Genomic DNA, 72,089 nt, shown 5'->3' with positions numbered 1-72,089 from the left:
GAGTGAATAAGCAAGAGAGAGAAATCTACACACCCATATTATAGGATACCTAAATTTGAGAGAGGGAGAGCGAGATCAACCATCTTTTCATATCTTAATAAGAGATTTTCATATCCATCCTTAACTTAATATTGTTTTAATATCTTAATTAGGGAGGCGAGAGTAAGATTTCTAGATCCTCCTTATCTAACATTGTTTCTTCTTCATTGTTTTTAAAACCTCCTAAAGTTAGATCGGTGTATTTTATTTATTTATTTTTTATCACACATTTTTCTAAAAGTTGTGCATGCAAGTCATCCCTAATTTTTCCCTTTATTTTTCGTTTCAATCCTCCTAAAATGGGTATATATCCCCAATTCAATCCCTACTGTGGGTAACTAATAACAAGAGAGAGAGAAAGTGCCGACAATTTAAAATTTGATAAATATGAAAATTTAGCCTATTTGATTAATATATAATAGCAATAAATTAGGGTGTGGTTTCTATAAGGTTGCACCTTAAATAATCCAATTAAGGTGCACCTCCAAATTTTAGTATAACATATAATTTTGGTGTAAATTTTTTTTAGGATTATTTGAAAATCTATTTTCATTTCTAATTATAAAATTTTATACTCCAAAAATGGATAAAATCAAATAGAGCTATAAAAATATGTAAATCTTGAAAATAGACGGTCTAGAGAATGTGTTGCAAGATGCGCCTTTTTTGAGACTCAAAATCTTTTTTTTTTTTTCATATTCATAGATCTCTATGTCGAGATGATTAATTAGAGGATTTTTTGATATTAAAACAACCTTTTCTGGTAGATTTTGAAGTGCAACTCTATTTCTAAATTTTGATGATGCAAACATATATAAACTTTTTCCATAAAATTATCGTGCCTTAGTATATAATGGGTGCGCTTTCTATAAGGTTGCAACCTTAAACAATCCAATTATGGCGCATCTCCAAATTTTATCATAACTAGTAATTTTGTTTTAAAAAATTCTTAGGATTATCTTAAAATCTATTTTCATATCTAATTAGAAAATTTGAAACTCCAAAAATAATTAAAATCAAGGAGTTCTATAAGCTTATAAAAATCTTGAAAATGGCAGCCTAGATAATGTTTTGTAAGATGCACTATTTCTGATACTCAAAAACTTTTTTTTTTGATATCCATACATCTCGATGTCGAGATGATCAAGTAGGGGGTTTTTCAACTTTAAGACAACCTTTCTAATAGATTTTTGAGGTGCATATGTAATTCTACATTTTAAGGTTGCAACCTTACATAAACGTTTTCCTCATATAATAATGTAAATAAGAGAAAATAAAATTCAAGATAGAGAAAGATAGGCATACCATATCTAAGATTGAGTTTCCATTTTTAATGAGCGAGAGAGATTTCCATATCATTGATTATCTCCACATTGTTTCCATATCTTAATTTTAGAGAGAGAGAAGAAATTCTTTTCATATCTTAATGAGAGCTTTCCATTAAAAGAGGCACAAGAGAGAGATTTCCTTATCCTCCTTATCTTAACATTGTTTCGTCCTATTCTTTTTAAAACGTCCTAAAGTTGGTAACAATTAGATCTTGCATTTTTTTTGTTGTTTTTGTTTATCCATCCCTTTCCTAAAAGTTCTACATGCAAGTCATACCTAAAATTTTTTCCCCTATTTTTTGGTTCAAACCTCCTAAAATGGGTACCTGACCCCAACTCAACCCCTATTGTACCCAATAATCACGAGAGAGAGAGAGATAGAAAGTACCGACAATCTAAAATATGAGAGATACGAAAATTTAACCGTTTTTATTTCAATAATATATAAAAGAGCAATAAAATTTATCTCATTATAGTAAGTATATATATATATATATATATAGATATATGAAAAATCTTCCCAATGCCTATAGGTGAAAATGAACAGTGATTTCGCTTATGCTCATCATCTTCCAAAGTTCATCGCAAGGTCACGATTGTATGTTAGTGTTTCAATTTTTATTTTATTTTTATTATAAATCAGAATAATTTGAAATTTAGAGTGTGTGTACCTCTTAGTGAGATGCACCTAATAAAAATAAAAAAAAAAATATTTCGTAAAATATAAGTTGACCAAAATACCCCCATAAATGTTTAGAGGTATTTTGGCCAATTTATATTTTACGAATTATTTTTCTTATATTTTTATTAGATTCTTCTATTTTTGATGAATACACGCTCCAAATTTCAAATAATTCTGATTAGTAGAAAAAAAAATGAAAAAATGAAACACTATCAGACAACTGTCACCAAGCGATGAACTTTGGACGGTGATGAGCATATGCAAAATCACTGTTCATTTTCGCTTATAGGCATTATGTAGTGTATTCCATATATATATATATATATATATATATATAAAGAAAAAGGCTGGTGTAGGTCTACTAGCTCACATCTACATATAAGTCCAACGGCAAGACATCAATCCTCAACAGGACCAACTTTCAAATAGACTTGAAATATGTTGTTTTGGTATCAGAATTCTTTATGATGGCCTGAAATTTATTTTCATCTCTAATTATAGAATTTAAAGTTAAAATATAGAGTATATTGAGCAAATCTATGAACACTTGAAAATCTTGAAAAATTGATTGTCTAGATGTACTATTTCCAATACTTAAAATCTATTTTTTCTCAAGTCCATGCTTCTCAAGGTCAAGACAATCGAATTGAGGGTTCTTTTTAGTATCGTAACAATTTTTTCTAATGAATTTTTGATATTTGAACGTTTAGAGCCTCACCCTTATATAAATTTTTTTATTTAAGGAATATAGAAGTTTAAATATTAAAAAATAATAAAATATCACATTTCCACAAGTCTATTATCGCTAAAAACTGGGTCGTTGGAAGCATTAATTGGAAGAGAGATCAAAGGATTGAAACAGAAAAGCAGCCCTTGTCCCAACCAGAATTCTAAGGTCCAGTAATAAAATCTTCCCTAAAAAAGGAAAGTGACATCCCAACGATAGAGATAAAAAGTCTTACATCGAGAGTGAAATTCTTTATTTAAAATTATTATTACGAAACAAAAACCAATGCAAGTCAACAATATCCCTGCCACCAAGACTTTATTTTTATTTATCCTTCAACTACCCTACTATAGAGCTAGAAGATAAATATGTTACTTCTTTTATTTTTATTAAAAAAAGGAGTAAGGGCCTTCTTTCCAACTGATTTTATGATAAAAAAAAAAAGAAAAGAAGAAAACAAAACAAAACAAAACAATAGCCCTTAATTATCTAAAAAATCCATAGTAAACTTTATTCCGTTTCCGAGAACAATAGACCTGGTTCACTCTACAGCACACAAGGACAACTGCACCACCAGAAATTTTAAAAAGATCAGGCCGAGTCGAGTCAGTAGTGAATAACAGTGACATGGTACTCCATGATAGCATTCAAATTGGTGTCGTTGAATGAGTATGTTCCAAGGCGAGCATAACCGCGAGCCAATCGAAGTACCCCATTCCCACCCACCACGGACATCTCTCTCACCTTATTCAAAATCGGGTTCCTACCGACGACTCTGAGCTCACTCCCATTGAACTTGCCCTCTGTGAAGAGGAAGTTCATCTCCATAAAGATAGTTGGCTCAGTTTGGGACACAGAGGCAAAGATGCCTTGGGCCTTTCCGATCATCTTCGATGTAAGGTTGGGGCCCTCAGTGAGTGGTTGGTCCATAACCCTGACCATGCCAAAGAGGGTGGGTGAGGACGGGGTGATATTGGCCTCGGCCACGTTCAGAGGGGTCGGGTTCTTCGCGTCGAGCATGTCGTGGAAGTAGAAATGAAGGTAGTCCACTTTCTTCTTGCCTAGGCGTAGGGGCCCTTTCCAATCCTCACCATCCTCAAGCCCTGAGCCTCTAAGGTGGCCAAGAGCAACAAGGAGGCTAGCCCTATGGCTAATGTGTTTCCTCTCATCTTAGGATGGATCCGCGCCAAAATCTTGGTTAAACCAATAACGTCCTCCTAATTAAGCTATGGGCTCATTTAGTGGGCCTATTCACAAGGGCATGCTCTTTGTATAGTAACCTAATTAGAAGACTTTTCTTGCTTTACGGGTTAGTTATCTGCAAAGTCTTAGCTGCCATTAGGTATAGCACGTTATGCTTTTGTGATGTTGACGTTAATATAATGTTTACAATTTGCCACTTGGCCGTGTTGTTATTTTGTCAATGCTTGAAAGATTTTCAATCCGGATCGAAATTGGCAGATTTGGATTGGGAATTGTGGTAGATGATCTGGTTCCTACAGTATATCGTGGATCCAGTTGTTCCCTCCTAAAACCCAGCGGTTCTGGATAGAACCAACTAATTCTGTCATAGAACTGACAGAACCAGTCACTTCTACAGAAACCGGTTCAGCACCCTACTTCCCACACATGTTTTTAGTATACCTTAATTTTTGGAGCAATTTACATATGGACGCAAAATAATTATATAAAATACAAAATGGGCTGTTTTTGGGCAAAATTACTAGAAGGATTGGTCAAAACGTTATTTTATTTCTTATTATGAAATTACCTCTCAATTTGAGGATACTTATACTGCTTTTTAATTTCATTTTTTAGTTTCTGTAATAAATAGGGTTGTGCCCTATGGTTTGGGGCGGTCCGAGACCTCATTGAACCCTTCAATGCCTTGTTTTGGTGGTGTTCTGGTGGTCTCACGTTAGAATCCTAGGACCGCATTAAACCCTTTGATGCCTTCAAAATAAAGAACATCGACAAACTTTTGGGTAACCATCTCCTGCATCCTTTTGGGCCTCCATGCCTTTTTATAAGGGGCTTGCAAATCAAGATCTGTTTTTTTTCTTCTTTTTTTTTTTTGGGTAATTCAGTGAAGAAGACAAGCCTCTACCCATTTTTTTTGATAGATTAAGAATTAGCTTTTAAAGGTATTAATAAAATGGTGTTAGTGATGGAAATGAAAACCACAACGTGGTGACTAGGGTGTGGGGTGCTACCACCCCGACCTTAGGCCCTTCACAAATCGAGATCTTTTTTGTGAAAAAAAAATCGCGAAGCGTCCCTTTTAATGTCATAAACTCTCTCTCTCTCTTTAATTTACCTCCATTGTTTAAGCAACTGGCAATATGCATGATGGAGTCCATCTTAAAGTTCGTTTTCTTTTGCCTCTCATATTAAAATGTGGGAAGAGAAGAAAAACCCTTTGACCCTTATGTTTAACCTTATAGAAAAATTTGGGTTAGAAAGATTCATTTCACAACAACTACTCGTATTTTGAACCTCCTGTTTACTGTAAAAGGATTGTAACGGACAACACACGCTTAGATATAATACGTTATCGATATTTACATGTTTTTTTTAAATAATTAAAAACTATAATGCAATACCACTTTATTATTTTTTAACCTAAAGAGCTAGATTTTAAAAAAGAAAAAAATGAGTGATTTTTTGAAAATTTTTAGGCAGAAACCGTCTAATGTGGCTGATTCGCCAATCCAACCTGATTTTTCAAATGGAAGATCAGGGTCACGGATCCGTTTTTTGAAACCTTCTATTGGATATAAACATTTTATCTATTTTAAGAATAGATGGAATTTTTATGAGGCTTAGGATTTCTAAAAAGAAATTAAGGCCTCGCATCGAAAGTGCATTTGGAAAACAATTTGGACATTGGAAATCTGTCCAATGGCTCTAAAGTCAGTTTCCACCACCAATTATGAAATTGGAAGCTAAAAAATTATACAGATCTTGAAAATTGACGACCTAGATATTCGACTGATACAAAAGATGGACTTGGGTACAAAGAAGGGCAAAGCTTGGGCTTGTGGAAGAGAGAGAAATGTGGTGGTTGAGTGGCGGCATATCCTCCACACCTCTTCCATAGGGTTTAAATATTGAAACAGGCTTTACATGCCAGCTTCGGCTTTTCGGGCCGTTCTGGGTTAGGCCCGAAATCATTTTTGCATGCCCGGGTCAATCATGAAAATTCTAGGATTTTTCATGTCGGGCTCGGGCCGTCCTAAGCCCAGCTAGTGGAGGGCTTTTCTTTAATTTCAAGATGAGTAATAGAGCGAAACACACGTGTGGGGAAATATAAGCCAAGGAGAAAGGGCAATGTTAGAGTTAGAATTGATTTGAAGGCAATCCTTGCAACGAGGAGGTTCCTTGTTTTGGGCCGAGCGGGATGAGCTTCGTTATGAAGAGAGAGCTCCACGTCCTTGTTCTTCGGTATGACGTTATATTTTGTTAACAACTTTGACATTTGGCCACAATTGGCTACGTTGTTTTCATACCCTTTGTTTTGATTCTTTTTTTTAAAATCTTTTTTACGTTGTATCACGCCATAACTAACACGAGATATTGTTACTTGGAAAGCTTTCTGTATGCCACTAGGAAAGCGTATATATGCCATTCCTCTCAACTTTTCGATCCGAATGGATCGGGAAAATGACTTCAATCATAATGTCATACCTAAAAATATTTTCTTATTTTTAGTTTTTTTTTAAAATCATGTAAATACCATTTTAAATCATGTAGATACCAATCAAATGTCATGCCTAAATACACTCATAAAGTAGCACCTTTGAAAAATACTAACAAAATATTTTAAAAAAATTGGATGACAAAATGCACTTGAAAGCTTCCTTGGTAATTTGGTTATTTTATTTTTTGAAAACATTGTTTCAATATTTTACATAGATATGTTCCATTGAGATGGTGAAACACCAAATTTCATATTTATATAATTTTTAAAAATTAAAATAAAATACTTTGAGACGTCGAATCTGATCAATCAGTGAGAAACTGACTCGTGATATGAGGGCTGAAGCTATCCCCACCATCCATTTAGAATAGACGGCTGAGAGCGAGAGGCAAATATATAAATTCTCTATGGCTAGTAGCCTATAAAAAGCATTTCCGTTTCTATTTGCTCAGTCCTCAATATTATTAGATGGTATATGCAAATTGTGTTGGGAAAATAATTCAGAAGTGAAAAGGGTATCTTAATCATTTTGCCTCATTGGGATTATCTTAGATTTTGGGAGTTCAAGAGGATGTTCTAGTCTTGTGAGGAAACAAAGGGTCCTAGGAACGAAAGGAAATGGTTATTATCCTTTCTATATTGCGTTGGAACAATAGTAACTGGGAGCGGGAGCAGGAGCGGCTCCGGTTCAAGGAACAATGAGCGCCGGATCGATGACTGTTTAAAGCTCTGGAGCTCAAGAAGCGAGTTTTGGTGAGGGTAGAAGTTACGGATCGAGATCCCGTTTGAGCAGGGAGCGAGATCCCGATACATTGGGATCGAGATCCTCATTTAACGGGAACGCGTTCCATGTATTTATGGAGCGAGATCCCGTTTGATTAGGTTGCGAAATCCCGTTTGAGTACGAAGCGAGATCTTGATACATTGGGATCGAGATCCCTATTTGACAGGAACGCGTTACATGCAACATGGGATCGCATTCCCATATCTATTAGGATCGCGTTTCCATCGACAACAAGAACGAGATCCTATTTAATGTTGAGTGTCGCCCCCATCTAAATAATACCATGATCCTATTTAGCTAGAATCGAGCTCCATTCATTGTAGGATCGCATTTCGCACAATGGTGGTCCATGCCCCCATCGCAGAACTCCACTTGTATGAAGAACCCAATTCCATTACACATGGATTCGTGCACCAAGTAAGCACAGCAGCCTGTTCCCATACAAATGCAATATCAATTTGGTTAAATATAAAAACCACTGTTCTATCTATCAATGGTCCATGAGGCTAGATCCATGCGCAACCAATCCTAGGTGTCCTTGGATTAATTAAATCCCATTAATCTAGTGTGAAATAAAGTCTTTTAATGCTATAACTAATTAATCTTAGTATTATTCAAATTCACATATATGATACGAAAATGAGCTTTACGTTGTCGTTTGTATACATGAAAATATATTGTCTAGGATTTGGGTAACATTTGGATACAACCTAAGTATATATGGTTACTGTTAGGCTTAAATTTGGGAAATGCATCACCGTTATTTTTTTGGCAGAAATAACTATATGAAAATTTTACTAAAAAAATTAATTTTTATATTTAAAATTTTTTTTTATTTAAGAAGTTTCTTTTAGAAAGTTATAAGATGGTAAAATAAATTTATTCAAATTTTTGAAAAAATTTATTGTCATAGAAATAAAGATAATTTTTTAAAAATATATATATATATATATATATATATATATATGAAAAAGTCTTCCCAACGCCTATAGGCGAAAATGAATAGTTATTTCGCCTACCCTCATCACCATCCAAATTTCATCACGCGGTTACGATTGCCCGGTAGTGTTTTATTTTTAATTTTTTTTTAAAAATCATAATGACCCGAAATTTGGAGAGTATGTACATCTTACTGATGCGCTTCTAGTAAATTGTACATCTTAATGATGTGCATCTAAAAAAAATGTAAAAAAAAAAATTATCCGTGAAAAATAAATTAACCAAAATACCCCTGAAAATTTTTGGGGTATTTTTGTCAATTGTTTTCATGTAAAATATTTGTTTTTCTAATTTTTTATGATTCCCCTATTTTTGTTGAATACACGATCCAAATTTCAGGTCATTTAGATTTGTAGAAAAAAAAAATGAAAAATGAAACACTACCAGACAATCGTGACCGCACTATGAACTTTAGACTGTGATGGAGGTAGGCAAAATCACTATTCATTTTCACCTATAGGAGTTACGTAGTGTTTTCCTTTATATATATATATATATATATATATATATATATCCAAATTTGGGAACTCATTTGAGAATTATATAGTATTTTATAAAATCAAAGATATAGGAAATGTTTATATAAGGTTGCAACCATAAAATGTAGAACTAAGGATGAACCCCAAAAATATATCGGAAAATGTTCTTTTACTGTTGAAAAAGTCTCTAATTGGTCATCTCGACATCAAGATGTATGAGTGTATGAAAAAAATAAATAAATTTGAGTGCCAGAAATTGTGCATCTTGCAACATATCATCTACAATGTTACAGAACACGTTCCGTGAGACAGTACGAGCGAGATCCATGAAGTAGAGGGAGCGGAATCCATTGTGTATGGGATCAAAACCCGTGCTTTAGCGAGAGAGAGATCCATTGTTAATGGGAGCGAGATCCCTGAAGTAGAGGGAGCAAGATCCCTGAAGTATCGGGAGCGAGCTCCATTGTGAATATGATTGAGAATCCTAAAAATTGGAGCGAGATCCCAAAAATATGGGAATGGGTCCGAGGGAAATCCTGGTTCCGGAACGCCGGAACAAAATTCCCCAGCGGCCTGGTGACTATGGTTGGAACTAGTCGATATATCCCTTATGAATGATGCCTCAAATTTTGGTATGTGACGTCTGACGCAATGGGTTTTTTAAGTTTTAAGTTTTTTAATCTTATTTTTAGATTTTAAGTCTGGTGTTATTTTTGTCTTTTAGATTTTAAGTTTAGGGATATGCATGTACGGTGCACGTGTATTAAATATTAGTCGATAAAATATATATTTAATCTTAAACTGGCATATTCGCTTATAGAGAGTTATAGAAAGAGAGATTTTGTTGATCCATATTCACATATGGGCTTCTATTAGAAAATAAATTCTCATATTAAAATTATATTATTTTATAACCCACTTTAAAATTATTATTAATCATATTAGTAAGGGAAAAGTTTATATAGAGCCGAGGCTTGAAACAATCAAATTAGAGCCTACGTCAAAAATTTCACTAGATGAAGTTGTTTTGATGCCTAAATATCTTCAAATTGATCATCTTGACATCAAGATGCATGAACATGAGAAAAAAATGGATTTTACGTTTTTAAAATAGCGTATTTTGCAACGCATTTTTGGACAGTCAATTTTCAAGATTTTCAAGTTTTCATAGATCTGTCAATCTACACTAGTTTTTAAGCTTTAAACTATATGACTAAAGATAAAAATATATTTTAAGGCTATCAAAAATATTTTCAGTATTAAAACCACATTTCTTAATAGTATTTGAAGGTAGGCCTATTAGTAAACATGTTATTTACTAGTAAGTAAATATTCTTCTAGAGAATTAGAAAAACTTTATATCACATAAATTTCAAAATATGCTTATAATTGTATTAATGACTTGCATTTTGAGGTAATTATTTTCTTAAAAATAATTTCATTTACATTATTTACATATCTAATTTGTAGTTACGGTAAATTACTATCTTGTTTTCCTTTTTCTGTATATGCAATTATATCATTAACTAATAAACATAAATTTACTTTTTCGTATATTAGTAAATATATTATTTAGTTATAAGTAAGTATTATTTTTAAAACTGGAGAAACTGAAAATACAAAAAAGAAATACAAAGAAAGAATTAATTTTTTGTTAAAATTACTTTAATATAAAGTTAGCAAACGCTTTTTTTTTACCTATAAGTAAATATTATTCTAAAAAATTTGAAAAGATAAAGTCCCAAAAATGTGTCACATGGTATGTGTAATAAACAACCCATGATAATTAGATATTTATTGCAATTAAAACTAATAATAAAGTTGGTATACATGCCAAAAAAAGTAAAATGATATATATGCCTTTCTCTTGATACTATATAACGTAATATCAAACAAATATAAAAATTGATATCTTAATAACGTAGAGATGATAATATTATGAATATAATTCAATTTCAAATAAATTTATTAAATGTAAGCTAAACTAGTTAATATAAAGTAATAATATCTATAGATAACATTAGAATTTATTTACTCTTAATAAATAATTACAAAGTTATGCTTATCTGATCATGAGATATTCATAATATTTGATTAGGATTTTGAATCTTTTTGCAGATTTCAATTATATTTTTTGTATAATTAAGTGCACATATATTTGTCACATGAACTTTATAACAATTATTACTATTGTTAGTTATTATAACAAAGTAATTAGTTATAATAACTTAAACAATTATTGATAAATTAAAATGTAAAAGTAAAATAATTTAAACAATTATTGATAAATTACCTGAATGTGTATTTAGTTGTATGGAATAAGCTATAATTACATGATTTGGAGCAATTGCACTATTATAGGGTTGTAAAATAATATATTCGTTTTTTTTCTATCTATGAAAAATTTGGGTAGGAGGCCTTCTCCCCCACCGACGAAAAATTTGGAAAAGAAGCCTTCTTCCCCACTAATTTACCCTAAAAATAAGGCAGTCTTGGAAGGCCCTGTAGGTGACTGTCATTTCCATCCAAAGTATATTGGACTGGTTATTGTTGGGATGAATTAGATGAGCTTTTCTGGTGGGATTCATGGCAAAATTGACAAAATAAATTCTTGGCCATATTTCTTTCAAGAGAAAGGGGATAATGGGATTCTCCCATTCCTTGAAAGCAATGCTTTGAACCTTCGTCATCAATCCATGTTGCTCATTGTTTATCTTTCGAGTAGCTCATCGATCTCATTGCCATGTATATATGGAATTGTAGTAACTCCCAAATTTATTGTTTTTTTAATTTTTCTATTGAAATAACAACGGTAGTTATGTTGCTTTCAATCTCTCTCATTGGTCTCTTCTTGATTTAGTATGCAGATACTTTTTTATCAGTGGCTCAATATTTTACACCTATGCGATCAGGTTGATTTATTTCAGTTAATATTTTCACCATGATCTCTGAATTCTCTTTTCAAGTAGTTAATATTTTTACCATTGGCATATACAAAAAAAAAAAAATTGTATAGAGTAAATCAAAACATTAAGCAGCCTAATCAGTATGTAGTTCTAATCATAGTATTCATGTTTCAATGCAAAAATAAAAATAAAAATTGCAAGCATAGACCACCTCAACATCACATGACATTAGAGAAAATAGGAAAAAAATACAAAGTAATAACCAAAGTAAATTCAATACAACATACTTATATGCGACGGAAAGAGCGTGAGAGGGAGACAAACTTATATAGAGATGAGAAATCGCAAAGATAGAGAGAGTGTTGGGAAAACCATATAGAGACAAAGAGAGGAAAGAAATTTAAATATAACGATTTTAGGGAGAATTTTAAAACAGTAGAGAGGGAGGAGAGACAATTAAATTTGAGATTATGGGGGAGGAGAGAGAAAATAGAGGAAAATATTAAATGTTTAGAAACATTTAGAGTTAACCAGAGAAAAAAACAATCAGAGGGGGAGAGAGGTAGAGTGATTTTAGAAATGTTATAATAGGAATTTTTAAAAAAGAGGGAGAGAGAGAGGTAGATTTATTAGAAGAGAAAAAATAAGAGAGATTTTAAGAAAGTTGATTTATGAAGAGACTGAGAGTAGGTACATGAGAATAAAGAGAGAGAAAAAAAATCGGTGGAGATGTATTAGAAAAGAGAAAATAGAGACACATGGCGCAAGAATAAGGATAAAAAATAAAGTACAATATGTTTAACAAGAAAATGGAAGTTACGGTAGAGAAGTTTTGAAATGTGGGGAGAGGTAGAGAAATTTTAAGAAAGTTAATTTATTAGGATAGAAAGAGAATGGAGGTATGTGGAAAGAAATTAATTACTAATTAATTTTTACGAACCTCCTAAAAACTGAACCTACTAGATCTTGTTTTTTTTCTTATCCTATTGATGGTCTAAAGCCTTGGATGCTAGGCTGGCAAAATGTTTATACAAGCCAAGCTGTCTGTGTCTTGGAATCACTAACCAATCCTTGGACAAAAATTCACAGTCTAGGGATTGGTTTGACGTTTCTTACCTCTAACTTCTTGACTCACACAATCCTCACAAAAACCTAGCGGTCCGAGGATCTAAACATCAAACAGGTACCTACACTTCACAAAACTAATAGATAAAATAAAAAAGTGGTCCGATGTTATGATTATTGGATAGAAGAAAAAATTAAAACGAATGATATATATATATATATATATATATATATATATATGGAAAACAAATGAGAGATACCTTTGCTTAAAATTTGCAAACTTAGGCCTCAATGTAATTCCCTATTTTATTTATGATAGATAATTTCTCCTTATAAAATATGTATAAGGAAATTGAAGTGTGACAATTGAATTTCTCACCACTCTTATTATTTATCCAAATTTTATAAAATCTTTACTACTTCCTATAAATTTTTTTTTGGTGATAGAAAAATCACAGTTTATAACCAAAGAACAATAGCCGACAAGCCACTTATATTGAAAAAACATAAATCAACTACTACATGCATTTCCGAAAGACTAGAAAAAGGAAAATAAAATCCTTACAAAATAGTTACTGTTAGAGCATTAGCACCCATCCTAGCGTAATCATCAGCTATTGAGTTATACTCTTTTTTCTTGCGACAATTGTTTTGATTTTTTATTAAAGCAATGCTTCACAAGAACATGCGATTACAAAGACTGGATGAAATCGTTAGAAACTTACAAAAAGGGAAGATAAACAATATGTTTAGCGAGCCTATCAGCTGCATCATTGGCTTCGGGCATGGTGTGCCCAAAGCTTATCCTCAAATGAGGCTAGGCACATAGGTCTTGAATTTTAAAACAAAAGAGTAAATAGGGACCAGGGGATACTTTGCTCGTTTTTACACCACTTGATAACATTCAAGGAATCCTCTTCAATTATAATATCACCAATGAAACCCCTGTCGGTGATAATATGAAGGCCTTGAAGGAGAGCAACCAATTCAGCATGATTAGCTATTGTAGACCGGCAAGGACCCGAATAAGCAAAAAGAACCGATCCAAAATTGTTGCGAAGAAGCCCACCAATACCTGCAAGCCCTGGATTTCCAAATGAGCTGCCATCAAAATTAAGTTTGAGGCAAGCTTCTAGAGGTGCAATCCAAGTTCTAAAGGGACGACTAGAGTGAGAAGAAGAATGAGCCAGAAATTTCATATTGATATAAATATCAGTCCGAATTGGCCCCGTCCTTCAGGTGTGGAGGAAAACCAATTCCAAAGAGAATTTAAAATGAGATATTTTACCCTTTCAATACTTTGAGACACCCCATCAAAGGTTCTCCTAACCAAATCTGCCATAAGATTACGTTGCTGAAAATTTTCCAAATCACAACATCTTTTTTTGGTAATCCCTTGGCAGAAAGATGGTTAATAATGTTGATGAGATTCAAAGGTATCATGAGGAAAAAACCCAATAGAGAGAAGGCCCAGTGCCATAAGCTAGAGGCAAAAGAACAGTGAAAGAAAAGATGAGAGTAAGATTATTTATCATTTTTGCACATCAAGCAGATGTTTGGAAGAATTTTACCTGTCTTTTGCAAATTGTCTATTGTTAAACATTTTCTTTGACATGCAACACCTAGGAGGTCTTGGATTTTAACTTGAACTAGCCATTTCCAAATAAAACCTTAAGAGGTATCAACAATACGGACCCGATCCATAAAAAGGAGCCTATACACGGATTTGACCGAAAAACATTCGTTTGTTTCTGATTCTCATATGACCAAGTCTTCAGCATTAGAAGTGATGTAAACTTGTTCAAGTAGTTGGGGGAGATTATGAAGCTGTGAAATAACCATGTCCGATAGTCTATTATAACAGCATCCGATGTTCCAGACCATACAATTAGAGGGGGAGAGGGAAATCCACTCTGAAAGTTTTGCATCAGGTTGAGCAACTCTGGCAAAGAGGTCAGGATAAGTAGAAGAAAAATGTGCATCACCAAGCCATTTGTTGAACCAAAAAAGAGTGTTATCTCCATTGCCAATAAGCCATCTGATGTTGCTCAAAACAATATTTCTGCAGCTATAAATATCATTCCAAATCTGTGAGGTGAATTTGCCTCCTCAACCTTTTTTTAATCGAGTGGGTGAGATGATCGAAATCATATTTAGCAATTGGCACATCCTTCCAGAGATGAGAGGAGTCTTGAAAGATTCTCCACCACCATTTGGAAAGAAGCACCTAGTTTACAAGTTTAAGCCTTTTGATACTCAAACCCCCTAGCATTGACAGCATACACACCTGGTCTTAGTTCACCAGATGAAAATTGTTGCAGTTATCCTCCATATTACCCCAAATGAAGTTTGGCATAAATGTTTCAATAAGCTGGATTACTTCACTAGGTATTTGTAGGATTGACATCAAGTAAATAGGAAGATGTGCATAAGTGGATTTAATCAAAGTGATATGCCCACCAAAAGATAAAGTCTTGGTCTTCCATAGGTCAATTTAACATGATAACTGTGAATAAAAGGGTCCCAGGCTGCACGAGTGTGCGTACGATCCGAGATAGAAACCACTTAATATTTAAGGGGAACTTCTCAACTTTGCCACCCAAAACTGAAGCAATAGAAGATAAGAGCATAGTGGAAGCGATTGCAGCCTGCCACTCAAACACTTGGACTTGGCACCCACATTCATTTGCTGCTCTTCCCGCAGGGGTGAAGGCGGATCACAGTTTTGCTTGCCATTTCTTACCTGACACCCACATTGTATGGGCCTAAGTCCCTGAACCTTGATTGGAATAATTAATCCGCTTATTATGGTTGGCGTAGCAATCATGTATGAGATGGATGGCTTTTAATTAAATTCTTGTTATGCGCAGTTTGCCAATTTGCTTCTTGGTTTCCTTTTTTTGCCCTTCTCTTTGGTGAGCTTTATTAGCGTTTAATTAGCACAAAGTATAGGATTCAACTCCTGGACTTGTATATCTTCTGGATGAGATACCGTGTCAAAAAGGCCTACTGGTGTCTCTATAAATTGACATACATGCAGGCGCAGCACACGTGTTAAATAGTGTAATTACCTGGAGATTCAAAATTCATCAAGGAGCTCCATTAGTCTGATGTTCTACATATCGGACCATTGCTTCTTCTTCTTTTTTCCCTTTCTATTTTTTCCAATTATTCCCCTCAGTCTGATGTTCTGAATTTCGGGCAGTATTTTATTTTATCTTTTAATTTTTCCAAAGTTTAAAGCAACACAATCATTGTAAAACTCAAAATTTATGGATGTGGGACACAAAATTTGAAAATATTAACTTGATAGTCAACATATAATGCAGGTGCTTGTGTATGCTTTCATGAATATCCGAATACAAATGCACTATGGAACTAATTTAGTAGTGTTTAATAAGTATCTATTTTCATCACATTATGGTTTAGGTCATATTGTTTATTTTAACATTTTCATCTCTTAGAAAATGTTAGCTTCTTCAAATGGACTAAATAAAAGGAGCTATGATGATATGTTTTTCTTTCTTTTCTTTTTTTAAGTGATTTATGTACCAACGCTAAAATTTTAGGTCTATTATGAAATGCACCACTCATTTGTGGAAATTACAAACAAAATCAGTCAACCCACTTTTTTTATTTTTGTCAAAATTGCCCATCGATCAACACAAATTTTGATTTATATTTTTTGGATTTTTTTGTTAGTAGGGCAATGCCCCAAGATGTTGTATTGCAATGCCCCGAATGTTTTTTTTTATTTTTTTATTTTCTTATTTTTTTAATTTTCTTTGGAAAATTTTACGTGGCCTAACTCAGATTCATCGGTCGGACCCAGATATTCAATAATTATCATCATAACATTTTTCCAACTATTTGGTCCTCATTCAGTATGTTGTTTTAATTGCCAATTTGCTTCTTGGTTTTCTTTGAGTTCCCCTTTTCTCAGGTGAGCTTTGTGTTCGCCTTTTTTCCGTGGACTTCTATATCTTATTGACGAGCTAACGCGTACGACTACTTTCTCTAGAAATTAACATACAGGCCACCTGTGAACATTGTGGAAGCCAAGCAGTCAAGGCTGGAAACTTGAACTATGGACTATGAAATTCATAATCATAGTGGTTCAAGGTCTGGAGCCTTGGATGCGAGGCTTGCAAAATGTTTATACAAGCCAAGCAATCTGAGTCCTGGAATCATGAACCAATCCTTGGACAAAAATTCATAGTACAGAGATTGGTTTGACGTTTCTTACCTCTGACTTCTTGACTCACACAATCCTCACAAAAACCAAGCTGATGGAGGATCTAGACATCGATCAGGTCCTTACACTTCACAAAACTGATAGATAAAATAAAAAAGCGGTCCGATGTTTGGATTATTGGATAAAAGGGAAAAATTAAAAGGAATAAAAATTTATGCTAATGTCTCTCTAAATTATTCTTACATAAGAAATATCCCCCAAAAGTTTGAGTTTTAGCCGTACCTTTTTTTCTCCCAAGTTTAATTTATATATATATATAGGAAAAGCTCCTGTCAGCCCATGGGCTCATGGAACATTGTAAGCTCAATGGTCCTGATTGAATATGGACTGATCCAATTATCACAATTGTATTTCGTAATTGAATTTTAATTTTTTTCAACAAATTAAAATTACTTGAAATTTGGAGCGTCAATTATTCAATAGTAGTCGAATCTAATAAAAATATAAAAACAATAATTCGTATAATTAAATTGATCAAAATACCCCTAAAAATTTCTAGAGGTATTTTGGTCAATTTATTCTATGTGAATTATTTTTTTAATATTGTATTAGGTGTGCCTTGATGAGAAGAGTTTATGCTCTAAATGTCATGCTATTTGGATTTATATAAAAAGTATTAAAATTATATTACTGATATACAGTCATGACTGTGAGATTGGCCTAGATGCCATTGGGCTTACACTGTTCCAAGTGCCCATGGGCTCACCCTAGCATCTTCATATATATATATATATATATATATATATATATATATATATATATATAGAGAGAGAGAGAGAGAGAGAGAGAGAGAGAGAGAAAGAGAGAGAGAGGAAGAGTCTACAAAACACCTATAGGCAAAAATAAACAGTGATTTCGCCTACCTTTATCACCGTCTAAAGTTCATCGTACGGTCACGATTGTCCAGTAGTGATTTCTTTGTATTTTTTTTATACAAATCAGAATAACCTAAAATTTGGAATGTGTGTTCATAAAAAGTAGGTGAATCTATGAAAAATATCAAAAAAATATTTTAGTCAATTTATTTTTTTCGAATTTTTTTTTCTATATTTTTATTAAATGCATCTCACTAAGATATATGCACGCTCCAAATTTTAGGTCATTCCAATTTGTAAAAAAAAAATGAAAATAAAACACTATCAGATAATCGTGACCATGCGATGAACTTTGGACGTTGATAAGGGTAAGCGAAATCACTGTTCATTTTCGTATATAAGTGTTGAGAAGAATTTTCCTATATAGATAGGAAATGCTGAGATTAGCCCACTAACTCATATGAACATATGAGCCCAATAGCTCTGATTGAATCTGGGTCTATGTGACGGTCACGACCTCATTTCTTATTTGAATTTTAATGTTTTTTCTACAAATCCAAATAGTTTGAAATTTTAGGCATCCATTCTTCTCATCAAAGCGCACCTAATAAAACTATTTAAAAAATAACTTTCAAAAAATAAATTGACAAAATATATCTAAAACTTTTCTGGGGTATTTTATCAATCTATTTCTTGCAAATTAATTTTTTGATATGTTTTTAAGATTCTCCTATTCTTGAAGAACTCATACCTAAAATTTCAATTTATTTGGATTTATAGAAAAAAATTAAAATTAAAATTCAAAATGATGTCTTGACCGTCAGATCAGCCCAGATTAAATGTTTGCCGTTGGGCTCATATGTTCATATGAGCTAAGTAATTCAGTAGGGAAGACATGCCCCTACTTGTTTTTTCTATAGATTAGGGAGTTACATTTTAAAGGTGTTAAATTGGGGGTGTCAACGGTAGGAATGGATACCACAATGTGGTAATTTGGTGTGGGGATGCTAGCACCAAAATTCCAGCCCCTTTCCTAAGTTTAATATTTTTTTTGCCCATAAGTTGTTCCAAACATATTCAGACATTTAAAGTTGGCTCCCCCAACCCTGCAAACATCAACTTCGGGCCTTTAATGTTTGAAGTTGATGACCTTTTTTTGGAAGATGATTTTACGAGTGTTTTTATTACAAACCTCAAATTCAGATCTTCAAGGTCTGAAGTTGATATTTGAAACATCTTGTGAATTTTTGTTGCAAGTATCAAATTCGGACATTTGAATTTTAAAGGGAAAAAAAAACATCGGACATTCAACGGCCGAAATGGTGATAATATAAGGACTAAATGGACTTTAACTTTTCTAGGAACATCAGCTTAAAATTATGTTCAAATTGAAAAATACACCAAGTCAATTGGACCAATTCAATGGCTAAGTTTCATAAGGAGAAAAATTAAATGTCGAGACATTCAATATTATACTAGTTTCACACATGCGTTACGCATGTAGTTTAATGCTGTGAAATAGAGCAACGCAATACTAATCTATAAAATGGAAAAAGCGAGGTTCTAAACAATCAAATTCGAGCCCACCTAAAAATTTCACTAGAAAAATTTCATTAGAGGGGGTTGTTTTGATGCTTAAGATTCATGTTCATGAGAAAAAAAATTAGATTTCAAGTTTTGAAATGGTGCATCTTGTAACGCATTTTTGGAGCATCAATTTTAAATATTTTCACGTTTTCATAGATCTGCTAGATCTACACTATTTTTGAAGCTTTATAATTAGAGATGAATATATATTTTAAAGCTATCACAAAGATTTCCAGTATTGAAACCATATTTCTCGACACTATTTGAAGGTGCGCTCTATTATGATTTTTTAGAGCCTTGCCTCTGTAGCCTTTTTTTTTTTTTTCCTCAAGTTCAATCTTTTTTTCTCATAAGTTGTTCCAAACATCTTTGGACATTTAAAGTTGGCTCCCCCCAACCTGCAAACATCAACTTCGGGCCTTTTATGGTTCGAAATTGAAGTTTGTGACCTTCTGTGAAATTTTGTTGCAAGTATCAACTTTGAACCTTCAGATTTTAAGAAAAAAAAAGATTAAACATCAAACATTCAAGGGTAGAAGTAAAAGTAATACAAGAAAAGAAAAAAAGGAACTGAAAAAAAACATGAATCTAAACTAAAACATTTTGTGGGATTTCTGAATATTGGTAATTTAGAATGGGAAAATGGTTTGATAGGGCTACAGCCCTGTCAAAATAAGTAAAGCCTCACTCATAACTCATCATGAATTGTAATTCAAGCAATGGAAAACTTTTACATCAATCATCTCGGCTTGAACATTATTGTCGTGAAGAAAAATTAGGATTTCAAGCTCTAAAAATAGCATATATTGTAACAAATTATTTAGACCGTCCATTTTGCCCCAAAAATAAGTGTTTATAGATCAGCAAGATCTTTATATTTTTTAAGTTTCGAATTTTATGTCAGTGTTGGAAAATTGATTTTAGAACCATAATAAAGATTTCTGCTACTGAATAAGGATTTAAGATGAGGATTTATTTTGTTTTCATGCTTTATAAAAACTTCATCCTTTAGAATGATATTATCATAAATTTTGTTAGTTTCTATAGTATAAACTAAAAAATTGTACATATTATTAGTTTCTTCTTAAAGTTGTTTTCAGCTACCTATTCAGTTTCTAATCGGTTATGTATGTTGATAAAACTACCTCTTAATGTTTAATAAGCTATTTCTAATAAGCAGAAAACAAGCAATTTAAAAAAAAAATAAACAACCATGTAAAAAAATTTATTTGTGAAAAATGACCAAGTTCAGAATCTTACTAATAGTAAGAAAAAAAGAGAGAAGGATTATAGTGTACCTTACGGCATGTCTATTCGAATTTATTAAAAAATTTTCAAGTAAGAAATTGTCTGTATCTAAGTTTGAACAATTGTAAGTTCTGTGGAAAAATTTTTGTATACTTTTGTAACTCTAGAGGTATTTTTGAATTTAATCCAATCTCTTGACAGTAATGTAGTTTGTCTTTGTTTTTATGGGACTTGGTAAATTTAGTCATTCCACCTGTGTATTCATATATAAAGCAGATGAGGTTACAAACCGTCCTAGACAACGTATGGAAAAAAGAATGTTTATTTTACGTGAAAATATTTTTCAAAAATTATTTTACGTGAAAATATCCGTTCATGTGATTAGATGTGAGAATATTTTTATATTAATTATTCTCCATACATCTTTTCACGCAAAGGAATTCATTCACGTGAAAATATTCCCTAGAAAATATTTCCACACGCCTTTGGTTGAATGCAAAATCCATTGAACTCAACGAATGCAGGGTGACGACTTACTTGTTTCTAGATCTAGTACTTCGTCGCTTCAAAGTCATACTGGTTTCCAGAGCTTGAATTTATTTTTTGATTCGGTTTTGAGAAACAACATTGATTTAAAAAAACAAAAGAGAAATTTATGAAATATTTCTCGATACTTAGTATTATTAAATAAACGAAAAGGTTTAAATAAAATCGAGGATCTAAACAATCAAATTAGAGCCTACCTTAAAAATTTTACTAGAAAAGGTTGTTTTGATGCCCAAATATCTTCAAATTGATCATCTTGACATCAAGATGCATGGACATGAGAAAAAATTAGATTTCAAGTTTTTGAAATAGTGCATCTTGTCACACAGTTTTGGACCGTCAATTTTCAAGATTTTTATAGATTTGCTTGATCTACACTATTTTTTATGCTTTAAATTTTATAATTAATGATAAAACAATATTTTAAGGTTGCCACAAAGTTTTCCAGTATTGAAAAAATGTTCTCGACACTATTTGAAGGTGTGCTCTACTTTGATTGTTGAGTGCCTCGGCTCTATACAAACTGCACCTTTAATGACATACCCACAAAATTTTTCATTTTACATAGTTACCTTTTTTTTTTTTCTACATAGTTACCTTTTTGTTTTTTCTCCCTTTTTTTTATTCCTAAATTATCCTCTCTTTGGATTTTTAAGATCCGAAGTTACAAATTTTATTTTGATTTTGGAGATCAAAACAACATCTTTTAGTCAAGTTTGATTTTGGATCTTGAAGATCCCAATTCACGTTTGGCTTTATATATAGAGGCCCGATTTCAAAGTTACACGCCTAAAATTGAAAATTGAAAATTGAAATGAAATTCTTTAATTACACTAATTTAAGGCATATTAGCGTAAATTTCTCAAAAATAAAAAATTCTTAATAAAAAATATATATAAAAGATCGAGGCCCAAACATTTAATTAATGATGATGAGATACCCGGACAATGATAAAGGCAAGACGACTAACTTAATGAGATGCTATGCCTTTTTGTCCAAATATTAAAACATTAATTGATAAATTTTAACAAAATTGGTAAACAACAATCCCTTTTATCTCATACATGCTGAATTTGTTATTCTCTCCAAATAGAATTTGCGCCATAGCTGACAACACCAGTGAAATAAGAAGCTAGTAATGGATCACAGTGACATTATACTCCACGGTCAATGAGCCGGTGGCCAACAAAATAGTCCGGAGTTGTGCATAGCCCTGAGCCAGTCTGAAAACTCCATTTCCACCCACCACAGACATCTCCCTCACATCCTGCAGTATAGGGTTCCTCCCGACCACCGTGAGCGTGCTTCCGTTGAATTCGCCATCCGTGAACACAAAGTTGAGCGCCATGATGAGGCTGAACTCAGTCTTAGAACAAGCTGCTTGAATTCCCTGTGCCCTGCCTATAAGCTTCGACGTGAGGTTGGGGCCTTCTGTTAGTGGGTCGTCAGCGATGTATACGCTACCGAAGCTGGTTGGTGACGTTTTTGTGCTATTTGCTTCGGCCACGAGTATGGGGGTGGGGTTTGATCCTTTGCCCACTTCATGGAAGTAGAAGTGGAGGTGACTCACCTTGGGTTGGCCCATGCCTACGGTCTCTCTCCAGTCATCTGACATGGAGGTGGCTATGGCCAAGAAGAAAAGTAGCAACGCCACTGTAGGTGCTCCTTTCATCTTAGATAGATCTTGAATTGAGTTACAGAGAGGTGAGGCGTGCTCTTTATACTCCATGTCCTTTACATAATCCCCAATTTGTATAGGGTTGGTCTAAATAGAGCCCGGGACTGTGCATAAATAAAATAGGGGCACAAAAGGTGGACCACAAGACTTGTAAGATGGTTGACTAAATAAAGGCCCATTTATGGTAGACTAAAATGGGATTGTATACCAAGAAACTATTTACTTTTGATAAGGTTACATATACTTACAACCAAATCATGTGAAAATCTGATAGCTCGAGTGTGCTTCAAAGTTCGAGAAAATTACTTTTGAAGTTTGAGCTTGGTCAATGAAAAAAAGTATAGCAAATTAATTTTACATCCAATGGTCAAGGTTAATTGTGAGTACCTTGTACTAAAGATAAATGATTTCCTTGAATAATTTTTTATCTAAAATTATTTCCAGTGGATTTTCGTTTTTATTTGAATATTTTCATATCATCTTTGATCTATCTCATGAACAACTTTGAAAGAAATAGTTTTATGTCAAGCCCTATAGTTGATGGGAAAGGTTTATATAAGCGTGCAACTTTAAAATGTAGAACTACAGATGCACCTCAAAAATCCATTGGAAAAGGTTGTTTAAATATTGAAAAACCCTCTAATTGATCATCTCGATGTTCATGTATGACTATGAAAAAAGAATGGATTTTGAGTCCCAGAACTAATGCATCTTACAACACATTATCTAGACCGTCTATTTTCAAGATTTTCATATGTTTATAGATGTACTTGATTTTAATCATTTTTGGTGCTTAAAATTTTAAAATTAGATATGAAAATAGATTATGAGATAAGACTATTTGTACATCAAAATTATACGCTATGATAAAATTTGGAGGTGCGCCTTAAATGGATTGTTTAAGTTTGCAACCTTATAGAAACCACACCCATATTTGACTGTTGCTCAAATAGAAGATCAAGAGTTATGAGGGGAAATTCATATGGTACATTTTTTTTAGCACCATAAACAGTTTAGTTTGTTTTTTTTTGTTTTTTTTTTGCTTTTTTTCTTTTGTTTATTGTTTTTTTTTTTTTTTTTTTGGTTTTTTTTTGTTTTTTGTTTTTTGTTTTTTTATTTTAAGGTTGATCTAAAGAATGAATCAAAGTAATCATAAGTTATTTCTATCAAAAGAATATCATATGTTTTTGGAAATCGGATCACGGGTTCATGGTGATACGTTGGTCTTGAAGGGCCACAAAATATTTCTCTTATAAATTAATTGGAAATTTATCGAAATACCCCGTAAATACGAAGTGTTTAATATTTTACCCATTTGCAACTATTCTAACTCAACACGATGTGTTTTTTTATGCGTATTTTGAACTTAAATCAATAAATATAGGTAGAGAGTTGAAATATTCATTTTTCTAAATTAATGGAAAGCGTGCGATCATCGTGCTTGGAACTTTCAATGTCTTTAAAGCTAAGCAGTCATTAGAGTAGCATGTGATAGTTTTGGTGATCTTGACAATTTCTTTCTTTGACAATTAATTATTATGGAAAAGTATAATATGATCCAAGATAATATTCGATCATATTGTAGGTTACCCTAGAGTAATTTATATACTTTTTTTTTTCATGTTAATTTTTTTTAATATATGTCATTGACTTTCATCCAATTGTCCAGGTTCTTCTAATTTTAAGCTGATGATTTTTTAAATGTTTTAAGCGTATCCTATGGAGAGGGCCAAGTGGCGGGTCGGCACATGTCGTAGATGGTTGAAGTAGCGTGTAATGTGGAAGGGACACATGTACTGACAAATGTAGGTCAAAAGTAACAGCAATATGGATTATGTATAGGGAAAAGTATATTTAGAGCGAGGCATTAAATAACTAAATTTAATCCTACCACAAAAATTTCATTAAAATGGTTGTTTTGATGTCCAAATATTTTTAAATTGATCATCTAGACATCAAGATGCATAGACATAAGAAAAAAATGCATTGAAAGTTATGAAAATAGTGTATTTTGTAATACATTTTTGGACCGTCAAATTTTAAGTTTTCATAAATATATCGATATGCATTATTTTTTAAGCTTTAAAATTTATAAATAAGTATAAAAATATATTTTAAGGCTATCACAAAGATTTCCAATATTAAATCCACATTTCTTGACACTATTTGAAGGTAGGCTCTAATTTGATTGTTTAGAGCCTATGCTCTATACAAACTGCACCCTTACATATGGGAAAAGTTTATATAGAGGGGAGGCTCTAAACAATCAAATTGAAGTATATCACAAAAAATTCACTATAAGAGGTTGTTTTTATGCCCAAATATCTTCAAATTGATCATCTCGACATCAAGATCTATGGATATGAGAAAAAAAAAAAGATTTCAAGTTTTGGAAATAGTTTGTTTTGTTACAAATTTTTGAACAGTCAATTTTCAAGATTTTTAAGTTTTCATAGATATGTTGATCTACACTATTTTTTAAGCTTAAAACTTTATAAATAAAGCTGAAAATATATTTTAAGGCTATCATAACGATTTTCAATATGGAAACCATGTCTCAACGCTATTTGAAGGTAGGCTCTAATTTGATTGTTTAGAGCCCAGGCTCTATACAAACCACACCCTATATATAAGAAAAATGAGGAAAATGAGTTATGTAATTAAATCGATGATTTGGTTATGGTTTTCAGCCACTAAGGAAGGGAGGGGGGGGGCAAATCTCAGCATTCTCATTATGCTTGGAGGTAGGAGTTGTCGTCCCAATTCATTTTGGTCACCACCGTTGGCAGGTACTTTGAAGCTTAACTTTGATGATAGTTCCCTAGGTAATCCAGTTATTGCAGGTATTGGTGGGGTGCTCAGAAATGGATGAGGTAATGTTATTTTTTCTTTTGCTGGTCCCATTGGTTGTGCTACTGCTAATAAGGCTGAACTAAGTGCAGTGTATCATGGGTTGAAAATTTTCAAGGAGATGAATTGTAGGGATTCTGTTTGGATTGAAGGTGACTCCTTGATCGAAGGCGACTCCTTGAATGTAATAAAGGGAGCAGTGGATGCCTTGGGAATTGCGTTCACTTTGGCTTAGGGTTATGGATATCTCTCCCTGTATCAAAGTTTTTTTTTGTCATGTTTACCCGTGAAGCTAATTCTTTAGCTGATGTATTGGAAAAATGGGGGGGGGGGCTTCTCTCTTTGGTTATTTTTTATTCTATAATTGGTTTCTAGAGATTAATAAAAGATCGAACATTTGTCAACAAAAAAAAAATTGATTTGATAGGGCTGTAGCCCTATCAAAATTAGTAATCCTCACCTCATAACTTATTGAAAATTGCAATTGAAGCGTTAAAAAACCTTTACATATTGTATCTTGGCTTGAAAATTGCAATTGAATTATTAAAAAATCTTTATATGTCCTATCTTGGCTTGAACATTTGGGTGGTGAAAAAAAATAGGATTTTAAGCTCTAAAAACAGTGTATATTGTAAAAAATTATCTAGATCGTCTATTTTGTTATAAAAATAAGTGTTCAAATATCCGAAATATTTGTATCATTTGCGAGTTTCAAATTTCATTGTCGGTGATGGAAGTTGATTTTAAAGCGATAGACAGTTCTGTTGCCAAAAGTGCTTTCTAGACGAAGATTTGAGATGAGGCTTTCTTTTGTTTTCATAAAGCCTAGGCCTTGTAGCAACCTCATAGAAATAAGAGATGCACTTTCCATAACGCCTATGATTTATTGGAAAAAAAGAGAAAACAATGGAGCCTCACTTTGAAGGAAACTGGTTTGATAGGGCTTTCACCCTATTCAAATAAGTGAAGCCTCACCTCATAACTCATTGAAAATTGCAATTTAAGCATTGTAAAACCTTTATATCATTCATCGCGGCTTGACCATTATGATTGTAGAAAAAAAAAAGGATTTCAAGCTTTAAAAATAGTATATATTGTAACAAATGATCTAAACCGTCCATTTAAAATAAGTGTTCATAGATTCGCAAGATTTGTACCAATTTTTAAGTTTCAAATTTTATTGTTGGTGTTGAAAATTGAATTTAGAGCCACCATAGTTATTTCCAGATGAGAATTTGAGGCGAGGCTTTATTTTATTTTCATAAAGCCTAGGCCTTATAGAAACTTCATCCCACTAAACCTCATTCGGCAAATACTTTGGGGTGTTTTAAAATCTATCTCCACTACTGGTTATAAAATTTGTAGTTCAAAAAATGGTATAGATCTTGGGGATCTGTAAACACTTATTTTTAGGATGAAATGGATGGCCTAGATAAAGTGTTACAGTATATATATATGCTAATTTTAGTACTTGAAGTCTTGATTTTCACAATCATAATGGTGAAGACCAAGATGTTTGATTTGAAAGTTTTCGTACTCCAAAACTCCAATTTTAGATAAGCTTTGAGGTGACGCTTTACCTATTTTGTTAGGATTTATGGATGCAGCTCCTGCAAGAGTCATGAAGCCTCTTTCTCTTTGCTACTTGGATAGCATCCCGAGTGTGATCGTAGTCCATCTTTCATGTCACGTCGCGAATCATGGACTTGTGGTCACTGAAGATCATCATGTACCCTCATTGCATGGGGTTGCATCTCAAAGGAGTTCTTCAATCAAGCTGCTCCCTTTTGTGGCCGTACAACTAGTGCCACACATTTGAGTACTATGGGTGAAAAAAATTATAGTATGTTGTTCGAGTTGGCCCGTCAAACACCAGTAGTTACTCCCACTGGAATGTTGAGTTTATCTGGATCTCCTATAATAGAATGCATGTAAATCTGAATATCCAAGTAATTGAAATAATTGTGGGACTGTTGAAGCGCCCACTCAATTATAACACATATAATATGTATTTTCTCAGCATTCTCATGCCTATGTCATGAAGTAGTATAACAAGCCTTATGAGAAAAAAAAAAAAAACTCAATGCCCGTTGGTTTTGCCATATGCAAAACTTTCTTAAACCATAAAGGTTCAACCACACTAATCTCTTGGTAGTAAACCACACAAACCAAGTTATCTTATCCACACAATATGTGTCAAAGAGGCCTACCAAGACGGCCTTCTCTATAGTTCATGGTATTAGGTAATCGATGATTCCAACAAACTAACTCAAAAGACATATGATCGATACTAAAAAATATGAGTCATGACATATGGGTGTTTAAAACTATAGTATAGACAAAAGACACTTTCTCCTATCTTTATAAAATACTTTCAAGACTCGATGTTTTTCCTTTTTATCATAACTCTTGATTTGGTATATTTTCACAAGCAATAGTTAGAAAATAACATGAAGGTTTGAATGATTTTCTATAAAGAGTTAGTGGACCTCGCAAGTTTAAGGGGTTTTCTCAAAACTATAACTATTGACCTAGGTTTTTTTGCTTAAGAGGTCCAATCTTCTTTCAAATGAACGTATTCAGTCTTCAAAATCAATTTACCATATACACCTTTGCTTATTTATTAAGTTATGTTACAGCCAACAAACATAAATCTATCTTACGATTTTATCCAAAACGAAACACGACTAAAAGTTGTTTATCAAAATCTAACAAATATACAGATATTTTCTCGGCAAATATTTGGAGACTTTAACATGAGATCCTCAACATATGCAACACACCATATCACCATAAATTATCGAGAGGATGGTCAACAATATCGGGTTCCATTGAAACACTCCAAATATGCTACATATTTGATTGAGTCATATCCATATCTCATGTTTGATATTTAGGTCCATAGATCTTGATCAAACTACATCTCCATGTATTTTACTACCTTAATTAGTTCATACAATCACAAAGAGGCTCAAAAACACTTGGTATTAAAAAACTGGCTCTTTTAAACTTGTTAGTCCCTATCAACTAATGTCCATACAATACATACATATGTACAAAACTAGCCAAGTTATAAATGAAGCATAAAGAATGATAAATAAATTAATGAATCCTCTTTATTTATATGACCTTACCATGCAATGTGGGATAGATTTCATACCTCGTAGTGTATGGTACCGGGGCTTACTTGATCTTGGATTTTCTTACTAACGAATTTTGGTAGTATTCGGAGAGCACACAACTGATGGAGAATCACATGGTCATCAAAGTGTCCATCTTTTCGGTCTTTGGATTTTCCCCTTTTTATACCATGAAAAAACACTCTTCTTCATGCCATCACTCCAAAAATCACAATTTCAATTCTCTTTTCGATCTTTAGAGTTTCTAGACGGCCACTGTCTCTTTACATATCGCTTCACTATGAATATGCTTTTACATGTATTGTGTTTCTACTATTTTTTACAGTTCCCAGATTGAGCACCCTTCATATAGAGTGTCATGTCTCTCCAATATTGTATTACCTCTCTCTGAGTTTTACTGTTATAAACCATACTCATGACACACTATAAAACTTGAACGAGTCCTAAAAAGGCATCTATTATGAGCAATACAAAGATGCGCCTTAACAAATATTTTTTCTTGAGACCATTTTTGTTGCAAACTAGACTCAAAACTAAAACTAAACATTATGGTGTGAATCCCAAATAGTATTTTTCTACATGGAAGTAAATAAGTGACATTCATGTCATAAAATATGTTATACTGCAGAATTCTAAGATAAACTCTATCTTGTAAAATTATATTTTCTCTCGATCCACTTGGAGTTTCCCTTTTAAACTTCTTTTATTCAAAAGTAGACACAAAAGGGCAGTAATTATCTTTCTGCGAACCTCATATCCCATTGTTAAGTAGACTTGTCAAAAATGGATATTTACATCTCAAACAAACACACCAAACCGCATAAATTCAGGATGACTTTTTTCCAATAAAGAAATATTTTTCTTTATTTCCCATGGATATTTCTCTCTCAAATAATTATTTTTAGATAGTGGACTCAAAATAGCACCTTAAGAACTCAGTATGGACCTCAAAACATTATGTTAACAATAGAAATAAAATCATGACATTCATATCACTGAAACAGTTTTCATTGTAGAAAACAACACTTGCACATACTTCAATAAAAGGACCATATCTTTCAAACCGCAAGTGATTTCTTCATAAATTTTTTTTTTTTTTTAAAGTAAACTCAATTTGATGAATTACAGGAAAATATAACTGAGAAATATAATTATTTTCATGGTGAAAAATTTCACAGAATTCAATGTACAGTTCCTGAATTTCGCAGGTTCAGAATTGACACCTCTTAATGATGAGTCCATAACACTCAATTCCCCGTAATCTCCTACTGAAATTTTGTAAGAAGATCTTACTCTAAAAAACATAAGTATCGTTGCGGTATATATTAGAGAAATATCTCTTCTTCTTATTCATATCAGTGCTCCAAAACAATACAGGAAACCCTATTCTGCAGAGTACATTTGCGGCATAGGAATCATGCCAATAATCATTTCAGAGGTTTCCCATAGGACAACAAAGCCATTGTCTTTCAAATGTCTGGCTTTTAACTCATAAAAATAGTGAAACAAAAGAGATATGGTAGCATGAAACCTCACTTTGATACCAATGAAAGTTAGGCAAGGTGATCTAGCATAATGTATATAGTTTTTAATTTTTTTTCTTTTCACCGACTAGAACACTTACAATGTCCAAATACAATAAAACTCTATTGAAATAAACAAATAAATAACCAAAAGTAGTTCTGACATGCTGCTATTAATTACAACATCATTTATTCAATAAATAAAACCAAAACAATGATTATGAGAAATAAAATCTAGCAAACCACAAAGCAAGATACGAGAGGATTACCTCAACCGGACTTAGTACACCTCACACTGGGTCTCCTCCTCTAATGGTGTACGGATCAATAGTCTAGCTCAGATCTTAGAAAGATGGGCAACTCCGACCTCATCAAAGGATAACCCATAAATCTTCATCGGTGGCCAGGTAATAGGGTTTTCCAACTCGATTGACCTAGCACGTCAAACGAAATCTGAGTATCGGCAAGCATTTACCTATCTCGATCCCTCCCTTTATCCCTCAAGATCATATTCCCTCGGTCCCTCAAGACCATATTCTCTTGGTCTTTCAGAATCATTCCCCCACTGAAGTTGTTTGTTCGGGTATATCAGATATTGATTACATGCTTTCGTAAGGCCTTTAATGGCACAAAAGTTCAGCACATTCAATGACTCAATTATTCATCATCAAACATTCACGAACCTTGACATGTGTACACCCTATGCCCATCCATACATATTAGCATAGCACTCTCAAACAAGAGCTTTGTAAAGGAGAAACAACACAAGAAAATTTTATTTTAAAAAAAAACAAATCAAGGAAATTTCATCAGTCATAGAATCATTCTAAAATGATACATGAATGACATTTCCTCAGTAGTGGATAACGGTTACATTGTAGTGCTCTATAGCGTTCAGAGTTGTTGTATCGTTGGAGTAGGTTTGTTTAACACCATAGGCATGAGCCAGGCAGAAGGCTCTGATCCCTCCAATAATCGACAACTCCCTCACCTTAAGCGGAACTAGATTCCTCCCCATCACAATGAGAGTGCTACCTTTGAACTTGCCATCTGTGAATACTAAGTTGTGGGACTCGAACAAACTGAGCTCAGTTTGGGATGTGAAAGCATACAGGCCTTGTGCCTGACCAATAACCTTGGATGTGAGCTTCGGTCCTTCGGACAAGGGATCGTCAATAACAACAACCTCGCCAAAGAGAGTGGGCAAGGCATTTGCCGTGTTGGCTTTGGCCACGGTCACTGACGTAGGCTTCTTTGCGACATGGAGGTCATGTAAGTAGGAATCAAAGCAGCTCACTTTTGGTTCACCTAGGCCTAGCTGTGCTTGGCAAATGGGCATGGAGGAGAAGAAGAGCAACAATGAGGCCATGCAGGTGGCTAATGCTTCGTTCCCTCTCATCTTGGATTCAATGAGATATTTGATGAAGGTAGTTTCTTTTATACATGGCCCGGTCTGAAAACTCCTTGGTAATATCTGTGAAAAACCTTACCTTAAAAAAAAACAAAACAAGTATTTGGGAAAAACCTTATTGCCAGGTTATGTTGGTGGATGGCGTGATGAACTAGAAAAGAAGGGTCTTTTTGCAATTGTTTCACTTGGAATTGCCGTTCAAATATTTGGGGAAAGCCCTCATTTGATTTGGGATATGCTAGTTATTATATCTTTCTTTGATTTTGATGTTGTTATTATATTCTTTATTTTATGTGTGTGGTTTTGCTTATAGCCTAGGCTCTAAACAATCAAATTAGAGCCTACTTCAAATAGTGTTGAGAAATGTGATTTCAATATTGGAAATTTCTGTGATAGTCTTAAGATATATTTTCATATTTATTTATAAAGTTTAAAGCTTCAAAATATCTTGAAAATTGAAGGTCCAAAAATGCGTTACAAAATATACTATTTTCAAGACTTGAAATCCATTTTTTTGTCATGTCCAGATATCTTGATGTTGAGATGATCAATTAGAAGATATTTGGGCATCAAAGCAACATCTTCCAATGAAATTTTTGAGATAGGCTTTAATTTGATTGTTTAGAGCCTTGGTTCTATAGACTTTTCCCTTACGGGGAATAATGTGGTCGTGCCTTAATAATTGAAGCCTTTAGATGCAAAACACTTGTCTTGACCATCCTGCCCTCCTCCGTTTAGTAGCAATATTTTTCTCAAACGTGTAAAACCGAACTAAAAAGAAGAGGAAGTAGAAACATGTAATTAATGGATGGAAAAAGTTTATATAAGGATGCAACCTTATAATGTACAACTACGGATGCAGCTCAAAAATCCATAAAAAAAGGTAGTTTTAATGTTGAAAAACCCTTTAATTGATCATCTCGGCATCGACATGTATGACCATGAAAAATACAAAGATTTTAAGTCTCAGAAATGGTGCATTTTATAACATAGTATCTGCACCGTCAATTTTTAAGATTTTCATATGTCTATAGATCTACTTGATTTTAATCATTTTAAAATTTAAAATTTTATAATTAGATATAAAAATAAAATTTTAAAATAATCTTAAAAACATTTTATATCAAAATTATATATCATGATAAAATTTGAAGGTGCACCTTACCTCTACAGCTACGGATGCATCCGTATGCAATTAGCACCATTAATGGATATGTATGGGTGGGATGTAAGATTAAAGATACACTGTAGAGAGAAAAACCTGTCATTGGGCAAGTGGCATCTAGTGGCGAGCATTATTTTTGGCACAGCTCTTATTGTCGAGTCGTGATTTTGATGGTTTAAAGTACACAACATGCTATAATTTTTTTTATGTTTTTTACATGTCATTTTAGATGAAACTGGGGCATATGTAGTTTTCAGTGGGTACGCTGTTACAAAAACCCCTCTTATAAAATAAAATAACCAAAGTGCTCCCAACAATTTTAAGGGGTACCTGGTTATTTTAGTTTATTAGAGTCATTTATTTTTTATTTTTAGATAGTGAATCTTATTGATAACTACACGTCCCAAATATATAAAAAACTAAAGAAAGAGACCGTGCTTAATTGGTTAACGCTCGGTGATTTGTACCACATGTATCAATTTGAAGAATCAAAATGGTGGTATTTTTGAAATAAAAAAAAGGTAAAAAGGCTATATACGTAAAATTGAAGAAATTCTTTAACAACACCAATTTAGGGGTTAGTAGCTTAAATTTTTCAAACCAAAAAACGCATCCTTAATAAAAAATCGATACAATGCGGCATATTCTAGGAGCCCAAACTATGTAGTTGAATAAATCTTTCTCTATATGTTACGGGTCGAGGGTTCCTCCTTCTGCTTCTCCTTCTTCAAACTCCGATTTGTACTGTTCATATAAAAATGTCTGATCAACGATAGAACTTGATCCAATTTGGATTATATGTAATGGATTCCTTCGTTCGAACCGAAAAAGCAATGATCAGTATAAAAAAAATAAAAAGGCTATACACGTATAATTGAGGAAATTGTTTTAACAACACTAATTTAGGGGTTAGTAGCTTAAATTTCTCAAACAAAAAGAACACATCCTTAATAAAAAAATTGTAAACTATCGAGCACTCCAAATATTCAATAAATGATAATGAGACCCCCTGATGATAAAAGGCAACACGGCTAACTTGATGAGACTTTGTCCTATGGAGCATAGAGGATTAAGATTTAAGGGCTTTTTGTGGTCCCTAGTCTTCTTCATTCCCCTCAAGAAAGATGTCTTCGAGGCAAAATTGCATCCATCGCGATTCTCATCAATCAAGTAATGCCACACCACAAATTACAACATTTATTGATGAATCTGAAGAAAGATATTGGTAGACAAGAACCCCTTTTATCATAAAAAGCTAGCAATGGATCACAGTGATTTTGATTTTGGAGATCAAAACAACATCTTTTAGTCTAAGTTTGATTTTGGATCTTGAAGATCCCAATTCACATTTGGCTTTATATATAGAGGCCCGATTTCATAGTTACACGCGTAAAATTGAAAGTTGAAAATTGAAATGAAATTCTTTAATTACACTAATTTAAGGCATATTAGCGTAAATTTCTCAAAAATAAAAAATTCTTAATAAAAAAAATATGTAAACGATCGAGGCCCAAACATTTAATTAATGATGATGATATACCCGGACGATGATAAAGGCAAGACGGCTAACTTAATGAGATGCTATGTCTTTTTGTCCAAATATTAAAACATTAATTGATAAATTTTACCAAAATTGGTAAACAACAATCCTTTTTATCTCATACATGCTGAATTTGTTATTCTCTCCAAAAAGAATTTGCGCCATAGCTGACAACACCAGTGAAATAAGAAGCTAGTAATGGATCACAGTGACATTATACTCCACAGTCAATGAGCCGGTGGCCAACAAAATGGTCCGGAGTTGTGCATAGCCCTGAGCCAGTCTGAAAGCTCCATTTCCACCCACCACAGACATCTCCCTCACATCCTGCAGTATCGGGTTCCTTCCGACCACCGTGAGCGTGCTTCCATTGAATTCGCCATCCGTGAACACAAAGTTGAGGGCCATGGTGACGCTTAACTCTGTCTGAGAAGAAACTACTTCAATTCCCTGTACCGTGCCGATCAGCTTCGAAGTGAGGTTGGGGCCTTTTGTTAGTAGGTCGTCATGCACGTAGATGCTACCGAAGCTAGTCGGTGAGGCCTGGGTGCTATTCAATTCGGCCACGAGTACGGATGTGGGGTTTGGTCCGGTGAGCACTCCTTGGAAGTAGAAGTGGAGGTGGCTCACCTTGGGTTGGCCTATGCCTTGCCTCTCTCTCCAGTCATCTGACATGGAGGTGGCTATGTCCATGAAGAAAAGCAGCAACAAGGCGAATGCCATGGTCGGTGCTCCTCTCATCTTTCATATATCTTGAATTGAGTTGCAGAGAGACAATCCCCACTGTCCTCACAGTTTTATTAGGTTGACCTTAATGAGGACTTTGCATGAATAAAATAAGGCCACGCATATGGTGGTCCCAGGAGACCTTGTAAAATGCTGAAATAAAAATAAGGAAAAAGTTTGTAGTCCCAGGAGACCTTGTAAAATGATCAAATAAAAATAAGGAAAAATTTTATAGTCTCAGGAGACCTTGTAAACTGCTCAAATAAAATAAGGAAAAAGTTTATATAAAGCCGAGGCTCCAAACAATCAAATTAGAGCCCCCCTCAAAACTTTCACTAGAAAAGGTTGTTTTGATGCCCAAATATCATTAAATTGATCATCTCGGCATCAAGATGCATGGAAATCAGAAAAGAATGGATTTCAAATTGTGGAAATAGTGCATATTGTAACGCATTTTTGGACCATCAATTTTCAAGATTTTCAAGTTTTTATAGATCTGTTCGATATACACTATTTTTGAAGCTTTAAATTTTATAATTAAATATGAAAATATATTTTAAGGCCATCAGAAAGATTTTTAATATTGAAACTACAGTTCTCGACCCTATTTGTAGGTGCGCTCTACTTTGATTGTTGAGAGCCTCAGCCCATATATGGTGCTCCACCGAGTAACAGCAATCGGTTGGGATAATTTTCAAGATTTCATATCATCTCTTATATACCATGAACAACTTTGAAAGAAAGTTTTGAGTCTGTAAAACCATAGATTTGATTGTTGCCTCAGTAGACAATCTAGATTTATCATCGAGGGGAAATTGATACGGTACATTCTTTTAAGCTCCATTCCCCCATGGCCATTTTTCCATGTAAGGTACACAAAAATCACCATTAGAGCCTTTTCCTAACTGTATGAAATTAGCTATACAAATTCAGATCTGCTATTTTGTTCTATGAAGGGCTATATCCTCAGTGTGACCATAAATCCGCAGATCTTTTTTTACTATTTCTAACCTTATCTTTTTAGTTATGCCCCTTATCCTTTTTTAGCCTTCTACTTGAAACAACTCTCACCTCTTTATAATTGTTATACTTCTACTTGAAACAACTCTCACCTCCTTATAATTATTATACTAGGTCTGTGTTGCACATAACCAGCCCACCTAAGTCTACTATCTCTCATTTTATCGTCTATTGAAGCCACACCTAAGTCTAATTTCTCTCATCTTATCGCCTATTGAAGTTATACCTAAGTTCTCCCGGATATATTTATTTCGAATTTTGTCCCTTCTTGTCTTGTCACTCATCCATCTCATTATCCTCATCTCAGCTACACTCATCCAATGGGTATATTGTTGCTTGACGTTCCAACATTCTACTCACAGTTGTCTATAAAACTTCTCCTTCAGCTTCATTGGTATGTGACGATCACATAAGGCTTTGGTTACACATAACCACTTTGTCCACTAGCTCTAATTCTATATGCGAAAGATTGTATATAATAACACCCCTTATGTCACAATAGATGAGAAATTTTATTATGGATTTTGTTCGCAATGATATATCCTCAACCACTTGATTTCGAATCTAATGGTCAGTAATGATTGTGACTTCCTTTTGTAAAAAATAAATAGTCTCATTGTATACATATCATTTTCTTTATTTGACAAATTAAATAGCTATTAAGCTATGGTAAAGTATAATATGATCCATATGATTAATATTTGATCATAATATAGGTTATTAAAAGAATACGTTTTATTGTAGTTTATCTTCTTAAATTTTCTGAATGTTAAAAATCTTTTCAGTTTTTGTTGACATTCGCCCAATCGCCCACGTTCCCCGATTCTCGTTGATGATTTTTATAGGTTTTAGCTCTTGAGTCTCGGACGGGTCATGCAAGTTGAGACAAACTTTATCTTCCTATACTTTATTCATTTTGGGTATCATGTGGAAGGGACAAACCTATTGAGAAACTTAGGTCCAATTGCCAAAGGAACTGCAATAAAAATAAATAAATAGTTAAGGGTATAGTTTATTGTGCGTCCCTAGATCAAAACAACGGATCGGGCCGACTAGTCGGTCCTGGCCCGATCTGGTTAGTCCACTCGATTCCAACTAGATCGCTGATTAGTGCCCGATTTTTTTTGAAAAAAATGCAATTTCGGTAAAAAAATTCCAAAAAACTCAAAAAGTCCCAAAAAATTGTAAAAATGTTTAAAATTAACATGCATTGTTTTTTTATATTATCACATAAAAAAAGAAAAAAATAAAAATCATAAGCAAAATTGGGTTTCGGAGAAAATGATTAGACACCTGAAGCATTACGTTTTTCAGTGATCAATATATAATAAATATATAATATTAATATGCAATCAATATATACTATACAATATAAATTAAATTAATAAAATAAAAATAAAAATATAATATAAAATATAATATGATATAATATTTTAAAATATTATAATAGTTCAACTCGAACCATGCTTTTTTTTGGGTATTTTAGAATTCAATTAAAAATATCAGTAAAATATAAAATTGTTCATCCCTTTGTGACAAATTTGATAAATTTCCATTCCTCTCATATCTGTGTCTATGTGTATGTCTATGTGCCCCTTGGGGGGTTGGTGGTGTAGGTATTAGATTGAAGATCAAATCAGATGAACAACGCAAAATTTTTATTTCCCCCGAGTTGAGGGACCTGCGAGCTTGGCACCTTGTCGGGCTTGACCAACTTTGGTGCGTTTGAGTCTACTCACCCAAGGCAGCAAACCTTGCAGTTAGCAAATAAAAAATTTGAAAGAGTATATAAAGTTTTAAGTAGAAAAATAGAAGAAGGAAAATTGTTTCATGCGAGCTGGACCGTATTTCTACATTATGGGGTCCAGAGGTATAAAGCATCCATCTTAAAGATGGATGCAAATAGATAGTCCATCGAAAAACAAGTCTAACTAACATGATATGCAACACACGATATCACCATAAATTATCGAGAGGATGGTCAACAATATCGGGTTCCAGTGAAACACTCCCAATATGCTACATATTTGATTGAGTCATATCCATATCTCATGTTTGATATTTAGCTCCATAGATCTTGATCAAACTACATCTCCATGTATTTTACTACCTTAATTAGTTCACACAATCACAAAGAGGCACAAAAACACTTGGTAATAAAAAACTAGCTCTTTTAAACTTTTTAGTACCTATCAACTAATGTCCATACAATACATACATATGTAAATGAAGCATAAAGGATGATAAATAAATGAATGAATCCTCTTTCTCTATATGACCTTACCATGCAATGTGTGATAGATTTCATACCTTGTAGTGTATGGTACTGGGGCTTACTTGATCTTGGATTTTCGTACTGACGAATTGTAGTAGCATTGGGAGAGCACACAACTGATGGAGAATCACTTGGTCATCGAAGTGTCCATTTTTTAGGTCTTTGAATTTTCCCCTTTTTATACCATGAAGAAATGCTCTTCTTCATGCCATCACTCCAAAAATCACAATTTCAATTCCCCTACCGATCTTTAGAGTTTCTATACAGCCACCGTCTCTTTACATATCCCGTCATTATGAATATGCTTTTACATGTATTGTGTTTCTACTGTTTTTTACAGTTCCTAGATTGAGCACCCTTCATAGAGAGTGTCATGTCTCTCCTACATTGTATTACCTCTCTCTGAAGTTTTACTGTTATAAATCATACTCATAGCACACTATAAAACTTGAACGAGTCCTAAAAAGGCTTCTATGGTGAGGAGTACAAAGATGTACCTTAACATGTCATATCTTTCGACTTACTACAAAATAGAACATGAGCATCCCATGAAAAATTTATGGTATCCCTCATCGCACAAAGAGTTTGTCTTTGAAAGTTTTTGAGTATGAAAGTAGACTCAAAATCAATATTTAGTGTCATCGCCAAATCACACCATCTAATCACTCTTTTAATTAGTGACATTCACATCAGAATACAGTTTTCATAGAACAAAATCAGGTTGTGCACCTCTCAATATAATAATTATTTCTCTCAATTAGCAAATATTTTTTCCCGAGACCATTTTTATTGCAAACTAGACTCAAAACTAAAACTAAACATTATGGTGTGAATCCCAAATAGCATTTTTCTACATGGAATTAAATAAGTAACATTCATGTCATAAAATATGTTAAACTGCAGAATTCTAAAATAAATACTGTCTTGTAAAATTATATTTTCTCTCTATCCACTTGGAGTTTCCCTTTTAAACTTCTTTTATTCAAAAGTAGACACAAAAGGGTAGTAATTATCTTTCTGTAAGCCTCATATCCCTTTGTTAAGTAGACTTGTCAAATATGGATATTTACATTTCAATCAAACATACCAAACCGCAGAAATTCAGGATGACCTTTTTCTAATAAAGAAATATTTTTCTTTCTTTCCCATGGATATTTCTCTCTCAAATAATTAATTTTAGATAGTAGACTCAAAATAGCACCTTAAAAACTCAGTGTGGACCTCAAAACATTATGTTAAGAATAGAAATAAAATCATGACATTCATATCACTGAAACAGTTTTTGTTGTAGAAAACAACACTTGCTCATACTTAAATAAAAGGATCATATCTTTCAAACCACAAGGGATTTCTTCATAAAATTATCTTTTTTTTAAAGTAAACTCAATTTGATGAATTACAGTAAAATATTACTAAGAAATAAAATTATTTGCACGGTGGAAAATTTCATAGAATTCAATGTACAGTTCCTGAATTTTGCAGGTTTAGAATTGACACCTCTTAATGATGAGTCCATAACACTCAAATCCCCGTAATCTCCTACCTAAATTTTGTAAGAAGATCCTACTCTAAAAAACATACGTATCATTGCGGTATATATTAGAGAAATACCTCTTCTTCTTATTCATATCAATGCTCCAAAACAAGAGAGAAAACCCTATTCTATAGAGGACATTTGCGGTATAGGAATCATGCCAGTAATCATTTCAGAGGCTTTCCATTGGACAACAAAGCCATTGTCTTTCAAATATCTGGCTTTTAACTCATAAAAATAGTGAAACGAAAGAGATATGGTAGCATGACACCTCACTCTGATACCGAAGAAAGTTAGACAAGGTGATCTAGCACAATGTATATAGTTTTTAATTTTTTTTCTTCTCACCGACTAGAACACTTACAAATGTCCAAATACAATAAAACTCTATTGAAATAAACAAATAAATAACCAAAAGTAGTTCTGACATGCTGCTATTAATTACAACATCATTTATTCAATAAATAAAACCAAAACAATGCTTATGAGAAATAAAATCTAGCCAACCACAAAGAGAGATAATAGAAAATTACCTCAAACGGACTTAGTACACCCCACACTGGGTCTCCTCCTCTAATGGTGTACGGATCAATGATCTAGCTCAGATCTTTGAAAGATGGGCAACTCCGACCTCATCAAAGATAACCCATAAATCCTCATCGGTGCCCTGGTAATAGGGGTTTTCCAACTGGATTGACCTAGCACGTCAAGCGAAATCTGAGTATCGGCAAATAGCATTTGCCTATCTCGGTCCCTCCCTTTGTCCCTCAAGATCATATTCCCTTGGTCCCTCAAGACCATATTGTCTTGGTCTTTCTGAATCATTCCCCCGCTAACGTTGTTTGTTCAGGCATATCAGATGTTGATTACATGCTTTCGTAAGGTCTTTAATGGCATAAAAGTCCAGCACACTCAATGACTCAATTATTCTTCATCAAACATTCATGAACCTTGATATGTGTACACCCTATGCCCATCCATACATATTAGCATGGCACTCTCAAACAAGAGCTTTGTAAAGGAGAAACAACACAAGGAAATTTTATTTAAAAAAAAACAGCTCATGAAAATTTCATCAGTCATAGAATCATTCTAAAACGATACATGAATGACATTTCCTCAATAGTGGATAACGGTTACATTGTAGTGCAGTATAGCATTCAGAGTTGTTGTATCGATGGAGTAGGTTTGTTTAAGACCCTAACCACGACCCAAACGGAAGGCTCCGGTACCTCCAATAATTGACAACTCCCTCACCTTAAGCGGAACTAGATTCCTCCCCATCACAATGAATGTGCTACCTTTGAACTTGCCATCTGTGAATACTAAGTGGTGGGACTCGAACATACTGAGCTCAGTTTGGGATGTAAAAGCATAGAGGCCTCGTGCCTAACCAATAACCTTGGATGTGAGCTCCGGTCCTTCGGTCAAGGGGTCGTCAATAACGACGACCTCGCCAATGAGAGTGGCCGAGGCATTTTTCATGTTGGCTGTGGCCACGGTCACTGCCATAGGCTTCTCTACGACAAGGACGTCATGTAAGTAGAAATCAAAGCAGCTCACTTTTGGTTCACCTAGGCCTAGCTGTGCTTGGCAAATGGGCATGGAGGAGAAGAAGAGCAACAATGGAGCCATGCCGGTGGCTAATGCTTCGTTCCCTCTCATCTAGGATTCAATGAGATTGTTGATGAAGGTAGTTTCTTTTATACATGGCCCAGTCTGAAAACTCCTTGGTAATATCTGTGAAAGACTTTACCTCAAAAAAAAAATAGAACAAGTATTTGGGAAAAACCTTATTGCCAGGTTGTGTTGGTGGATGGCATGATGAACTAGAAAAGAAGGGTTATCTTGCAATTGTTTCACTTGTAAAGAAGGGTCTTCTTGCAATTGTTTCACATGTAATTTCCGTTCAAATATTTGGGGAAAATCCTTATTTGATTTGTGCTAGTTATTATATCTTTCTTTGATTTTGATGTTGTTATTTTATTCTTTACTTTATGGGTGTGATTTTGAACAATCAAATTAGATCCTACTTCAAATAGTGTTGAGAAATGTAATATCAATATTGGAAAGCTCTGTGATAGCCTTAAGCTATATTTTGACATTTATTTATAAAATTTAATGTTTCAAAATATCTTGAAAATTGACAGTCCAAAAATATGTTACAAAATATACTATTTCCAAAACTTGAAATCTATTTTTTTCTCATGTCCAGGCATCTTGATGTTGAGATGATCAAGTTGAAGATATTTGGGCATCAAAATAGCATCTTCCAACGAATTTTTTGAGATAGGCTCTAATTTGATTGTTTAGAGCCTAGGTTCTATCGACTTTTCCCTTACAGGGAATAACATGGTAGTGCCTTAATAAATGAAGCCTTTAGATGCAAAATACTTTTCTTGACCCTCCTGCCTCCTCCGTTTAGTAGCAATATTTTTCTCAAACGTGTAAAACCCAACCAAAAAGAAGAAGAACTAGAAACATGGAATTAATGGATGGAAAAAGTTTATATAAAGATGCAACCTTATAATGTAAAACTACGGATGGACCTCAAAAATCCATCGAAAAAGGTAGCTTTAATGTTGAAAAACCCTTTAATTGATCATCTCGGCATCGAGATGTATGACCATGAACAATACAAAGATTTTAAGTCTCAGAAATAGTGCATTTTACAACATATTATCTACACCGTCCATTTTTAAGATTTTCATATGTTTATAGATCTACTTGATTTTAACTATTTTTAAAATTTAAAATTTTATAAAGAAATATAAAAATAAAATTTGGAAATAATCCTAAAAACGTTTTATATCAAAATTATATATCATGATAAAATTTGAAGGTGCACCTTACCTCTACAGCTACGGATGCATCCGTATGCAAACAACACCATTAATGGGGAAAGGATTTAAGCATTTGCTTTAAATTTTATAATTAAATATGAAAATATATTTTAAAGCCATCACAAAGATTTTTAGTTTTGAAACTACAGTTCTCGACCCTATTTGAAGGTGCGCTTTACTTTGATTGTTGAGAGCCTCAGCCTATATATGGTGCTCCACCAAGTAACAACACTCGGTTGGGAAAATTTTCAAGATTTCATATCATCTCTTATATACCTTGAACAACTTTGAAAGAAAGTTTTGAGTCAGTAAAACCCTAGATTTTATTGTTACCCCAGTAGACGATTTAGATTTATCATCGAGGGGAAATTGATAAGGTACAATCTTTTGAGCTACATCCCCCCATGGCCATTTTTCCATTTAAGGTACACAATAATCACCATTAGAGCTTTTTCCTAACTGTATGAAATTAGTTACACGAATTCAGATCTGCTATTTTGTTCTATGAAGGGCTATATCCTTAGTGTGACCATAAATCCCCATATCTTTTCTTACTATTTCTAACCATATCTTTTTAGTTCTGCCGCTTACCCTTTTTGAGCCTTCTACTTTAAACAACTCTCACCTCCTTATAATTGTTATACTAGGTCTGCATTGTATATAACTAGCCCACCTAAGTCTATTTTTTCTCATCTTATCGCCTATTGAAGCCACACCTAAGTCTAATTTCTCTCATCTTATCGCGCATTGAAATCAAACCTAAGTTCTCTCGAATGTATTCATTTCGAATTCTGTCCCTTATTGTCTTGTCACTCATCCATCTCAACATCCTCATCTCAGCTACGCGTATCCAATGAGTATATTGTTTCTTGACCTTCCAACATTCTGCTCCATAAAGAAAAACTGGTCTCACAGCTGTCTATAAAACTTATCCGTCAGTTTCATTGGTATGTGACGATCACATAAGGCTCTGGTTACACATAACCACTTTGTCCACTAGCTCTAATTCTATATGCGAAAGATTGTATATAATAACACCCCTTATGTCACAATAGTTGAGAAATTTTATTATGGATTTTGTCCCCAATGATATATCCTCAACCACTTGATTTTGAATCTAATGGTCAGTAATGATTATGACTTCCTTTTGTAAAAAATAAATAGTCGCATTGTATACATATCATTTTCTTTATTTGACAAATTAAATAGCAATTAAGCTATGGTAAAGTATAATATGATCCATATGATTAATATTTGATGATATTATAGGTTATTAAAAGAATAAGTTATATTGTACTTTATCTTCTTAAATTTTTTGAATGTTAAAAATCTTTTCAGTTTTCGTTGACATTCGCCCAATCGCCCACGTTCCCCTAATCTCGTTGATGATTTTTATAGGTTTTAGCTCTGGAGTCTCGGAAGGGTCATGCACGTTGAGACGAACTTTATCTTCCTATACTTTATTCATTTTAGGTATCATGTGGAAGGGACAAACCTATTGAGAAACTTAGGTCCAATTGCCAAAGGAACTGCAATTTTGGTAAAAACAAATGAAATTTTGGTAAAAAAATTCCAAAAAACTCAAAAAATCCCAAAAAATTGTAAGAATGTTTAAAATTTACATGTATTCTCGTTTATATTATCACACAAAAAAAGAAATAAATAAATATCATAAGCATAATTGGGTTTCGGAAAAAATGATTAGACACCTGAAGCAATACTTTTTTCAGTGATCAATATATAATAAATATATAATATTAATATGTAATCAATGTATACTATATAATATAAATTAAATTAATAAAATAAAATTATAATATGTAATATAATATGATATAATATTAAAAAATATTATAATATTTCAGCTCGAACCATGCTTTTTTTTGGGTATTTTAGAATTCAATTAAAAATATCAGTAAAATATAAATTTGTTCATCCCTTTGTGACAAATTTGATAAATTTCCATCTCTCTCATATCTGTGTCTATGTGCCCCTCGGGGGGTTGGTGGTGTAGGCATTAGATTGAAGCTCAAATCAGATGAACAACGCAAAATTTTTATATCCCCCAAGTGGAGGGACCTACGGGCTTGGCACCTTGTCGGGCCTGACCAACTTTGTTGCGTCTGAGTCTACTCACCCAAGGCAGCAAACCATGCAGTTAGCAAATAAAAAATTTGAAATAGTAAATAAAGTTTTAAGTAGAAATATAGAAGAAGGAAAATTCTTTCATGCGAGTTGGACCGTATTTCTACATTATGAGGTCCAGAGGTATAAAACATCAATCTTATAGATGGATGCAAATAGATAGTTCATTTAAAAACAAGTTTAACTAACAGTCCAAATGTTTTCTTAATGATTATTATTTCTAGTTTTCAAATTGTTATTATTTTTTCATATTCATGATTTCCATGGTAAAGATTATATATTCTCTAAAAATTAGGATCAAATTATATTTTAAAAAATATCTTTATTGCCAAGCTCGCATTTTTACAATATGCGGGCTAGCTGCATAGAAATCATAAGCTGGCCACATTGAAACCGTGTGTCCATAGAAGAATAGGGAAAGAAAAAAAAGGAGAAATAAATAAAAAATGGTATAACAATGCATTTATCGGTCGATATTTAGAAAAAATCGCCGATTAAGTCACTAATCGGCTGATTTGTCCGATTAGTTGGCTGATTAGTACATTGAAAAAAAATTTCTTCATACATGACCGTTGGAATTGAGCCAGATTGGGATCGGCTAATGACTGATCCAAGTTAGTCGGCCGATTATTAAAAATCAGCTGATCTTTTAAACGTTGTGCTAGGGGTGGTAACGGGTCGGTAGGGTATGGGTTCAGCCAAACCTGGACTTGGAAAAATGATATGGGACCCAGACTTGGACCTGACCAAACCTGAATTCACTGAACCTAGACCCAAACCAAGAGCTAAATCTGAAAATATAGTGTGGGAGCCAGACTCAATCAGACCCTGACCTGAACTCAAACATGATCCGTCAGTTTTTTGGATACCCAATCCCAGATCAGGTCTACTACCCCTTGGGTCGTAGGTCCATTGCCACCCATACTGGGTGCATAAATCCGCCGCCCAATTTTTTTCATGGATTAGATATGAAAACATGCTCTATCAAGTAGATTGAAATGCATTTTTGGTTTCCTTTCATGATTTTGCAGCTAATAAGTTGGGGCAGATTTGATGAATTAAAATAAGGGAAAAGTTTATATAGATCCGAGGCTCTAAACAATCAAATTAGAGCCCACCTCAAATTTTTCACTAGAAAAGGTTTTTTTTTATGCCCAAATATCTTCAAATTGATCATTTCGAGATCAAGATGCGCGAACATGAGAAAAAAATAGATTTTAAGTTTTGTAAATAGTGTATTTTCTAACACATTTTTGGACCGTCAATTTTAAAAATTTTCATGTTTTTATAGATATATCGATCTGTACTATTTTTGAAGCTTTAAACTTTATGAATAACGATGAAAATATAATTTAAGGCTATCACAAAAATTTCCAATATTGAAACCACTTTTCTCGATACTATTTGAACGTAGGCTCTAATTTGATAGTTTAGAGCCTAGGCTTTATACAAACCATACCCTTAAAATAAGGGTGTGGTTTGTATAAGGCTGGGGCTCCAACAATCAAAGTAAAATGCACCTTCAAATAGTACCAAGAAATGTGGTTTCTATACTGAAAATGTTTGCGATAGCCTTAAAATATATTTTCATCTCTAATTATAAAATTTAAAGCATCAAAATAAGTGTAGATTTAGGAGATCTACGAAAACTTGACAATCTTGAAAATTGACGGTTAAAAAATACATTAGTTTCGAAACTTGAAATCCGTTTTTTTTCTCATGTCCACGCATCTTGAGGTTGATTTGATCAATTTGAGGCATCAAAACAACCACTTATGGTGAAGTTTTTGAGGTACGTGCTAATTAGATTATTTAGAGCCTCCTGCTTATATAAACATTTTTCTTAAAATAAGGATACAGTTTATTTAAGGCCTACCTTTTAGGGAAACACAGTAAAGCTTAGTCTTAAATCTTTATCTGGAAAGCACTTTGGGCATTGGAGATCTTCATGATGACTCTAAAATCCATTTCTAATACAGATTATAAAATTTAAAGACAAAAAAATAGTAAAAATCTTGTGGATCCGTGGATACTTATATTTAGGGTGAAATGGACGGTCTAGATATTATATGATATAAACACTATATTTAGAGCTTGGAATCCAATTTTTTTAAAATAATTATAATGGTCAAGGTTGAGATGATCGATTTGAATATTTTCCAACACTAGAAGTACAATTTCTATGAGTTTTGAAGTGAGGTGTTAAATAAAATCTTTTTTTTTTCTGAGTAGATCAGTAGGGAACGGGTCCTCTACTTCTTTTAGAAATGGAACTTAAAATGTCAGTCTCCCACCTTGACTACCTACAGCCCATTACTAAATAAATAAAACCATTTTTACCTAATGCATATTTAAGTTTAATAATGTAAAACAAGAAAAAACTATTACGAAGCCTGATCAGGGGTTGACTATACTTTATGCAGTTGACCAACGATTTTCTTGGTTTTTAGCCATAGAGTATGCAATATATTGCTCTATTAACACCATCTAGGCGAGGTTTGTAAATCTTTTGAGAACCTAAATTAAACTAAACTGAACAAAAGGAATATTCTACTAGGGTTTAAGAAAAATCAAACCAAAGGTTTATGTAAATTAACGAACAACAATTAGAAGAAACTTTAGGAAAGAGTATTATCTCCCAAAATTTTTTATTTTACAAGCGCACCCATCTTCTTCTTTTTTCTTATTCCCAAATTGCTTTCACTTTGGATCTTGAACATCCAATGTGACAAAGCCACTTCGTAATTTTAAATATCGAAGATCTCAAGTTCGGCCCCCCCCCCATAGTGATACTGGGGTTCAACTTGGAGCACTAGTTCCCATATGCTTTGAATGGGGAAAGAGAGTCCTAATACTACTATTTCCTATAAGTTTTGAATGGGATGAGAGAGAGTCTCAGTGAAAGTTAATTTCCAGGATTGGGAGTGGGAATACCCTTAAGAGCTTGTGGATTTTCTAGGTAGGAAATTGGGTAGCTTTTAGTGTATATTGGAAATGTGAAACATGCATAAAAAGTTTAAGGTGTGCCATGTTGATCAACACAATTTTTATTTTATTTTTTACGCCTTGATCAGCACAATTTTTATTTTATTTTTTATTTTTTTCGTTAGTAGGACAGTGCCCCAAGCTTTAAGGTATTGCCCTATTAACGAAAAAACTAAAATAAAAAATAAAAATTTGGGTTGATCAAAGGGTAACTTTGAAAAAATAAAAAAATATAGATTGATCGACCTTCTTTGCAATTTCCTCGCATTTCGCACTTTACCTAAATTTTAAAATCCGTAGGTGAATCACTCAAGGGAAAAAAACCCTATCTAATGATTAGAAAGTGGATTCTAAAATTTCAATTTGAAAAGATACTCTTAATTAGTCTCCAAAAGCCCTATCTAATGGTTAGAAAGTGGATTCTAAAATTTCAATTTGAGAAGATACTCTTGTTTAGTCTCTTAGCCAATGTAGAAGAAGTACAATTCGCTCTGCCGAAAATGTAACAAGAATTGTTATTAGGGAGTGTACAATGAGGCCATTTTCCATTAATACAAAGTCCACAATTATTTATAAGCATCCCATATGAAATATGAAATATGAGAGTTTGGATGTGTCACAAAGTTCAAAAAAATTTCTTTCAAACTTTGAATTTGATCAATGGAATAAATGCGGAATTTCAAATCCAAGATTAACATAGAGTACCTTGTACCAAAACTTAATGATCTCATTGTATACTTTTCTATCTTTTTCTTGTGAGATTAAAGGAATGGAGACACAATGGTCCTTATTACTTGTTTTCTTTAACAAATGCAGTCGATTCCCGTTCCAAAAGCTTGAGCTCATGGTGGGGACAATCACACAAACATGAAAATCATTTATCGTGGGAATCACAAATCACAAAATGGTTAAAATCTCAAACAGAGCCAAGCTAGAAATGGATGACTATGACATTGCATTTCGACCAAGCATACAAACATGAAAATCAAATTACTGTTTGTGGGAATAAAGAATCACAAAATGGTTGAAGTGGAAATCAAAAGTCACAAAATGGTTGACAACTCAGAACAGAGCCAAGCTAGTAATGGATGACTGTGACATCGCATTCGAGCACAAAGCTCCTGGTGACCTTGTTCGCAGAGTAGGTCTTAGCGAGGAGAAAGCCACGAGCAAGACGAAAGGCTCCACTCCCTCCCACAATGGACATCTCCCTTACATTCTCCAAAGTGGGATTCCTCCCAATCATAGTAAGCGTGCTTCCGTTTAACTCTCCGGTCGTGAACAGAAAGTTGAGTCCCATGAAAAGGCTGAATTCAGTCTGAGATGCCGAGGCATAAATTCCCTGCATTCTCCCTATTACCTTAGAAGTTATGGCACGGCCCTGAGTCAGGGGGTCATCTACTACGTTCAACATACCGAAGAATGTCGAAGAGGTTATGGTGGTGTTAGCCATGGCCACAATCAAAGCCGTCGCATTCTTAGTACCGCTCGCTATGTCGTGGAAGTAGAAGTGGAGATAACTCACCTTCTCTTTCCCTAGGCCTAAGCTCTTCTTCCAGTCCGCACCTGCCTTGCAGGCGACAATGGAGGAAAAGAGAAGCATGAGCAAGACCACCAGCCCTCTCATTTTTCTTTTTCTTCTTCCTGGGTTGGAGCCCAAAACCTCAATGTTGCAGCCCAAAACCCTTGGCAAGAGAACATTGGCAACATAAGATAAAATGAAAAGCATTACACAATTTGGGGGAGAGCATGCCAAATTTAACATTTAAGTTTTTAGTAATTTACGTATGGACAGAAAACAAAAATGAAATGGGAAAATTTTGGGCAAAAATTACGTGAAAGGTCAGTCAACCAATATTTTTTTCAATTTTTTCCTAAATTGGCCCCAATCCAAAGATGACATCTTCTGACCGCTTTTTAATTCTTATTTTTTTAGTTTTTTTTCTGGTAGCAGTAGCATAGTGCCCTGTTCAGAAGGCAGTTCGAAGTTGGCATCCTCAGACCACCTTACTTCTTAGCAAACAAATGAGCTAACGCCGTTTGAGGATGCCAACCACGGACTGCCCTAAAGAGTATCAGAGAAGGCAATCCAAGAAAGGGCACCTCATACCGCCTCCGAATGCTTAACAAAGTCATTCTTTCCTGTTTGAGGATGCCAATCTCGAACCTCTTTGAAGATCACCACATAAGGTGGTCCGATGATGCTGCATCGGATTGACTACGCAGTGCCCCAAACATTAGGGCAAAGCCCTACTATGGAAAAAACATAAAAAAAAAGGTTAAAATGTTGTTCGAGGATGGTATCCTCAGACTGAAGGGAAATTTTGAAAAAATAAAAAACTCCAGGTTGATCGACCTTCCGTGTAATTTTAACTCAAATTGACTCATTTTATATTTTAGTATTCTTTTGATATCGATAGATACTTCACTCTAACCTTTTTATTAAAAAATATTTGGTGGTTTTTCATTACCATCGTCACTTAATGCTCGACCACCCCTATAGGTCGAGCATGTTTGGGGGGTGTTTTGGATCCAACTATTTATAGATCATCTTTCTTTTTTTTTCTTTTTTTTTTTTGAATGATAAAGTGAATTCATCAAGTACTATAAGGGGTGCACAAGGAAAGAAAGGAATAGAGAAGAAGTAAGAGAAAAGAAGAGAAAAGCAGGGTTGGAAAAGAGGGAGAGAGAGAGAGAGAACTCCCTTCAATAGTGACTATGGCTGAGCTTGTTCAGGTTTAGATACACCAATATTTATCTCCCAAAGATCAACTTCATTGGCAGTAACATGAGTGCAAATGCACAAAATAAGATAAAAAGGACATTGCCCAAAGTGGCCCCTTAGTAATCCGCTTTACCTTAGCTGAAAGAATATCACCAAAGATTCAAAGTCACCTCTTGAACTCCCATCAAAATTCAATCTGTACTTGTCTTGGTAAGGTGGAATCCAATTAGAATATCTAAGAACTCCATTTATGTTTGGAAAAATTTTATATAAGGGTGAGACCGTAAACAATCAAATTAAGGTGCATCTCAAAATTCATTAGATTGTTTTGATGCCCAAAAATTAATTATCTCGACCTCGAGATAAATAGACATGATAAAAAATATATTTCTAAGTCTTGGAAACAATGCATTTTGTAATCTATGTTCTGGACTGTCAATTTTCAAGTTTTCATAGATTTGCTCGATATAAACTATTTTTGAAGTTTTAAATTTTCTAATGAAAATAAGGGATTGTATACGAAGAGACCATTGACCTTTGGCACAGGCAAACCACAATTATTTATAACCATCCGATGTGAAATTTGATAGCTTGGGTGTGTCATAAAGTTCGAGAAGATTTCTTTTGAAATTTGAGCTTGAACAATGAAATAAATGCAGCCAATGGTCAAGATTAATTGGGGTCACCTTGTATCAAAGGTCAATGGTCTCATTATATATATTTTTTTAAAATTTAAGCCATCACAAAGTTTTAACAACACCGTTCGACCATTTAAAAATACACCTTACTTTGATTGTTTAGTGCCTTGGCCTTATACAAACAACACCCTTTATGTTTTGAGATCTTGTTGACCTGTGAAAAAATAATTTGGCACAAAAAAAACAAAAAAAAAGAACAACTCCAAATCGAACTGCCCCCATATATGATTGTGCTTCGACCATTTGATGGCACAAGTAGATGTAGGGTTTTAAGGACTCCAAATTTTCTATTGTAAAATATTTATATGCTAAACGCGGATAATAGTGGGATTTTCATGTAAAAGAAATGCCCCCGTAAGTTAATAATTTGGGCACAAGATCATGTGATAGGTGGTCTCGAGTGACGACTTTCTCGGCTACCTAATTTATATAATTAGCAAATCAACCCCTAATTTTTACAAATCAGCAAGTCAATTGTTTTATATCTCACATGCATGTGCATGAGAGAGAGAGAGTGTACTCACAAGAGAGAGAGTGAATAAGCAAGAGAGAGAAATCTACACACCCATATTATAGGATACCTAAATTTGAGAGAGAGGGAGAGCGAGATCAACCATCTTTTCATATCTTAATAAGAGATTTTCATATCCATCCTTAACTTAATATTGTTTTAATATCTTAATTAGGGAGGCACAAGAGAGAAAGATTTCTAGATCCTCCTTATCTAACATTGTTTCTTCTGCATTGTTTTTAAAACCTCTTAAAGTTAGATCGGTGTATTTTTTTTATTTATTTTTTATCACACATTTTCTAAAAGTTGTGCATGCAAGTCATCCCTATTTTTTCCCTTTATTTTTTGTTTCAAACCTCCTAAAATGGGTACATATCCCCAATTCAATCCCTATTGTGCGTAACTAATAACAAGAGAGAGAGAAAGTACCGACAATTTAAAATTTGATAAATATAAAAATTTAACCTATATGATTAATATATAGTAGCAATAAATTAGGGTGTGGTTTCTATAAGGTTGCACCTTAAATAATCCAATTAAGGTGCACCTCCAAATTTTAGTATAACATATAATTTTGGGGTAAATTTTTTTTAAGATTATTTGAAAATCTATCTTCATTTATAATTATAAAATTTTAGACTCCAAAAATGGATAAAATCAAATAGATATATAAAAATTTTTAAATCTTGAAATTAGACGGTCTAGATAACGTGTTGCAAAATGCGCCTTTTTTGAGACTCAAAATCTTTTTTTTTTTCATATTTATACATCTCTATGTCGAGATGATTAATTAGAGGGTTTTTTGATATTAAAACAACCTTTTCTGATAGATTTTGAAGTGCAACTCTATTTCTACATTTTGATGATGCAAACATATATAAACTTTTTCCATAAAAGTATCGTGCCTTAGTATATAATGGGTGCGCTTTCTATAAGGTTGCAACCTTAAACAATCCAATTATGGCGCATCTCCAAATTTTATCATAACTAGTAATTTTGTTTTAAAAAATTCTTAGAATTATCTTAAAATCTATTTTCATATCTAATTAGAAAATTTGAAACTCCAAAAATAGTTAAAATCAAGGAGTTCTATAAGCTTATAAAAATCTTGAAAATGGCAGCCTAGGTAAAGTGTTGCAAGATGCACTATTTCTGATGCTTAAAAACTTTTTTTTTTTATATCCATACATCTCGATGTCGAGATGATCAAGTAGGGGGTTTTTCAACTTTAAAACAACCTTTCTAATAGATTTTTGAGGTGCATATGTAATTCTACATTTTAAGGTTGCAACCTTACATAAACGTTTTCCTTATATAATAATGTAAATAAGAGAAAATAAAATTCAAGTTTTCCTCATATAATAATGTAAATAAGAGAAAATAAATATCAAGATAGAGAAAGATAGGCATACCATATCTAAGATTGAGTTTCCATTTTTAATGAGCGAGAGAGATTTCCATATCATTGATTATCTCCACATTGTTTCCATATCTTAATTTGAGAGAGAGAGAAGAAATTCTTTTCATATCTTAATGAGAGATTTCCATTAAGAGAGGCACAAGAGAGAGATTTCCATATCCTCCTTATCTCAACATTGTTTCGTCATATTCTTTTTAAAACGTCCTAAACTTGGTAACAATTAGATCTTGCATTTTTTTTGTTGTTTTTGTTTATACATCCCTTTCCTAAAAGTTCTACATGCAAGTCATACCTAAAATTTTTTCCCCTATTTTTTGGTTCAAACCTCCTAAAATGGGTACCTAACCCCAACTCAACCCCTATTGTACCCAATAATCACGAGACAGAGAGAGAGAAAGTACCGACAATCTAAAATATGAAAGATATGAAAATTTATCCTTTTTTATTTTTATAATATATAAAAGAGCAATTAAATTTATCTTATTATAGTAAGTATATATATATATATATATATATATATATATATATATATATATATATATATATTTATATATATATATATATATATATATATATATATATATATATATATATATATATATATATATATATATATATATGAAAAATCTTCCCAATGCCTATAGGTGAAAATGAACAGTGATTTCGCCTATACTCATCATCTTCCAAAGTTCATCGTAAGGTCACGATTGTATGTTAGTGTTTCAATTTTTATTTTAGTTTTATTATAAATCAGAATGATTTGAAATTTAGAGTGTGTGTACATCTTAGTGAGATGCACCTAATAAAAATATAAAAAAAAATATTTCGTAAAATATAAGTTGACCAAAATACCCCCATAAATTTTCAGAGGTATTTTGGCCAATTTATATTTTACGAATTATTTTTCTTATATTTTTATTAGATTCTTCTATTTTTGATGAATACACGCTGCAAATTTCAAATAATTCTGATTAGTAGAAAAATAAAAATAAAAAAGAGAAACACTACCAGGCAACTGTCACCAAGCGATGAACTTTGGACGGTGATGAGCATATGCAAAATCACTGTTCATTTTTGCCTATAGGCATTATGTAGTGTTTTCCATATATATATATATATATATATATATATATATATATATATATATATATATATATATATATATATATATATATATATATATATATATATATATATATATATATATATATATATATAAAGAAAAAGGCTGGTGTAGGTCTACGAGCTCACATCTACATATAAGTCTAACGGCAAGACATCAATCCTCAACAGGACGTACTTTCAAATAGACTTGAAATATGTTGTTTTGGTATCAGAATTCTTTTTGATGGCCTAAAATTTATTTTCATCTCTAACTATAGAATTTAAAGTTAAAATATAGAGTATATTGAGCAAATCTATGAACACTTGAAAATCTTGAAAAATTGATGGTCTAAATGTACTATTTCCAATACTTAAAATCTATTTTTTCTCATGTCCATACATCTCAAGGTCGAGACAATCGATTTGAGGGTTCTTTTTAGTATCGTAACAACTTTTTCTAATGAATTTTTGATATTTGATTGTTTAGAGCCTCACCCTTATATAAATTTTTTTATTTAAGGAATATAGAAGTTTAAATATTAAAAAATAATAAAATATCACATTTCCACAAGTCTATTATCGTTAAAAATTGGGTAGTTGGAAGCATTAATTGGAAGAGAGATCAAAGGATTGAAACAGAAAAGCAGCCCTTGTCCCACCCGGAATTCTAAGATCCAGTAATAAAATCTTCCCTAAAAAAGAAAAGTGACATCCCAACGATAGAGATAAAAAGTCTTACATCGAGAGTGAAATTCTTTATTTAAAATTATTACTACGAAACAACAACCAATGCAGGTCAACAATAGCCCTGCCACCAAGACTTTATTTTTATTTATCCTTCAACTACCCTACTATAGAGCTGGAAGATAAATATGTTACTTCTTTTATTTTTATTAAAAAAAGGAGACAGGGCCTTCTTTTCAACTGATTTTATGATAAAAAAAAAAAAAAAAAGAAGAAGAAAACAAAACAAAACAAAACAATAGCCCCTAATTATCTAAAAAATCCATAGTAAACTTTATTCCGTTTCCAAGAACAATAGACCTGGTTCACTCTACAGCACACAAGGACAACTGCACCACCAGAAATTTTAAAGATCAGGCCGAGTCAGTAGTGAATAACAGTGACATGGTACTCCATGATAGCATTCAAATTGGTGGCGTTGAAGGAGTATGTTCGGAGGCGAGCATAACCGCGAGCCAATCGAAATACCCCATTCCCACCCACCACGGACATCTCTCTTACCCTATTCAAAATCGGGTTCCTACCGACGACTGTGAGCTCACTCCCATTGAACTTGCCCTCTGTGAAGAGGAAGTTCATCTCCATAAAGATAGTTGGCTCAGTTTGGGACACAGAGGCAAAGATGCCTTGGGCCTTTCCGATCATCTTCGATGTAAGGTTGGGGCCCTCAGTGAGTGGTTGGTCCATAACCCTGACCATGCCAAAGAGGGTGGGTGAGGACTGGGTGATATTGGCCTCGGCCACGATCAGAGGGGTCGGGTTCTTCGCATCGAGCATGTCGTGGAAGTAGAAATGAAGGTAGTCCACTTTCTTCTTGCCTAGGCGTAGGGGTCCTTTCCATTCCTCACCATCCTCAAAGCCCTGAGCCTCTAAGGTGGCCAAGAGCAACAAGGAGGCTAGCCCTATGGCTAATGTGTTTCCTCTCATCTTAGGATGGATTAGCACCAAAATCTTGGTTAAACCAATAACTTCCTCCTAATTAAGCTATGGGCTCATTTAGTGGGCCTATTCACAAGGGCATGCTCTTTGTATAGTAACCTAATTAGAAGACTTTTCTTGCTTTACGGGTTAGTTATCTGCAAAGTCTTAGCTGCCATTAGGTATAGCACGTTATGCTTTTGTGATGTTGACGTTAATATAATGTTTACAATTTGCCACTTGGCCGTGTTGTTATTTTATCAATGCTTGAAAGATTTTCAATCCGGATCGAAATTGGCAGATTTGGATTGGGAATTGTGGTAGACGATCTGGTTCCTACAGTATATCGCGTATCCAGTTGTTCCCTCCTAAAACCCAACGGTTCTAGATAGAACCAACTAATTCTGTCATAGAACTGACAGAACCAGTCAATTCTACAGAAACCGGTTCAGCACCCTACTTCCCACACATGTTTTTAGTATACCTTAATTTTTGGAGCAATTTACATATGGACACAAAATAATTATATAAAATATAAAATGGGCTGTTTTTGGGCAAAATTACTAGAAGGATCGGTCAAAACGTTATTTTTTTTCTTATTATGAAATTACCTCTCAATTTGAGGATACTTAGACTGCTTTTTAATTTCATTTTTTAGTTTTTACAATAAATAGGGTTGTGACCTATGGTTTGGGGCGATCCGAGACCTCATTGAACCCTTCAATGCCTTGTTTTGGTGGTGTTCTGGTGGTCCCATGTTAGAATCCTAGGACCGCATTAAACCCTTTGATGCCTTCAAAATAAGGAACATCGACAAACTTTTGGGTAACCATCTCCTGTATCCTTTTGGGCTTCCATGCCCTTTAATAAGGGCTTGCAAATCAAGATCTGTTTTTTTTTTTTTTTTTTTTTTTTGGGTAATTCAGTGAAGAAGACAAGCCTCTATCCATTTTTTTCGATAGATTAAGAATTAGCTTTTAAAGGTATTAATAAAATAGTGTTAGTGATGGAAATGAAAACCACAACGTTGTGACTAGGGTGTGGGGTGCTAAAACCACGACCTTAGGCCCTTCCCAAACCGAGATCTTTTTTGTGAACAAAAAATCGCGAAGCGTCCCTTTTAATGACATAAACTCTCTCTCTCTCTTTAATTTACCTCCATTCTTTAAGCAACTGGCAATATGCATGATGGAGTCCATCTTAAAGTTCGTTTTCTTTTGCCTCTCCCATTAAAATGTGGGAAGAGAAGAAAAACCCTTTGACCCTTATGTTTAACCTTATAGAAAAATTTGGGTTAGAAAATTTCATTTCACAACAACTACTGGTATTTTGAACCTCCTGTTGACTGTAAAAGGATTGTAACGGACAACACACGCTTAGATATGATACGTTATCGATATTTACATGTTTTTTTTAAATAATTAAAAACTATAATGCAATACCACTTTATTATATTTTAACCTAAAGAGCTAGATTTTAAAAAAGAAAAAATGAGTGATTTTTTGAAAATTTTTAGGCAGAAACCGTCTGATGTGGCTGATTCGCCAATCCAACCTGATTTTTCAAATGGAAGATCTGGGTCACGGATCCGTGTTTTGAAACCTTTTATTGGATATAAACATTTTATCTATTTTAAGAATAGATGCAATTTTTATGAGGCTTAGGATTTATAAAAAGAACTTAAGGCCTCGCATCGAAAGTGCATTTGGAAAACAATTTCGACATTGGAAATCTGTCCAATGGCTCTAAAGTCAGTTTCCATCACCAATTACGAAATTTGAAGCTAAAAAATTATACAGATCTTGAAAATTGACTTATTCGACTGATACAAAAGATGGACTTGGGTACAAAGAAGGGCAAAGCTTGGGCTTGTGGAAGAGAGAGAAATGTGGTGGTTGGGTGGCGGCATATCCTCCACACCTCTTCCATAGGGTTTAAATATTGAAACAGGCTTTACATGCCAGCTTCGGCTTTTCGGGCCGGTCTAGGTTAGGCCCGAAATCATTTTTGCAGGCCCGGGTCAATCATGAAAATTCCAGGATTTTTCATGTCGGGCTCGGGCCGTCCATAGCCGAGCTAGTGGCAGGGCTTTTCTTTAATTTCAAGATGAGTAATAGAGCGAAACACACGTGTGGGGAAATATAAGCCAAGAGAAAGGGCAATGTTAGAGTTCGAATTAACAAGTTTGACATTTGGCCACAATTGGCTACGTTGTTTTCATACCCTTTGTTTTGATTCTTTTTTTTAAAATCTTTTTTACGTTGTATCACGCCATAACTAACACGAGATATTGTTACTTGGAAAGCTTTCTGTGTGCCACTAGGAAAGCGTATATATGCCATTCCTCTCAACTTTTCGATCCGAATGGATCGGGAAATGACTTCAATCATAATGTCATACCTAAAAATACTTTTTTATTTTTAATTTTTTTTTTAAATCATGTAAATACCATTTTTTTTTTTTTAAATCATGTAGATACTCAAATGTCTTGCCTAAATACACTCATAAAGTAGCACCTTCGAAAAATACTAACAAAATATTTTAAAAAAATTGGATGACAAAATACACTTGAAAGCTTCCTTGGTAATTTGGTTATTTTATTTTTTGAAAATATTGTTTCAATATTTTACATAGATATGTTCCATTGAGATGGTGAAACACCAAATTTCACCTTTATATAATTTTTAAAAATTGAAATAAAATACTTTGAGACGTGGAATCTGATCAAACAGTGAGAAGTTGACTCGTGATATGAGGGCTGAAGCTTTCCCCACCATCCATTTAGAATAGACGGCTGAGGGAGAGAGGCAAATATATAAATTCTCTATGGCTAGTAGCCTATAAAAAGCATTTCCGTTTCTATTTGCTCAGTCCTCAATATTATTAGATGGTACATGCAAATTGTGTTGGGAAAATAATTCAGAAGTGAAAAGGGTATCTTAATCATTTTGCCTCATTGGGATTATCTTAGATTTTGGGAGTTCAAGAGAATCTTCTAGTCTTGTGAGGAAACAAAGGGTCCTAGGAACGAAAGGAAATGGTTATTATCCTTTCTATATTGCGTTGGAACAATAGTTACTGGGAGCGGGAGCAGGAGCGGCTCCGGTTCAAGGAACAGTGAGCGCCGGATCGATGACTGTTTAAAGCTCTGGAGCTCAAGAAGCGAGTTTTGGTGAGGGTAGAAGTTACGGATCGAGATCCCGTTTGAGCAAGGAGCAAGATCCCGATACATTGGGATCGAGATCCCCATTTAACGGGAACGCGTTCCATGTATTTATGGAGCGAGATCCCGTTTGATTAGGTTGTGAGATCCCGTTTGAGTACGAAGCGAGATCTTGATACATTGGGATCGAGATCCCTATTTGACAGGAACGCGTTACATGCAACATGGGATCGCGTTCCCATATCTATTAGGATCGCGTTTCCATCGACAACAAGTACGAGATCCCATTTAATGTTGAGTCTCGCCCCCAACTAAATAATACCACGATCCTATTTAGCTAGAATCGAGCTCCATTCATTGTAGGATCGCATTTCGCACAATGGTGGTCCATGCCCCCATCGCAGAACTCCACTTGTATGAAGAACCCAATTCCATTACACATGGATTCGTGCACCAAGTAAGCACGGCAGCCTGTTCACATACAAATGCAATATCAATTTGGTTAAATATAAAAACCATTGTTCTATCTATCAATGGCCCATGCGGCTAGATCCATGCGCAACCAATCCTTGGTGTCCTTGGATTAATTAAATCCCATTAATCTAGTGTGAAATAAAGTCTTTTAATGCTATAAATGATTAATCTTAGTATTATTCAAATTCACATATATGATACGAAAATGAGCTTTACGTTGTCGTTTATATACATGAAAATATATTGTCTAGGATTTGGGTAACATTTGGATACAACCTAAGTATATATGGTTACTGTTAGACTTAAATTTGGGAAATGCATCACCTTTATTTTTTGGCAGAAATAACTATATGAAAATTTTACTAAAAGAATTAATTTTTATATTTAAATTTTATTTTTATTTAAGAAGTTTCTTTTAGAAAGTTATAAGATGGTAAAATAAATTTATTCAAATTTTTGAAAAAATTTATTGTCATAGACATAAAGATAATTTTTTAAATATATATATATATATATATATATATATATATATATATGAGAAAGTCTTCCCAACGCCTATAGGCGAAAATGAATAGTGATTTTGCATACCCTCATCACCATCCAAATTTCATCACGCGGTTACGATTGCCCCGTAGTGTTTTATTTTTAATTTTTTTAAAAAAATCATAATGACCTGAAATTTGGAGAGTATGTACATCTTACTGATGCGCATCTAGTAAAATGTACATCTTAATGATGTGCATCTAATAAAAATATAAAAAAAGTTATCCGTGAAAAATAAATTGACCAAAATACCCCTGAAAATTTTGGAGGTATTTTTGTCAATTGTTTTCATGTAAAATATTTGTTTTTCTAATTTTTTAAGATTCCCCTATTTTTTTTGAATACACGATCCAAATTTCAAGTCATTTAGATTTGTAGAAAAAAAAAATGAAAAATGAAACACTATCAGACAATCGTGACCGCACTATGAACTTTAGACGATGATGGGGGTAGGCAAAATCACTATTCATTTTCACCTATAGGAGTTGCGTAGTGTTTTACTTTATATATATATATATATATATATATCCAAATTTGGGAACTCATTTGAGAATTATATAGTATTTTATAAAATCAAAGATATAGGAAATGTTTATATCAGGTTGCAACCATAAAATGTAGAACTAAGGATGCACCCCAAAAATCTATCGGAAAATGTTGTTTTAATGTTGAAAGAGTCTCTAATTGGTCATCTGGACATCAAGATGTACGAGTGTATGAACAAAATAAATAAATTTGAGTGCCAGAAATTGTGCATCTTGCAACATATCATCTACAATGTTACAGAACGCGTTCCGTGAGACAGTACGAGCGAGATCCATGAAGTAGAGGAAGCGGAATCTATTGTGTATGGGACCAAAATCCGTGCTTTAGCGAGAGAGAGATCCGTTGTTAATGGAAGCGAGATCCCTGAAGTAGAGGGAGCAAGATCCTTGAAGTATCGGGAGCGAGCTCCGTTGTGAATATGATTGAGAATCCTAAAAATTGGAGCGACATCCCAAAAATATGGGAATGGGTTCGAGCGAAATCCTGGTTCCGGAAAGCCGGAGCAAAATTCCGGAGCGGCCTGGTAACTATGGTTGGAACTAGTCGATAAATCCCTTATGAATGATGCCTCAAATTTTGGTATGTGACCTCTGACACAATGGGTTTTTTAAGTTTTAAGTTTTTTAATCTTATTTTTAGATTTTAAGTCTGGTGTTATTTTTGTCTTTTAGATTTTAAGTTTAGGGATATGCATGTGCGGTGCACGTGTATTAAATATTAGTCAATAAAATATATATTTAATCTTAAACTGGCATATTCGCTTTTAGAGAGTTATAGAAAGAGAGATTTTGTTGATCCATATTCACATATGGGCTTCTATTAGAAAATAATTTCTCATATTAAAATTATATTATTTTATAACCCACTTTAAAATTATTATTAATCATAGCCTTGAAACAATCAAATTAGAGCCTACGTCAAAATTTCACTAGATGAAGTTGTTTTGATGCCTAAATATCCTCAAATTGATCATCTTGACATCAAGATGCATGAACATGAGAAAAAAATGGATTTTAAGTTTTTAAAATAGTGTATTTTACAACGCATTTTTGGACAGTCAATTTTCAAGATTTTCAAGTTTTCATAGATCTGTCAATCTACACTATTTTTTAAGCTTTAAACTTTATGACTAAAGATAAAAATATATTTTAAGGCTATCAAAAATATTTCCAATATTAAAACCACATTTCTTAATAGTATTTGAAGGTAGGCCTATTAGTAAATATGTTATTTACTAGTAAGTAAATATTCTTCTAGACAATTAGAAAAACTTTATATCACATAAATTTCAAAATATGCTTATAATTGTATTAATGACTTGCATTTTGAGGTAATTATTTTCTTAAAAATAATTTCAATTACATTATTTACATATCTAATTTGTAGTTACGGTAAATTACTATCTTGTTTTCCTTTTTCTGTATATGCAAGCATATCATTAACTAATATAAATAAATTTACTTTTACGTATATTAGTAAATACATTATTTAGTTATAAGTAAGTATTATTTTTAAAACTGGAGAAACTGAAAATACAAAAAAGAAAAACAAAGAAAGAATTATTTTTTTGTTAAAATTACTTTAATATAAAGTTCGCGAACGCTTTTTTTTTACCTATAAGTAAATATTATTCTAAAAAATTTGAAAAAATAAAGTCCCAAAAATGTGTCACATGGTATGTGTAATAAACAACCCATGATAATTAGATATTTATTGCAATTAAAACTAATAATAAAGTTGGTATACATGCCAAAAAAAGTAAAATGATATATATGCCTTTCTCTTGATACTATATAACGTAATATCAAACAAATATAAAAATTGATACCTTAATAACGTAGAGATGATAATATTATGAATATAATTCAATTTCATAATATTATGAATATAATTCAATTTCAAAAAAATTTATTAAATGTAAGCTAAACTAGTTAATATAAAGTAATAAATTCTATAAATAACATTAGAATTTATTTACTCTTAATAAATAATTACAAAGTTATGCTTATCTGATCATGAGATATACATAATATTTGATTAGGATTTTGAATCTTTTTGCAGATTTCAATTATATTTTTTGTATAATTAAGTGCACATATATTTGTCACATGAACTTTATAACAATTATTACTATTATTAGTTATTATAACTAAGTAATTAGTTATAATAATTTAAACAATTATTGATAAATTAAAATGTAAAAGTAAAATAATTTAAACAATTATTGATAAATTACCTGAATGTGTATTTAGTTGTATGGAATAAGCTATAATTACATGATTTGGAGCAATTGCACTATTATAGGGTTGTAAAATAATATATTCGTTTTTTTTCTATTTATGAAAAATTTGGGTAGGAGGCCTTCTCCCTCACCGACGAAAAATTTGGATAAGAAGCCTTCTTCCCCACTAATTTACCCAAAAAAATAAGAAAGTCTTGGAAGGCCCTGTAGGTGACTGTCATTTCCATCCAAAGTATATTGGACTGGTTATTGTTGGGATGAATTAGATGAGCTTTTCTGGTGGAATTCATGGCAAAATTGACAAAATAAATTCTTGGCCATCTTTCTTTCAAGAGAAAGGGGATAATGGGATTCTCCCATTCCTTGAAAGCAATGGTTTGAACCTTCGTCATCAACCCATGTTGCTCATTGTTTATCTTTCGAGTAGCTCATCGATCTCATTGCCATGTATATATGGAATTGTAGTAACTCCCAAATTTATTGTTTTTTTAATTTTTCTATTGAAATAACAATGGTAGTTATGTTGCTTTCAATCTCTCTCATTGGTCTCTTCTTGATTTAGTATGCAGATACTTTTTTATCAGTGGCTCAATATTTTACACCTATGCGATTGATTTAGTTCAGTTAATATTTTCACCATGATCTCTGAATTCTCTTTTCAAGTAGTTAATATTTTTACCATTGGCATATACAAAAAAAAAAAAATTGTATAGAGTAAATCAAAACATTAAGCAGCCTAATCAGTATGTAGTTCTAATCATAGTATTCATGTTTCAATGCAAAAATAAAAATAAAAATTGCAAGCATAGACCACCTCAACATCACATGACATTAGAGAAAACAAGAAAAAAATACAAAGTAATAACCAAAGTAAATTCAATACAACATACTTATATGCGACGGAAAGAGCGTGAGAGGGGAGAAATGTGGATGCATATGACTGAGAGGATGAGGGAGACAAACTTATATAGAGATGAGAAATCACAGAGATGGAGAGAGTGTTGGGAAAACCATATAGAGACAAAGGGAGGAAAGAAATTTAAATATAACGATTTTAGGGAGAATTTTAAAACAGTAGAGGGAGGAGAGACAATTAAATTTGAGATTATGGGGGCGGAGAGAGTAAATAGAGGAAAATATTAAATGTTTAGAAACATTTAGAGTTAACCAGAGAAAAAAACAATCAGAGGAGCAGAGAGGTAGAGTGATTTTAGAAATGTTATAATAGGAACTTTTAAAAAAGAGGGAGAGAGAGAGGTAGATTTATTAGAAGAGAAAAAATAAGAGAGATTTTAAGAAAGTTGATTTATGAAGAGACTGAGAGTAGGTACATGAGAATAAAGAGAGAGAAAAAAAATCGGTGGAGATGTATTAGAAAAGAGAAAATAGAGACACGTGGCGCAAGAATAAGGATAAAAAATAAAGTATAATATGTGTAACAAGAAAATGGAAGTTACGGTAGAGAAGTTTTGAAATGTGGGGAGAGGTAGAGAAATTTTAAGAAAGTTAATTTATTAGGATAGAAAGAGAATGGAGGTATGTGGAAAGAAATTAATTACTAATTAATTTTTACGAACCTCCTAAAACTGAACCTACTAGATCTTGTTTTTTTTCTTATCCCATTGATGGTCTAGAGCCTTGGATGCTAGGCTGGCAAAATGTTTATACAAGCCAAGTTGTCTGAGTCTTGGAATCACTAACCAATCCTTGGACAAAAATTCACAGTCTAGGGATTGGTTTGACGTTTTTTACCTCTGACTTCTTGACTCACACAATCCTCACAAAAACCTAGCGGTCCGAGGATCTAAACATAGAACAGGTACCTACACTTCACAAAACTAATAGATAAAATAAAAAAGTGGTCCGATGTTATGATTATTGGATAGAGGAAAAAAATTAAAAAGAATGATATATATATATATATATATATATATATATATATATATATATATATATATATATATATATATATATATATATATATATATATATATATATATATATATATATATATATATATATATATATATATATATATATATATATATATATATGAAAAACAAATGAGAGATACCTTTGCTTAAAATTTGCAAACTTAGACCTCAATGTAATTCCCTATTTTATTTATGATAGATAATTTCTCCTTATAAAATATGTATAAGGAAATTGAAGTGTGACAATTGAATTTCTCACCACTCTTATTATTTATCCAAATTTTATAAAATCTTTACTACTTCCTACAAATTTTTTTTTGGTGATAGAAAAATCACAGTTTATAACCAAAGAACAATAGCCGACAAGCCACTTATATTGAAAAAACATAAATCAACTACTACATGCATTTCCGAAAGATGCGATTACAAAGATTCGATGAAATCGTTAGAAACTTACAAAAAGGGAAGATAAACAATATGTTTAGCGAGCCTATCAGCTGCATCATTGGCTTCGCGCATGGTGTGCCCAAAGCTTATCCTCAAATGAGGCTAGGCACATAGGTCTTGAATTTTAAACAAAAGAGTAAATAGGGACCAGGGGATACTTTGCTCTTTTTTACACCACTTGATAACATTCAAGGAATCCTCTTCAATTATAATATCACCAATGAAACCCTTGTCGGTGATAATATGAAGGCCTTGAAGGAGAGCAACCAATTCAGCATGATTAGCTATTGTAGACCTGCAAGGACCCGAATAAGCAAAAAGAACAGATCCAAATTTGTTGCGAAGAAGCCCACCAATACCTGCAGGCCCTGGATTTCCAAATGAGCTGCCATCAAAATTAAGTTTGAGGCAAGCTTCTAGAGGTGCAATCCAAGTTCTAAAGGGACGACTAGAGTGAGAAGAAGAATGAGCCAAAAATTTCATATTGATATAAATATCAGTCCGAATTGGCCCCGTCCTTCAGGTGTGAAGGAAAACCAATTCCAAAGAGAATTTAAAATGAGATATTTTACCCTTTTAATACTTTGAGACACCCCATCAATGGTTCTCCTAACCAAATCTGCCATAAGATTACGTTGCTGAAAATTTTCGAAATCACAACATCTTTTTTTGGTAATCCCTTGGCAGAAAGATGGTTAATAATATTGATGAGATTCAAAGGTATCATGAGGAAAAAACCCAATAGAGAGAAGGCCCAGTGCCATAAGCTAGAGGCAAAAGAACAGTGAAGGAAAAGATGAGAGTAAGATTATTTATCATTTTTGCACATCAAGCAGATGTTTGGAAGAATTTTACCTGTCTTTTGCAAATTGTCTATTGTTAAACATTTCCTTTGACATGCAACACATAGGAGGTCTTGGATTTTAACTTGAACTAGCCATATCCAAATAAAACCTTAAGAGGTATCAACAATACGGACCCGATCCATAAAAAGGAGCCTATACACTGATTTGACCGAAAAACGTCCGTTAGTTTCTGATTCTCATATGACCAAGTCTTCAGCATTAGAAGTGATGTAAACTTGTTCAAGTAGTTGGGGGAGATTATGAAGCTGTGAAATAACCATGTCCGATAGTCTATTGTAACAGCATCCGATGTTCCAGACCATACAATTAGAGGGGGAGAGGGAAATCAACTCTGAAAGTTTTGCATCAGGTTGAGCAACTCTGGCAAAGAGGTCAGGATAAGTAGAAGAAAAATGTGCATCACCAAGCCATTTGTTGAACCAAAAAAGAGTGTTATCTCCATTGCCAGTAAGCCATCTGATGTTGCTCAAAACAATATTTCTGTAGCTATAAATATCATTCCAAATCTGTGAGGTGAATTACAAATTTGGCCTCCTCAACCTTTTTTTAATCGAGTGGGTGAGATGATCGAAATCATATTTAGCAATTAGCACAACCTTCCAGATATGAGAGGAGTCTTGAAAGATTCTCCACCACCATTTGGAAAGAAGCACCTAGTTTACAAGTTAACGCCTTTTGATACCCAAACCCCCTAGCATTAACAGCATACACACCTGGTCTTAGTTCACCAGATGAAAATTGCTGTAGTTATCCTCCATATTACCCCAAATGAAGTTTGGCATAAATGTTTCAATAAGCTGGATTACTTCACTAGGTATTTGTAGGATTGACATCAAGTAAATAGGAAGATGTGCATAAGTGGATTTAATCAAAGTGATATGCCCACCAAAAGATAAAATCTTGGTCTTCCATAGGTCAATTTAACATGATAACTGTGAATAAAAGGGTCCCAGGCTGTACGAGTGTGCGTACGATCTGAGATAGAAACCACTTAATATTTAAGGGGAAACTTCTGAACTTTGCCACCCAAAATTGAAGCAACAGAATCCAAAAGGCAGTTAGAGCAAGAGATGCACACAATTGAAGTCTTATGGAAATTTACCTCTTAAACCATTTAACTCTTGATCTCTGTTTCCAATAAATTTCCTCCATCCTAAAGAGATCACGTAGCTTATTAAACAGAGAATTTTTTTTAACAATCATCTCATCAGATAAAACTTGGTTTTCCTGAAAAGAAGTTTCAATCATCTCTAAGTCCATCAAAGTGGAATCAATCTTGCCTTTAAATTGATACTGGTTTGCTTTTTTCCAAGAGATGAGTTTGTGCTTTAGGCAGATTAGCTTCTTATGACAACGGAAGCCAAAGCTGCCCAAAACATAACAACTACCCCGAGTATGATTGATCATATCCACAAGTTCAGGCTCATCTAGCAAGTGAATGTCAAAACGAAAAGGTCTAGGCCCAGATAAGACCTCCTTAGTATGAAGATAGATAGGGAGGTGATCAGATGAAAGTTTGGTAAGAACTAGTAGTAGGAAGATCTAATAAATCATTCCCCATAATGAAGTTATTAAATAGATGCATATGGGAATTATATCTGGAAAAAGTGGAAATTTCATCTGGGTGGAGAATAAGGTTAAAATCCCATCCAATGCAAACTAGAAGACCCAATGAGGAAATAAAAGATTTCAAATCATCCAAAAAAACACCTTTAAGGGTAGCAACCTTAGGCCCATACACATTAATAAGCACCCAAAGGAAAGACCTGATAAGACCTTCAAAAGTAATTGCCAAGAACCCATCAGATTTAAAAACATCCAAGTAGAGCAAATATGTTGGGTCCCAAAGAACCCACAGACCTCCAGAAAATCCAATGGCATCCACACCCGCAAAGCAGATAGAACCATTACCCCACAGAGTCTTGACATCCAAAATAGAGGGTGAAGCACAGTTAGTTTCTTACATAATAAAAGCAAAAGGTGTAAATTTAGAAATCAAGAAATTGACCTCCTTCTTACGTCGATAAGCACAGAGACCACGCACATTCGAACTGATAATCTTCATTGGCAAGATGAAGGTTCACCAGGTCCCTCGAAGCCACCTTCTTCATGTGGACAAAAAGAGCTGAACGAACAGGTGTTGCCGTTGCGACTAGAAGAGGACTGGGTCTTTGAAGTTATAGGACCTGTCTTGAAAACCACTCCATCTGAAGGACAAACTGAAGAGCCCCGAGAGCCACGAGCAGTCAGTCTAGCCCATGAGCACACAGCTTTAGAGTCCCCTTTAAATTGGGTTTCTGTAGCACCTTTGAGGCAGGTAAGGAGACCTCCAGGTCATCCGTCAGACAAGAATAATGATGCACAGCTAGCTTGGCTAGGTCTGTCCGGGTCTCATTCTTTAATTTTTTGGACATTTTTTGGACCACCTTAACCGCTGCATCCATGACTGCAAGCACCACCTTCGGAGGAGCAACGAAAGTAGCGCCCATGCCCTTGTATATACGATTAAAAATTACATGGCTGGGGTTGCTTGGTAGAGTCTTTGAATGATGCTTAGTCACGTGAATAGGCTTGGAATCAGCCGTAGCACCTAGATGAATTTCAGGGGCCGAGCCTGAAGTGATATAGGACGATGAATCTGAGGCTTTAACAAGGTGTTCCGCAACTATCTCTGTTGAGATAGCTTCATCAGTCAGAGGCTCACCAATAGTTTCCAGTCAAAGTGGTGGTACGTTCGGTTCAACCATAGAAAGAGGGACCGCAACAAACACAAGGTTATCCATCACAATTATGGTTCCAAAAGCCAGTTCACAAATGGTATTGGTGTAGACAACCTCATCTTCAACAAAATCAATGATATCAACAACCACAACCGGCTAAAAGGCAGCAGGCGACGGTGTCAAATCCGGGACCTTAGAACACTGCACAGAAAAACGGAAAGGAAGAATCCTCCAATTGAATATGGTGAAGAGAAAAAGAAGAGAGCAGAAAGAGGATGACCATGGGAGAAAAGGGAGCAAATGAAAATATGCACGTCCCATGATTGAAAGGACTTGAAGGGGTAAGGAGTCTAGTGGGGGAGGCAGAAGTCACTACGAGAGAAGAAGGGTGAGAACAAGATGAAGAGACAGAGGTGGTGGAAACAGACGTGAGAGAAGGGGCAAGATGGACAGTGGTAGTAGTATTGAGAAAAGGTGTTGGATGGGTAGGGAGTGGAGAGAGAGGAGGGGCAAGATGGGCGGTGGAGGCAGAATTGGGGAGAGGTGCGGGATAGGTTAGGAGAGGTGGTGACAGAACAAGGGAAGGAAGCTAAGTTGAAAATAGGCGATAAGAGCTTGAAAGAAAGGCTTTGGATGAAGAGGCAAGACCATAATGAGAAGGCCCAAAACGAGGAGGCTTTGGTGCGGCACCCAAAAAAAGCAGGCAATGTGGGGTCAGAAATAGAATCAGAGAGAAAAGGCTTCATTCCTTTATTTTCCAAAAAATCTAATGGTTTCAAGGAATGAAATCTCATAAAATCCTTGACATAAAAACGGCCAGTAGGCATCTAAATTTTAACTTTATTCGAGAAGGAGGAAGAAAATCCAAGAGAATCAATCTCAGATCTATGGCCACGTGGCCTAACCAGTCTAGGGTTCAATCGAGGAGGACCCTGTTTCACCAATGGAGGTCGAGCCCTAGCATGTCCAAGAAATGCTCCAGGAGGTTGAACATGGGGTCTAGCTTTAAGATTTCTAAGAACCTCAACCCAAGAGCGGTCTTCCTTACCAGTAGAAACTTCAAGAGGAGCCAGAGCCGGAGGGTTGGCAGTCTTCAAATCTTCACCTTCAATGGTGACATCAATGGTATAAAGGTTTGAACTAATAAAAAGGTTGATCGATGAGGGAGCCAGGTCCTTGGCATATCTAAGAATATTGACTCTAATAAAAAAGAGATCAGGACCCACCATACATTCCCTATCAACGTCAACAAAAACCCCCACCAAGTTGGCTAGATGTTGAAAGACTCCCATATTCCAAGCATGGAGAGGGATACCTCCAAATCATACCCAACAAGGGGAGCGTGAACTGAGATTAGCGTGATCTCGCAGTTTCCAAAAATCCACCGGTAAGAGTTTATTCTGAACACGCCAGGTATTTCGAATAAGGAGGACTTTACGAACGTCATCAGTAGAGGAAAGAGAGAAAAAGGTCTTGTTACTTCCGAAAGAAAAGACCATATGGAAGTAGGGTAGATTCCAGGCTCTCTTAACCAAGTCGCTAAGACCCCAGATATCATTAAAGGGTGGGAAAAAGTAACCAATAACAAGAAGAGAATAGTCTTTAAGAGATTCAGAAAGAAAAGAGGGAGCAATAGAAAGGCTTGGGGGATGAAGATCCATCTAGAGTATGTTTTACGTTACATGCTCCTTGAACCGCCCTCTATCCTCCCTCGATTCCTCTCTCCTCCCCCATCGTGAAGCCGCCCAAAATCTCTTTAACACTCCATTTCTCTCACTCTCTAAACCCCCAAAATCTGTATCTCCTCTCATGCCCTCTCACCCAAACCCACTCTCTATAAAGAACAATAAAAATCAGAGCTTTTTAATAAGAAAACTTACAGTGTCAAAGACTCTGAAATAGAGATCCTTCCCACTTTCCAACGTCTAACCTCTTTCCCCTTCCCTCTGAAATACTGATGTTTCCTTATCTAACCTTCCTCCTTCCAATGTTGACTGGATTATAATAGCTCCTTCTCTTCCCTTTGAGACTCTTCCCCTTGACTCTCTTCCCCTGTTTCTCTTTTCTCTATCTCTCTGTTTCTCTCTCTAGGAATCTGACCTTGAATATGCTTACTTGCTGTTTGTAGGCAGGAATCACTGTAAAAAATTGCAAAGAAAGAAAACCCTAAGATGAAGTTTTTGGAGAGAGAGAGCAGGAACTTCCCCTAAAGAGCACGCTCTTGAGTTGTTACGAAAGTGAGACAACCCACTTTCTCTCTCATCCTCTGTCTCTTAAAAACCCATGCATATCTTCTTCGCTCCAACTATTGGAAAAGACAACTATTGGAAGCTCTACCTTATTGCAGGACATTGGCCCCCGTTTCCTGCACCCTTCATGTGAAAATCAGCAATCCCCTTTCTCTCACTAGCTCAAACAACAAGTGTTCCCAAAAACTACAATGCCCGATTTTATCCGTGCCCATCTTCATCCCATACCCACAGGAGTGGTGCCTATGACTGCAGACAATCGGGATCCATGATTCTTCTATCCAAACCCCTCACATAAACATGACCCTAGGGAAACCACGTTCTTCTTAGAGGAGCTGAAAGTTGGAATGAACAGAGTTCTCTACTTCCCTAATCTGACTTTGTGAATGCCGCACCTTTCCTTGCTTGAGTCAATAGAGTGAAGATCTGTCAATGATACAGGGGTAACCGATGTGGAGGAAGAATGAGAGTGACTAGAAGTGGCATCCTCCATGCTAGGTGGGCTAGGGATAGAGGCGATTGCAGCCCATTGAGTCTGACTAGGTGTAGGAGGCTTCCCACGTGCCGGAGGGCATTTTCAACAATCATTTATTACATGCCCGAGCTTCTTACAATAATTGCAAAAAATGCGCTTCTTACATCGATCGGCCGTGTGGCCTCTTTGTTTACATATGTAATATTGCACTTGGACGTAATTCATATCTTTGTTTGAGAAATTGGACGCGACTAAGGCCACATCAGTGACATCTTGTGATACGGATTTGCAAACCCCAAGAGAGCTTAATCGAGT

At 33.9% G+C, this 72,089-nt stretch overlaps 1 non-coding gene and 4 pseudogenes across 2 annotated transcripts; all 5 read right to left on the bottom strand.

The window, feature by feature from the left end:
• Nucleotides 1-22,054: 22,054 nt before the first annotated feature.
• Nucleotides 22,055-22,904, bottom strand: LOC148780617 (dirigent protein 22 pseudogene; annotated as a pseudogene). Its single transcript, XR_016039956.1, has one exon. The product of XR_016039956.1 is annotated as a dirigent protein 22 pseudogene (transcript).
• Nucleotides 22,905-31,204: 8,300 nt separating this feature from the next.
• Nucleotides 31,205-31,750, bottom strand: LOC148780616 (dirigent protein 22 pseudogene; annotated as a pseudogene).
• Nucleotides 31,751-34,659: 2,909 nt separating this feature from the next.
• LOC148780615 (dirigent protein 22 pseudogene) lies at nucleotides 34,660-35,190 on the bottom strand (annotated as a pseudogene).
• Nucleotides 35,191-49,073: 13,883 nt separating this feature from the next.
• On the bottom strand, nucleotides 49,074-49,735 carry LOC18431212 (dirigent protein 22). Its single transcript, XR_016040552.1, has one exon. It is a non-coding gene; the product is annotated as a dirigent protein 22 (transcript).
• A 5,825-nt stretch (nucleotides 49,736-55,560) lies between these two features.
• LOC148780614 (dirigent protein 22 pseudogene) lies at nucleotides 55,561-56,124 on the bottom strand (annotated as a pseudogene).
• Between the last annotated feature and the right edge of the window lie 15,965 nt (nucleotides 56,125-72,089).

The sequence above is a fragment of the Amborella trichopoda genome, chromosome 9 (genome assembly GCF_054954075.1).
Source record: "Amborella trichopoda isolate Santa Cruz 75 chromosome 9, AtrichopodaSantaCruz75HAP2 v2.0, whole genome shotgun sequence".
NCBI classification, from domain to species: domain Eukaryota; kingdom Viridiplantae; phylum Streptophyta; class Magnoliopsida; order Amborellales; family Amborellaceae; genus Amborella; species Amborella trichopoda.
Note: the sequence above shows the minus strand (reverse complement) of the source record. Positions and strands in the feature narration are given on the sequence as shown.